The sequence below is a fragment of the Macrotis lagotis genome, chromosome 4 (assembly GCF_037893015.1).
Source record: "Macrotis lagotis isolate mMagLag1 chromosome 4, bilby.v1.9.chrom.fasta, whole genome shotgun sequence".
Classification (NCBI taxonomy): domain Eukaryota; kingdom Metazoa; phylum Chordata; class Mammalia; order Peramelemorphia; family Peramelidae; genus Macrotis; species Macrotis lagotis.
This window is the reverse complement of record NC_133661.1, coordinates 36,157,409-36,208,510: the sequence shown is the minus strand read 5'-3', so window position 1 is coordinate 36,208,510 and position 51,102 is coordinate 36,157,409. Positions and strand designations below refer to the sequence as shown.

Sequence of the window (51,102 nt, the reverse complement as noted above, 5' to 3'; positions counted from 1 at the left end):
GTGAGAGTGTGGGAAGAACAGCAGAGGAAAAAGAAATTAAAAGGCCAAGTCTATGCTAAGATCCCACAATAAAATTCGTGGAGTCAGATCTCTAAAATCTTGTTCACAAATTAAGTGGACCAAGCATGGGGAATTTTAGATTCTCTTACAAAGAGGGAAATTTGACCTTTTCACTATCACTGAAAAGTTGCAATGAGATCTATGAGTGGAATAAGCATTTGCAAAGTTTATGAAATTTAAGAGGGCAGGGGAAGGAGACCACTAGCATGTGAAGAAAGTCCAGTAATGGCAGAAGCAAAGTGGAACCTACTGTAGTGATGACCACCAGAGGGGAAAATGGAAACCTCATTGTCTTTGGAGTTACCTTAGATAGAAAAGTGAACAAAACCAAGGAATTTGGGAATTAGAGATAGGAGATAATAGTGATTAGAAACTTCATAATCTAGACATAAGCTGGAATGTCCTTTTTTCTCTTGCACTCCTTTTGTCTTTTCTCTCTATCTCTCTCTGTCTTTCACCCTCTTTCGATGTCTCTCTTTCTGTTTTCCTCTTTTGAGGCAGCTAGGTGGCACAGTAGATGGACTGCCAGGCTGGAACTAAGAAAGTCAGTTCTGATATTTGCTAACTAGCTTGCTAACACTTGTGACCCTGATCCTGAGCAATTTACTTAATTGTTGACTAGATCACATCTCTAGTCTGTAAAATGGTGTTGTTTCTGTGAGATAATGTCCAAAGGAGAAAAAGCAGTTTTCAGATGAAGAAATTAAAGCTATGTATAGTCATTTGAAAAAAGGCTCTAAATCATTATTGGTTAGAGAAATGTAAATTGAAAGAAGCTTTGCGGTACCACCTCACCTAATAGATTGGCTAAAATGGGAAAAAGGGAAAATGATCAACCTTGGAGAGGACATGGGAAAACTGGCAGACTAATACACTGTTGGTGAACTTTTGAACTCATGAAACCATACTACAGAATAATTTGCAACTATACTCAAAGGCCTTAAAACCATGCATATCCTTTGTTCTAGCAATACCACTATTAGTACTGTATCCCACACAATCATAAAAAGGGTAAAGACCCACAAGTACAAAAATATTTACAGTAGCTCTTTTTTATAGTGGTTAAGAATTAAATATTGAGTGGATGTTCATCCACTGGGAAATGGCTGAATACATCATAATATGTGAATGTGATGAAATACTGTTGTTCTGTAAGAAGTCAGGAGCAGTTAGAATTCAGAAAAGCCTAGAAAGTTTTGAATGGATTGATCCTGAGTAAAATGAAAAGCCCCAGAATCCCACACTTTATGTACTTATTTATTTAGTTAGTTAGTCTTTTGCCAGGCGAATGGGGTTAAGTGGCTTGCCCAAGGCCACACAGCTAGGCAATTATTGAGTGTCTGAGGCCAGATTTCAACTCAGATGCTCCTGACTTCAGGGACGGTGCTTTATCCGTACCCCAAAATCACACACATTGAGAGCAACATTTTGTCATCATCAACTATGAAGAACTCAGTTTCTCTCAGCAGTTCAGTGATCAAGGATAATCCTAAAAGACTTGAGATAGAAAATGCTGTCCATGTGCAGAGCAAAAGCTATGAGGTCTGAGTGCAGAGTCAAGCATACTCTGCTCACTTTTAAAAACTTTTCTTTCTTTCTTTCCCATGTGTTTGTCCCTTAATTCTAAGATGTCATTCACAACATGACTAATATAGAAATATGTTAAACATGATAGTAAATGTATAATTCCTATCAGGTTGCTTGATCCCATGGGCACTCATGAAGCAAGGAAGGTGATATAAAGTGGTGTAAAAAATGTGAAACTCAAAAGCTTACAAAAACATGAAGGTTGAAAACTATCTCTTTATGTCATTGGAAAAAACACTATTAAATTAGCATAAAAAGAATAATAGGGAAGTTACGAAGAAAAAAGTTTAGAAGATAATGATCTTTGTTTTGGACATGTTAAATTTCAAATGTATGGGAACATCAAACTGGATATATGTTTGAAGTTAGGAATGAGGGACTGGAATTTCAGAAAGAGTGGGCTATATACATATGTATATGTCTATATATATGTATATGTATATGTATATATATGTAGATGTAAATGATGTCTCTCTCTATATAGATCTGTATAGATAATTAGGAACCAACTTTGAAAGATGATAATGCAACTGAGAGGAGCCAATGATATCTTCTAGTGACAATGCAGAAAAATATTAATATCAAACCTTTGTAACCTTTTGTGAGTCTTTTTGATAGTGTGGTGGAGCCTATAAAGATTTTTAAAACCTAACTACTTAAACCAAAAACATAAAAAAATTAAGAACAGAAATCAATTATATTGAATTACAATTATGAAAAACCCCCATCCCAGATACTCTGAAATCCAACCTTATGGTGATCAATGGACCAAAGTTTAAAAATTCCCTTTGAAGCAGGATAATATAAGAGGACCTAGGACTGTATGGTGGGAGTCACTTATGATTGCAAGTCATGATTCAATAAAAGAAATTAAGGAAAAGCCAAACAGGTAAGAGATATTCCACAAGATGCAATACAGCATAGAAGAGTTAGGAAAGACTTGAATTAAAGCCTTCCTTCCAATGCATATTTTCCATGTGACCATGGACAAATCATTTAAGTTTTTGTGACCAAGTTCAGATCATAAGCTTTTTATTGCCAGGTTATACTAAAATTGAAGAAAGAAGGGCAAACCATGAGTATGTATAATTATAACCTAAATAACATCCCATATGAGTAAGAAGTGAAGTGACAGATTTAATGGATTAGTACTTGTAGCTAGAGTGCTTAAAGTATTCTAGACAAAGTTTCATAATATTGCACAAAAGGCAGAAAGAAAAGAAAATCCATGGAAATAAAAGATCAAGAAAGCACAATAGTTTTCTGGTGAAGCAATAGAAATTTCCCAGGAACAAAGTAACATGTGAGGTAGACAAAAGAAAAGCTATACCATTGAGTTGAGATCCCAAAAAATAACAAAGACAAATGATGATTTTCTTTTTTTAAATAATGTTTTTCTTACGTGAACAATGTAAAGAAATAAAAGAAAAAATAAAATGGCAGGGACAAGAGATATCTTCAAGCAAGTTAGAGAGTTCAAGGAAATGTTTCATGCAAAAATAGGAACGAGAAAAGACAAAAATCATAGGGAAGGAGAAGAGATTACTAAGTGTTGGTGGTGACAGTATACAGAAGAACTCTATTTTCATTTCATCAGTGCTCTTTCTGGAGATGGAAAGCATTCTTTTCATCAAGAATCCTTTGAAATTGCCTCAGAACAATGTATTGATCAAAGTAGTAAAGTGACAGTTGAGCACCATTACAACATTGCTCTCACTGTGCACAATGATCTCTTGGTTCTTTTTTTTTTCACTTTGCATCAGTTCATAATTTATGGTCAAGATTTTTCTGAAACTATTCCCCCAAACATTTCTTATAACTCAAGAGTATTCCATCACAACCATATGCCACAGTTTTATCATCCATTCTTCAAATAATGAGAATCCCTTACATTTGCATTTCTTTGTCAGAACAAAAGGACCTGCTATATATATTTTTTATATCTAGGTCTTTTTTTCCCCTTTGATGCCTTTAATATATGGACTTAATAGTGGTATTGTTGCGATAAAGGGTATGAACAGTTTTATATCCTTTTGGATGCAGTTCCAAATTGTTCCAGTTTGGTTTGGTAGTTCATTATTCCATTATTAGTACCCTTTCCAGAGTTGTGAAAATCAAATGAAATAAAATTTGCAAAAAGTGCTTAGCACAGTGTCTGGTGCATAATAAGTGCCCTAGAAATACTTCCCCTTTCCTTATGCTTCAAATTTTCAAGAATGTATTTCATCTGCGTGTTGTTTCTAGAATTCATAGAGAATAATTCATTACTCTCAATTTGATTATTGCTTAAAGGAGACAATTATGCATCTTTTGGAAAAGTCCAAACTATCAGTAGTAAAAGGAAAAATGTTTAAGTTAAAACAACCCTGTCTCAAGTGACAGGTATGATCATTCCATTTAGTGTTATATACTAACTTTTACCCCCTTTCCACTGAACTTTTATCCATCTCTGGAGTCTTGTATTTGAAGATAAAATTTTCTATTCAGATGTCTTCTTTTTATCAGGTAAATTGAAAGTCCTTCCATTGAAATTTCATCCTTTTCTCTAAAAGATTATCCTGAATTTTTCATTGTAGTTGCCTCTAGGTAATAGTCTAAGATCTTTTGCCATCCAAAATATCATATTCTATTTTCGCTCATCCTCTAATGTTGAAACTGATAAATCCTGCATAATCCTGACTGTGAGTCCTGGTTTTGACTGCTTTCAGGATTTTATCCTTTAGCAGTAACTTGGATACACTGTTCTTAAGAGTTTCTATTTTGGGATCGCTTTCTGGTTATATTAGTTTCTTTTAGGGATAATTTTGTCTTCTTGTTCTAGGATATTAGAGCAGTTTTCTATGACAATTTTTTGCATGTTATTTTCCAGGTTCTTTTTTCTGATCAAGGCTTTCAGGTAGACCAGTAAATCATAGATTATCTCTTCTGGATCTCTTTACCAAGCTGATCAATTTTCCTAATAAGTTCTGCACTTTCTCTTTTATTTTGTTCCACCCCTTTGATTTCATTTGATTGAATCTTAGAGTCTGATAGTGTAATTAGTTTCCAATTGTCCTATTTTAATTTTTTATGATTTTCTCATTTTATTTTTATTTTTCCTCTTCCAATTGCTTAATTTTTCTTTCAGAGGAGTTGATTTCTTTTTCTCCCTGGCAAGTTTTACTGCTACAGTTCTTGTTTATCTCAGCCAATTATTTTCATCATTCTCCTGCATGACTTTTGTTTCTTTTCTCTATTTTTTGTCTTCCTCTCTTCTTTGGTTTTTAAAATCTCTGAGCTCTTCTAAGAGATCTTTTTGGATTCAAGACTAATTCAAATTTTGTAGCTTCAAATATAAACATTTTGTCACCGAATTCCTCTTCTGAGATGTTTGTTTTTATTATCCCTTTCAGAGTAGTAGTTTTTTAAGGGAAGTGATTTTTTGTTTGGGGGGGTTCTCATTTTGAAACTTGAGTTCTGCCCTGGGGCAAAGGTGGTCCATTCACATTCTTTTGGTCCTAGGACTAGGTGTCTGGACCCTGCCTTACTGCCTATGCCATTTCAGGTGCTAGCAGTTCATTCCTGGAATTAGGCAAACCCAATCCAGTTCCACCTGTTGACTAGTTTTCCTAGGCTTGAACTTTGTTTTCCAAGTGGGGTTTGGGACCCTCACTGCTGGCCTGCTGTAACACTGACTTTTTGAGCCCAGACCTGAGCTGGACTACAGCTAAGACCCTACTTCTGGCTTTCTAACTTTCCTGTCTCTGCTTACTTTGCTCACCTTTTACCCATACAAGATAGACCTTTACTGAAGTTCCCCCATGATATTTTGTTTCACTGTTTTTTTAATTGGTTCTGTCAATTTAGGATCATTTTCAGTTGTTTTGGGAAAAGTTCCATTACCATCCTAGTTTCATCCCCAGAAGTCTGCAAAAAAGAATCATCCAAACATTTTTTGTTGATCTATTCTCAGTATTTTCCAGGAATTAATGTAATACATATAGGTCTTGATATTCTGCTTTCTCTTCTTTTTTGAACTTTTACTTATAATTCATATTTCCCCCTTCTTTTAGGACCATTAATGCAATTCATTTGGGTAAAGTGACTTGAATTTAACTTAAAGTTAAAAGTCAAAAATAAGCTAGAAAAAAATAAGCCAGTAAAAGCAAAAACTTTCTGGCCACAGAAAGTTACTATGGTGACAATGAAGATGAAAACTCAAACTAAAAAGGGAATAACAATGTCAAAAGTTAGGGGGTGGATCCAAGATGGCAGCAGGATAAGACCCTCTCTTAGCTGCTTTCTTCAAAATATTTCACAAACCTTAAAATTTTGATTCTAACTAAATTTTTCAGAGACAGAACCCACAGAAAGATCCAGTGAAGCTATTCTCGAGCCCAAGGTAACCTGGAAAATAGTGGGAACCTGTATTCCACGGGATTGGAGAAGCAGGACCACACTGGAGGTAAGGAGCTTCAGCCTCCCTGAAACAACTTCAGGGAGCTTGGGAGAGTGGGCACTTGGACTTGGCGGCAGAAGCATTTTCCTGACCTGTACCCCAGGGAGCACCAAGCACAACTTGAAAGATCAGCAGGGAGACTTCTGCCACAATGAGGGTGAAACCGAGGCCCTCATTGCTGCTGCACCATTCTGTGTAGCCTAAGCCCACACTCAGTGCTGCCCAATTCCCAGGAAACAGAAACAGGCCCATGGAGCAGTCCAGCAGGAGCCTCCAGGCAACTGTGTCCTGAGTGCTCAGCCCAGGGAAGGTAGGGGAGTGAAGGGAAACTGCTGAGAACTGCTATCTGTCCCTGGAACAGGACTGGGGCTGTGACCACATTCAGATCCTGGTGGCAGTCTAGGCCTCCCATAGAGCAGGGACCCCCTCCCTCACAGTCTCCAGGGAAGAGGGGTGACTTTAAGATCATTCACAGGCCAAGAGATCAGTCAGAGTTTCACACACTGAGATCCTTGTTAGGGTAGTCCCAATAAAACTCAAATTCTCAGGAAGCACCCCCAAACCAGGTACAGGCTGGGTGAAGTGAGTAAACAGAAAAAAAAGAAACTGAACCTATACAATTACTTTGGTGCCATGGAGGATCTACATACTCAATCTGAAGATGAGAAAGTCCAAGCTTTTGTCTCTCAAGAACACAAGAAATATAGAAGATGGGCTCAGGCTATAACAGAACTCAAATTTTTTTTTGAAAAATCAAGTAAGGGAGGTAGAAGAAAAATTGGGAAAAGAAATGAACGAGATGAGGGAAAAATGTGAAAATGAAGTCAGCAGCTTTGCCAAGGATTTCCAAAAAAAAATACTGAAGAAAAAAACATGTTAAAAACCAGCAAAAGGGCGGTTAGGTGGTGTGGTGGGTAAAGCACTGGCCCTGGAGTCAGGAGTACCTGGGTTCAAATCCGGTCTCAGACACTTAAAAATTACCTAGCTGTGTGGCCTTGGGCAAGCCACTTAAACCCATTTGCCTTGCAAAAAAAAAAAAAACACCAGCAAAGGTAAAAGGGATAAAAAAAGTTCACAAAGATATTGAGGAGAAGAATGCTTTAAAAAGCAGAATTATATAGATAGAAAAGGAGATAAGAAAGCTCTCTGAGGAAAACAAATCCTTCATATGTAGAATGGTGCTGAGTTTGATGACAATATAAAGGAATGTTGTAGATTTCTCTGGGTTTATTTCCTATCCTGAAATTTTGCTAAAGTTTTTAACTGTATCAAGTAGTTTTTAAATTGAATTTCTAAAATTTTCTAAGTATATGATCATATCATCTGCAAAGAGTGAGTTTTGTTTCCTCTTATTTTAATTCCTTCAATTTCTTTTTCTTTTATTTCTTGTTAACATCTCTATAACAATATTGAATAAGAGTGATGATAAAATGCATCCTTGTTTCACTCCTGATTTTATTGAGAATCATTTAGCTTCCTATTACATATATTGTTTGTTGATGAATTTAGATACTTGTTTCTTATTATTTTAATTTTTAATTTTTTTAGGGATTTTTTGCAAGGCAATGGGGGTTAAGTGGCTTGCCCAAGGCCGCACAGCTAGAATTATTAAGTGACTGAGTCCAGATTTGAACTCATGTACTTCTGATTCCAGGGCCAGTGCTTTATCCACTCTGTCACCTAGCTGCCCTTCTAATTATTATTTTAAGGAAAACTCCATGTATTCCTATGCTTTATAGGGTTTTTAATAGGAATGAATGCTGTACACTAATTTTCTTTTAACCAGGTCTGGTGATATTTTCTTCTTTCCCTACTGCTTTCTATACTGATGACTATGCTCTCTTTTAGTATATTTTCTCCTCTCTAGGTGATGTAACCCTCTCGTAGTTCTTTACCTATCAGACTGATCCTTTGTCTCCCGTATAGTTTTCCAAGGCTCTCTCCACTTCTCCCATGACATTATCTCTGCCTTGGCAACTTCATCAGTTCTCAGGGGTTAAACATCACCTCTATGCAGATGACATACACATATAGATGATAAAATGTGCATATATGTATTTGTGCATGGGTTTCTTTCAAGTCCTGGTCTCTACCTTGAACATCAGTCTTAAAACACTAATTAACCATTATATATTGCAAACTCAATAACAACATGGCCAAATGTGAACTCAGTATCTTTACTCCCAGATCTTTCCCTTTTTCAAATTTCCTTATTTCTATGACTATGCTCCTTATCATTTGGAAGGAAACTCCCCTTCAGTAGGTTGCATTGAAAGGATTCTTACCTCAGAGAAACATCTAATCTCCAAGTTTCCCAAATATCCCTCTCTAAACCACCCAGTCAGTCATTAGACATGCTGTTAATTGCATAATACAAGTCTTTAGTCCATCAGTCAAACTTTTTTTTAAGGTTTTTTTTTTTTTTTTTTTTTTTTTGCAAAGCAAGTGGGATTAAGTGGCTTTCCCAAGGCCTCACAGCTAGGTACATATCAAGTGTTTGAGGTTAGATTTGAACTCAGGTCCTCCTGACTCCAGGGCTGGTGTTCTATCCACTGCGCCACCTAGCCTCCCCAGTCAATAAACTTTAATAAAGCATTTAATACACACAAGACATTGACAGGAGATTTGTTGCTAGTTTGACTTTTGTTTGACTCCAAGGCAAATTGTATAATGCTACAGTGACACAAGTCTATGTTCCAAGTAAAAACAGACAAAAATGAATAATGCATGGACTTGAACAGCTTTGGAGGAAGCATGTCAATTATTAGCTGGTCAGCCATATTGGAAAGTAACTTGCAACTCTGCACCCAACGTTAGGAAATGATTCATATCTTGGGCTCACCAATAATTTTAATTGAACTATACTCGGGGTGATCAAAGAAAGCTCTAGAAGAAATATATGCAAAAATATTTAGAGCACTTCTTTTTATGTGGCAGGAGCTGGCAGGTAAAGGAGTGCTCACTCACTGGAGAATGATGGCACATTACAGCACAGTCGGTTCTAACACAAGACATGTTCGAAAAACTAGAATTTGTTGCAACATTATTGATCCCTTAAGAAGCGTGGTGAGCATAACTTGATTTGAGAATGCGTCTATTTGATCTCTTCCCTGCAAAGTAGCCAGAATACCCAAAATGATACCATTTCCCAATGATTTACAAGCTGCAAGACTTTCCATGTCCGTTTTTGTCCTCTGACAAGAGTTGTGACAAGTTGTCACATGAATTGTACATTAGGAGCAAGGACCAGAAAAAGCCTGGTCCTTGCTCCCTGAGGCATAGAGGTTTGGTCTGTTCTGTAGCCTGGGCCCCAGAATGTGTAGCAGACCAGCTCTGTAGACTCAGTCTCCATTTATTGGCCATTTATGTACTTCCTAACAATTTGCCATATTTAAAATTGCACTTCATTTAGATTTATCAAATTATTCTTTTTCTAAAGGCTACTGACAAAATTATTGAATGTCCTAATCTAATTTGTTCCATAAAATTGATAGGTTTTAAAGCATGAGTGGGTAATTTGGGGGAAAATCATATCTCATGTTATAAGTGAGGAGAGAGAGAGCATGCCTCACAGAAACAAAGGAAGTTCAGAACTAGTCTAAATGCCAGTGAAAAAAAAAACAAGAAAAATTTATGGAATAAAAACAACAAACTTTGAAAAACAAGAATTTTTATCAACTTAGTGACAAACCACAATTTCAGGTGCAATCCTCCTCCGGATAAAGAGCTGATAGACCCAGAGACACAATTTTGTGGAAATAGTCAATGTGGGAATTTCATTTGCTTTAATGCATATTGGTAGCAAGGTTGTTTTCTGTAGAAGCTGGAGATTTGAGGTGGAAGGGAACAAGAAAGATTTTTTTTTTCCATTAAAACTAAATTGTATTAAGATTATCAAGGAAAATCAGATTTCTTTTTACCCATTCCTTACTCAACTTGAGCATCACCTCTCAGTCATTATGTGCATGTCAGTTTAGGGCATGGGTCATTCTCTTTGTCAGAGAAAACCATAGGCAATTAAGAAAGGACCAGCTCAACCTTCTCTCTATTGTTACTCTTATTGTTCCATGAACATTAAGCATGTAAGCTATTCCTAGGTTGTTCTATTTTTCTCCCAAATGCAACTTTCAAGTACTAAACTCTTTGTTGTTCTCATTTTCTCTGTTTTAGATGATTCTAAGCTTCAGCACTCATGAAGATACTTTTACAAAACTGTCCCTTGTTTTTAGACCCATTCTTTGCTACTTGACTTTACTACTTCCTACTTCCACTTTTGGTATATTTCTTTTTAAAATCATAACAAAAGCCCAAGTCTTCTGCTATTCTACCACCTTCCACATTTTTGTCGAAGAAGGGCAAGTGGGTAGCCTAGCATGATCTGTTTTAGATAAAGATATTGTGGCTATTTGTGATTATTACACCCCTTGATGCTTACCCAATAACTTTTTTATTGATTCATTCTCAATATTTCCCAAGAATTGAATGAAGCTCAATAGTCTTCATTTTGTCCATTCCATTTATTTTCTTCTGTGAAATTTTACTGCCAAGTTTTCAGAACCCATAGTGTAGTTCATCTGCGTAAAGTGACTTAAATTCAGAGATAGTGTAATTAGGGTTGATTTTAACCATTACCAGCAGGATAAATGGTCAAAGAATATGAATGGACAGTTTTCTCTGTATTACTTTTCAAAGCCAGTTTGCTTGATGTGTCCCCAGTGCATCAGCATTGGTCTCTTCAGATAAGTTCCAATTTTCCTTCTCATTGGAATAGTTGTCTTTTGCTTCTTTACTGTTTTATTAATTGCACATCTCCATTCCTCATGTGCTGATAGCCTCTATAGAATATTGGTTTTGGAATCCATCCTTTCTTGTTTGTTTGTTTGTTTGTTTGTTTTTGTTTGTTTTTCAAGGCAATGGGGTTAAGTGACTTGCCTAAGATCACACAGCTGGTAAATATCAAGTGTCAGAGGCCAAATTTGAACTAAGGACCGCCTGGCTCCAGGGTGAGTGCTCTATAATTTATGCCACCTAACTGCTCGCAAGAATCAATCCTTTCTTCACTCTGAATCATCTGAGATCTGTTTTTCTCAAATGGATCTAGGACCTGGTTTCATGTCAGACAATCTCCTTTTCTTTCCCTGTCTGAAAGAGAAGCTGTCACTTCCCCTCAGACTTCTCATCAATTTTATCCCAGCTAACCCCTTCTCTTTATTAAGAAGAAGACTATGAATGATTATTTTTTATGTTGGTTCCTTTACCTCTGGAAAGATGAAATTAACAGTAGTTTGAGTCAACCTGTTTTTTTGCTTTAGGAAGAAAGTTCTTCAGCAGATGTCCGGGAAATGGAAGCTCCCTTGTATTATCTTATGTCTTTGGACCAGTCTTGTGAACTATTTCCAGGGCAGGAATAAGACCAAGATAAGGCACAAGTGTAGGAATCACCAGGAACAAAAGAGATTCCAGGGGATATCTGAATCATCACAGAGTATCAACATAAGCCATTACTATCATCTTGTATCTGGTTCCACGTCAAAGATCCTGGGTGGAGGGCGTGGTCATGAACATAGAGCTTATCTGTGTATTGAGCAAGAAAAAAGTTCTGGAGGCATAGCTATATGACTCTGATCCCAGGAGCAGAGCAGGGATTCTGTTCTAATCTTTAGCTCAATTTGAAACCTGAAGTGGAATAACCAGAGGAGGTATCCTATCCTTTGGGGTACCAGTAGTTCATTTACTTTAAACCTAAATAACTGACCATTGGACTAACAATAATTAAGTCCAGTATCAATCTACTAAAACTTCCAACCACACAGAAAGCAATTTACCAGTCCTGGGACAAGAGTATGATTTTGTGACATTCCATCTTCCCTGCCCTCTCCTAGTACAGAGATTCGGAGCACAGCGATTGGTTTGCACGAGGTCATACACTTAATAAGTAGCAGGTAAAAATAGTTCCTACCTGAACTCTGGATCCACCAAAGTTGAGATGAACTTTTTTCTTTGTATTACAGGGGCCAAGGACCTTGGTGGTCACTCATGTACTCTTTTGAACTTGGCATGAACTTTGGAGCAGATTTAAATTTCTTTGTAACTTATCTATTCCAGCACTGTGATTACTTAATTCCTGTTAATTGGTTCCAAACAGATGAATGATGCAAGAACAAGAAATAATAACCTGCATTTTGGATGAAGCTCACTTTTTAAAAATACTATTTTATTTTCCTCAATTACATTATAAAAAAATCTTGCATTTTTTCTCAACCACATGTCAAGACAATTTTTAGCATTCATTTTTTTTTAGATTTTTCAAGGCAATGGGGTTCAGTGGCTTGCCCAAGACCACACGGCTAGGTAATTATTAAGTGTCTGAGGCCGGATCTGAACCCAGGTACTCCTGACTCCAAGGCCGATGCTCTATCCACTGCGCCACCTAGCCACCCCTTAGCATTCATTTTTATAAGATTTTTAATTCCAGATTTTTCTTTCACCTTCCCATCATCTGAAAATTATGGACAATTTGATATAAGAAAAACATATGCTACCAAGTAAAATATATTTCTATATTAGTTACAGTTGTGAAAGAAGAAACAGATCAAAAAAGAGTAACCCCAAGAAAAATAATAAAATAAATGAAAAATATGCTTCTGGGGTGGCTAGGTAGCATAGTGGATAGAGTACCGGCCTTAGAGTCAGGAGTACCTGGGTTCAGATCCGGCCTCAGACATTTAATAATTACCTAGCCGTGGGGCCTTGGGCAAGCCACTTAACCACATTTGCCTTGCAAAAAAAAAAAACTGGATAAATATGCTTCAATTTAAGTTCAGAGTCTATCAATTCTTTATCTGACTATGGACAGCATTTTTCTTTGTGAGTCCTTTGCACTCTGCAAGGTTTGGGGATTTGATGACCCCATTGCCATTTTTTCTTCCAATATGAGCATGTAAAGGACTTCAACACCTAAATGGAATCCTTTTTGCTCCACACCATGATGGTACTAAAAGCTGTTCATCAGGCATGCATCTCCCTATATGGCATTTTCCATAATAATAAATATCAGAAAGTCAATTCAGTAATGCAATTCTATTTTACAGGAAGAAATGATGATCTGGCAACCTTCAGGAAAAAGGCAGAAAGACTTGTACAAAGTGATGCAAAATCAAATGAAGGGGACCAGTAAAGTAATGTACAAAGTATCTACAACATTGTCTGTTGATGAACTATGAATAGTTTACCTCTAGCTGAACTGTTCATATCAATATTGAGAGATACAGTGGCACTGGGGTCAATCAAACCACCAAACCTTGAAGAGCGTTCTAATCAAGATGGAATTCTTCTTGAATCCAACTTGTTCTAATCTGAAGTTTAATTTGGTGCTAATAATGAAAAGAGGTTCATCATTATCAGAATTTAATATAGATTTAAAATTCATACACAAGTTTAATTTTAGTACTTTATGGTGTATTTGTGTAGACCAACTCTTTTGAACATTACAAGTATTCTTTGAGGTCAACAGTGCACAAAAGGAGGTGACAGCATTCTGATTAGTGACCTAGACTTGGAGTTAGTAGACTGGTCTCTAATTCATTCTCTACTGGGGATGATTCCCTATGTGACCTTGGTCAAGTCATTTGTCCTAAATTAGGACTTCAGTTTCTCATATGTCAAATTAAGCCAATTTACTCAATGACTTCCAAATTCTTGTCCAATTCTAACTAGGATTCTATCACACCTTTTATTTTCTTTCTTTCTTGCTTGCTAGGCAGTGGGATAAAAGTGCTTGCCCAAGGTCATACAGCTAGGTTATTATTAAGCATCTGAGATTAAATTTGAACTCAGGTCCTCTTGACTCCAGGGCCAGTGCTATTTCCACTGTGCCACTTTTGCTAGCACTTTGTGGTTTTCTAAGCTGTTTATAGGCATTATTTCCTTCAGTTCTCACAACAATTCTGAAGTAAGTAGTGCAAGGACTACTGAGCCATTTAAGCAGCAACTTTTCCAACAATACACAGGAAAGAAGCTGCACAGCAGAATTTGATAATCCACATCTCCCTGATCCACAAAAAGTTTCTTTATTGAAAGATTTTCTATATTAATTTAGATTATTACATTCTCTATAGCTGTTGCCCTAGATTTTCTGAGAGCACTCAGAGGATAATTGACTTTTAAAAGGTCACACAATAAATATGTGAACTCAATCCTTCTGGACTCCAGTTTAACCATTTTGTCCCACAAGATTAAAATTAGGGATTGGAAACATAAAAAGAGAAGAAAAAGCTAGTAGCTTGGAACCTGGCAGTAAGCCTATGAATTACAGAGAATCTGACAGTTCTTTGCCACTGCACATCCTATGGTGCTTCTAGGACACCAGTAATGAGATATAACTTTTATTCACATGGAGAGTAAAACAACTGATCAACTTCAGGTTTGACATTCATTGCTTGCGAAAAGTCCTAGCCTGGACCAAGATAGCTCCCCTGGTTTCTAGAATTTTACTAGACTGAATGCAAAGACCTCAGCTGGAGCAAGCATTAGTGCTAGGAAAGCCAAGACCTATTTGAATTAAAGCTCTGTTCATTCTAAATTTAAGCATTAAGAAGAGTATGGCCACCCTCACTGGAGAACACAAAGGAGGATGCTCAGTGGAACTATCCACATAGAGCTTATCTGTGTATTGAGCAAGAAAAAAACTTCTGGAGACATAGCTATGTGACTCTGATCCCAGGAGCAGAGCAGGGATTCCGTTCTAATCTGGATGTTCTGTGGAACTATCCATTGTTGTTTTGTACCAAACAGTTAAGATATGTTTATGATAAATTCTGTTTCTTTCAAAACTTTTCTATTTCTTGTCTATGATTTCTTCTTAATTTTCTTCTATCCTCTTTCATTCACTTCATTTTTAAATTTAATATTTTATTTTCCCAATGGTGTACAAAAACAATTTATTATTCATTGAAACATTTTTTTGTATTCCAAAATTTGAGTTCCTCTTCCCCCAACCTGCATTGGGAAAGTAAGCAATGTGACATAGGTAATGGATATGTTGTCACACAGTACACATTTCTATATTTGTTATGTCATGGAAAAAATGCAAAACTCAACATAAAAGAAGAAAAATTAACTTTTTTAAAAAAGTGGGCTTCATCTGCATTCAGATTACATTAGTTCTTTTTAAGGAGATAGAAAACTATTTCTTCTTTGAGCCAATTCCAGTGAGAGGAAGATCCAAGCACTTCCCCTTATTCCCCCCCATCTTTTTCTCCACTAAAAACTCTTTTGTATCTCTTTTATGTGAAATTTTATCCAGATCTAACTTTCCCTTCCTCTTTCTCCCAGTGTGTTTTTCATTCTGACTAATTTTATTTTTTTATGTCATTTCATCACATTAAACTCATACCCATGCCCTCTGCCTATGTATATTCCTTACAATTGCCATAATAATGAAAAGTTCTTAGGAGTTAGAAATATGGAATCCATGATGGAATGGAAAATGTATAACTTTATTGAATCCCTAATGATTTTTCTTTCCTTTTTAAATGCCTCTCTTGAGTCTTGTATTTTATAGTCAAAATTTCTACTAACTCTTGACTTTTCATCAGGAATGATTCAAAGTCCTCTATTTCCTTACAAATCCATTTCTCTCCTGAAGAATTAATTTTTCTTTTGTTGTGCAGGTCAATCTTACTTGTAATCCTAGCTCTTTTGCCATAAGGGATTTCATACTTCAAGCCCTTTGGTGCTTTGATTTAGAAGCTGCTCAATCTTATATTATTCTGACTATGGTATCATGATATTAGAATTGTTTTTGTAACTGATGGCAATATTTTCTCCTTCACCTGGAAACAGTGGAATTTTGCTAAAATATTCCCAAGAATTTTCATTTTGGAATCTCTTTCAGGATGTGATCAGTGAGTTCTCTCCATTTCTATTTTTCTCTTTTTGCATAATTATAAATACCTTACTTAAGCATTAAAAAAACCTATTAAAAAACTTAAATGCAAAGGACTATGAATGAAAAATAATCTACCTGTATCCAGAGAAGAACAGATAAATATAAAGAGGTATGGAATTATTTTACATATATATATTTACATATATATGTACTTATATCTATATCTACATATAATATGTATGTATGAAATGTGGAGGGAAAGAAAATAAATTTACATGAAAATTGTTATATATTTAAAAGAAATAAGCTGTAAATAATAGATTGTCGGTTTCATTTTCATTCATTTAAAAAATTATACAATGCTATAGAAATGCTTGTACATTCCATTAAATAAAACTAAAATTTAAAATGTGTAAAGATAAAAAAGGCGATGCATTATCTGCAAAAGACAATAGAAGACAAATCAATATCAGTATTAAGAATAGTTTTAAAAAATAGATAATTAATAACTGAAAATTCAGCATTTATTTTAAAACATATTTTAAAAATACCTAATTAGGGGTGGCTTGGTGGTGGAAATGATAGAGCACTGGCTCTGGAGTCAGGAAGACCTGGGTTCAAATATGGTCTCAGGCACTTAATAATTATCTATCTTTGTGGCCTTGGGCAAGCCACTTAACCCCATTTGCCTTTTAAAAAAACCTAAAAAATACCTAATTAATACACAAAAAAATTAACTGAATTAAAGAAGATATGTACTTCCTTGGAAATTTGACCTCATAGTTATGGACTTTCGATTTAGATTTATTCAATTCATTTCGATTCAGTCCAATGCTAGAACCTGATAACTATGGAAATACCAATGCCTCAGAAGGGTTTTTTGGTAGAAAAAAAACTTATATGGAGTTAAAAAGACTCGAACAGAAATCATGCCCCACCATTGCCTGATTGTACATATCTGTACAAGTAATTGAACCACTCAGGATCTGAGGATTTTACATTTGAAAAATGAAGTAATACTTGCCTTACTCACCTCATAGAATTCTTATGAGAATGAAAGAAAGCAATGCCCACAAAAATCTTGGCAAACTGTATAGTTCTAAAAGGAGTTATAGAATCACTGGACCAGTGCTTGATGGGAACTTGGAAGTCAATGAGTACAACAAGTTTCTTTGACATGTACAGAATAGAAACCCTGGATAAGAAAAGGGACTTGACCAAGGTCACAAAGGGAGTCATCAGCGCAAGATGGATTAGAAATTAGTTCTTTTGATTCGAAGTCCAAGCCCCTTCCCAGGAAACCATAGGATACTTCTGATGGTCAAAGTAGATGGCACATCCAAATGACATATAACTCTATAGAAGCTCTGATTATGGCTGTGCTTGCATTGAAAAGCTATATAAAGTTCTGATAATGATTCAACTCCTTTTACAATTACTTTCGAACTTGACATCAGCATAGAACAAATTGGAATAAAGCAGAGTTTTATCTTGCCCAGTCATTTTATCACAAAATGGGAGCACCTGGGAGAGCTCTGATCTAAATGGAATTTCACTGACTCCTCATCATGCCTGCACATGAGCGTATATCTCTCTGATAATAATGATCAGGTTGATTCAAAATGAGCTCCCTCCAGAATCCATGACACAATTTCTTGTCCTTGCATTACTTATCATACTTCTGTGTGAAACTAATTAGCAGGAATTAAACGGTAGCAGTCCTGGATGAGGGACACAGATAAATCTTTTTTAAAAAATAAACCTGCTCAGAACTTCCTGTCAGGTTCAAAAGAGTTCATGGTAGTCGCCAAAGTCCATGTCTTCTATAAACAAAAAAGGCAATTCTCTGTTTAGATGAGTCCATAGTTCAGGCAGGATCTGAGCTCTGCCTGCCACTTATTGGGTTCATGACCTTGTGTAATCCTTTAGGTTTTCTGAACTCAGTTTCCTAATCTTTAAACTGGATGAGGAGAATTTATTAAGAAGTGGGGTTATCACAAGTTCCCTAAAGTTCACTCTTTGAGAACTAAGTCTTCTAGTCCAACACTGTAAGAAAGTGAGGGCTAGGGACCAAGGTCAAATGTTATTTTTGCTTTTATTCTCAGGTCACTTAACAACCATTTGGCTCAGTTTCTTCACCTGTAAAATGGGGATATTAATAGCACTTTGTTCCTTGGGTAGTTGAGGATTAAATGATACAATAATTAATATCCAACTCTCCAGAAAAAATGTACACTCATTCCATTTTTCCATTTAATCTGCACTAGTAACATTTTCTCCAGCATTTCCTTAAATCTTGAAATAAGACAATCAATCAAACCTTGATATATGGTATTTCTTAGATGACCAAAGTCTAAATGCTCATACTAAGAATTTAGCAACAAACTCCCTTGAGATGGATAGAGTTGGCTTTAGAACATCCTTGGGCAGGAATCTTGGAATCTTATTTTTTTGTATTTTTCTTTTCTTTCTCAAACTCTCAACGTCCCTTTTATTTCAACCGACCAAGAGACTTTAGTCAAATTTTGCAGATGATGGAATTTATGGGAAAGGCAGAGAGGAGAATAAATTACCCTAGCAAGATATGGCCTGTTTTTTTTTGAAGCGTTCTCTGTGGGCTGCTCATTAATGGCACACTATGTTACTTTTGGAACTTTAAAGACCTACGGGCAAGTCAAACATGGGTCAAAGAATCCATTTTGATGTGATACCCATCATTGTATACCTGATATGAAAGCCAAAGTCAATATGTAATGTGTTCCATATCAATCCAAGGTGGAAGACTAAAAGGAGTAAAAGGAACTATGGCTACAGTGTCAATCTGAAATATGTGGTTTTTCTCCAAGATAGAATGGCGCAGGAAATTTAGGAAGGTTTGCTTGAGGTGTCATTAGTAGATGAGGACAGACACCAAGGAAGGTTGGAGGGTTAGCATCATCAGAAATCATGCCACCCCGAAGGATCAGACTCATCAAGATGAAAGCTTAGAAGACATTCAAGGATGTAAAAATTTTGGAGTCAACAAAGATCCAGGAAAGAAGAGAAAAAAGAAAATGGGTTAGATAGATGGAAGGATCCCAGGGTAAATAAGTAACTAATTAAAGAGGACAGAAAGAAGGCAGGACAAGTTAATGTCTATTGGTTAAAGGAATTCAACTAACCAATGAAGGTTAAGAAGTATGAAATTAGCACCTGATTTCTTTAATTTGAAGTCCAGATTGGCAGGATCTCGCAATCTGGACTCCATGCCCAGTTTCTCTCAGACTGAATTTGGATATTGATTATCATCTTAGTTCAACACTTCCATAAAACAATAGAAAATGGGATGTTGCTAACCTATTACCCCCAACATGATGACTGGACCAAATCCTTCCCATATTTAACTCTCCTTATGTAATTTAATGCCAGGATAGGGTCAGGGACAGATTCTAAAACAACTTATCTGTAGACATTTCCTTAATAACCTCTTGATTGCTAAACTAATCAAAGTTAATGGAAAACAAATCATGTTTTTTCTACAAGGACTAATCCTTTATTGGCTGGACAATCCCACCCCTTCTTTCTACCATTGAGTATAAAAGGCTGGCATCTGAAATAGTTCTTCTGAGAGCTGTAGGACGATCCAACAGGACAATGGATCCTCTGGGACTCACCACTCCTGTCCTCCTGGCTTGTGTCTTTTTCCTGATTTTCTTGTCCCTATGGAACTATGGATTCAAAAGGGGGAAACTCCCACCAGGTCCCACTCCTCTTCCCTTTGTTGGCAACATCCTGCAATTGGATCTCAAGAACATGACTGCATCTTTTTCACGGGTAAAAAGGCTGAATTTGGGGTTTGAATATCTAGCTGCTTGGGTTGTAGTGGGGAGACACAAAGGTTTCACATGAATAATTACATCAAGGATCATGGTGATTTAAAGTCCTAAATCAGGGATGATGTGAGTTGAGGACTCTATAGGTGCTGTCTCCAATATGAATGATTTCAGACATGCATTGATTATTTTGTCAAAACTTTGGTAGCAGCATCAGAAGAAGAAATTCAATAATAGGATCAACATTTTTGTAATGCATTTTACTAGGCTCTGGGGATAAAAAGACAAAAAGGTTAAAAAATAAAAAATAAAAATTCAACTAATGAGCACTTCTTTAGTACCTTCTATGTGTCAGACACAGGAGATAAATAAATGGTGAATGTAATAACCTTTTCTTGTAAGGAAATAGTTCCTGTCCTTCAGGAGATTACCTTCTGCTAGAGAGAAAGAACAAATTCATAGATAAGTAAGTTGAAGGTAATTAGAGGACAGAGAAAATACTAATAATAGGAAGACCAGAAAAAAACTCAAGTTGCGGAAGTAGTAGATTCTGATTGGAAGAATTACGATGGGAATGACATCAAAGGAGATGTCTGGAGACAGTCTGGACAAAAGTAAGGAGTTGGGAGATAACATAGTTATTAGGGGGGTTGGTAAGTATGTAAACTTTAGGAAGAAGCTAATATAAAAGAAATATTGACATTAGGTTGGAGCCAACTGTGGAGGCATTTAAGAACCACATTTGGGAATGAATAGGGAGCTCCTGAAGGCTTTTGAGTAGAGGAGTGACATGGTATGAATTGTGTGACAGGAATATTAACTTGCTACTTTTCTGGATTATTCATTGCAGTGCTAAAAGCACAGGATTGAACTTGGAGGTCATTGAGAGAATGGATAAAAATTTCATTTCTTAAATACCTACTATGTGTGAGGATCTAATAGAGTAAAAGATTTCACTTGCCTGTAAGTTGGAATAGCCTTGTGCTTATTAGGATAAAAGAACAAAACGGGCTGTAATGCAGCACTTTCAATATCATTTTCACTGATAAAAATAATAGCTTTTCTGATAATGAACCATTGCATAATGACCAGGTCTTTGATGGCCAGATATTTCTTTTCTAGTCTTCAGTAGCTATGGTTTCAATACCGACAGAAGTTCCCAGGAGCTTCCTTCTAGGGCTGATGATGGGGAAGAATGGAATGGAAAAAGGAACAGTTGTCTGCAGGGTTGGGCTGTCACTCCTAGGAATGTTGGGCTTAGCTGTTTCTCAGGTAATTGGTGGTGGTGAGGGAGAGGAATGTGAGTCTCTTCTCTACAATGATTGTTCTTCATTTAAAGGATGACTTTTGACATGAACTAAAAGCAAATCCAATAATATTGGAACAGGATCATTGACATGAACGGGTTAACCATAAAGGCTCTTGAATACAGTCCTGGGCTATCTCCATCAGGTTCTGAGGAAATTTAGTGATGGTTTGAGATTTCTAGCACATTCCATCTTTCCCTCAGGGTAATGTGCTGAGTTAACCAGTTTGGGTGCCTATATCACAAGCCTTTTAAGGGATTTTAAGGAAGGGTTCAGAGTGAGGATCATAATTGGATCATTAAACATGTGAAGAAGCAAGATGAATAAATGGTGGAGATATGAAGATAGAATCTAGAAGACATGATCATAGCTAAATTGATATAATTAAAAATAGAAAACTAAACATAAATCCATGGCTGTCAATCAGAGTTGATAGAGAAGTCTTCAAGAGAAATGCACCACTGGCTTGTCTTCTAGGGAAATGGGTAACTTTGCAGGAAAGGGTAATTTTCAGGGTAAACAAATGTATTGCATTGTGGACAAATTCTATTCAAAATACCAATGGAATATTCAGGTTGAGAAATTCAGTTCTAAGCACCTGAATATGTGAAGTGTAAAAAATGATAAAATCAGTCAAATGAAGATGAGTCTTCTGCTTAGAAATTTTCATTGATATTATAGGTGCTGAGATCACTTAGAGAGTGCAATGTCACTTTGTGAAATTTCCAAGGAAGTAGAGAAAGACCAAAAAAAGTCTTAATTTTATTTCTTTAAGGCAATGGGGTTAAGTGATTTGCCCAAGGTCACACAGCTAGGCAATTGTCATGTGTCTCAGGCCAGATTTAAACTCAGTTCCTCCTGACTCTAGGGCCAGTGTTCTATCCACTGTACCACCTAGCTGCCTGAGACCAGGACAGAGTCTTATTGATGATCCAGCAATGCTAATTGAGAATAAGCAGCCAGTTATGTAGAGGGCAGAACCAGAAGAGACCAGAGTCAGACTAACCAAGAAGAGAATGGGCTCCAGAGATTTCATGATGACTCAAGTTCCTGGGTACTTTTCTCTCCATTTTGGGTGGGAGAGGGGGAATTTTTACTTTGTTTAATTGTATATTGACATCTAATGGAGCCATTAGACTCAAGGCATTCCAAAGTCAAATTTCAAAAAAAGAAAAAAAATGGTTTGCAAAATAAAGGCCAATGAGTTTTATGTCCCTTCTCAGCAAATTTTGAGACTAGATCAACAAAAAAATATTTGAGGACAGCTAGGTGGTACAGTGGATGGAGCACCAGCCTGGAGTCAGGTGGACCTGAATTCAAATCTGGACTCAGACTTTCACTAGCTGTGTGACCTTGTGTAAATCACTTAACCCCAATTTCCACAAAAAATAGAGAATGAAAAGAAACAGCATTTGGAGATACCATGAAAGTGACACAGTGATTACCAAGAGACACCAGATTATTTTCATGACCTTCTTTGACAGAGATATGAAAATGCTAGAAGATCAAAAGGATTCAATTTAATCTTATTTTAAAAGAAATTGACGGATCTTGGAAAGAGAATGGACCTAAAAGCATAGCACAATCTACACAAACTAATGTCATGAGTGCTAGGAAAAGGAGGACACAAACAGGATATTTTAAAAAGAAACTTATTTTGCATAAAAGTAGGATTGAATAAGGGAAAGGAAGCCTGTTTGGTGTACATGAACCAATAATGACAACAACAGAGATGGGGCAAAACTGATCATTTCTTATTTGACACCAGTTTTCTCTGCAAAGGAGAATGACTCATGTTTTGTAAATCATGGGGAAAAGTTACTAATTGAGAAGTGATGCTCAAAAGAAGTAATGAAATAGTAAAAGAGCAGTCGATTTTACTCAATTACTTACAATTTTCTTTTAGTGAAAAGAGATCTTTTTGCCTAATGCCCCAGGCTCCCACTTCCCATAGAAAATCAAATCCCTGTAGCAAATATTCAGCCACAGGAAACAAATACCCGCTTAATCTTTGTCTATAAAAATTTTTCTCTCTGAACCTTCAGGCTGTTTTGTTTCTCTCCTGATGTGGGTAGAATATTTCGTCATAAATCCCCTGGAAAGTTAAATGCTTAGTATGTGGATCCTAGTTCTCAAGTTTTGCAAAGTTATTTGTTTTTACAAAATTTTTATTACTTAAGTTGTTCTTCACTTGCTCACTTGATTCTATATCAGTTGTCATAAGTTTTCTCATGTTTCTCTGAGCCCATTCCTTATCTTCATTTATTAATCCATTTGCAGTTTTTCTTCATTAATCTGGCATATGCTTTTGCCAAAATAACCCCACTATTCAAAATTGTGTAATAAAACCCATAAAGTTGATGGAGAAAAAGGAGATAAATAGCTTTGTCAGTGACTCAAATGGCAGAAAAGTTTTCAAAATGGTACATCATTAAGAAATTTATAGATACTCTATTGATCTTGCCTCAACTTGTCTTCCTTAAAGAGATAGCCTGTAATGAAGAATTGATTGTCACTGAGATATTTTCTCTAGGCAAAATATGTCAAAACTTTATCTAAAAAGTTTAAAATGTCATCATTGAACACATACCATGGCCCAGGACCTTCAGTATGTCCTAAGAATACAAAGGCAAAAAGCAAAATGATTCCTGCCCTCAAGGATTTCATATTTGAAAGACATACAGAAGGAACACACATGTGCATGCATACATACAAACACATACATACTCATTAAAGTCACCATGACATAAAATAACTTTTTCAAATACAGTGATTATTTGGAAAAGGTGGTATAATGCAAGGTATAATTGAAAACATGTATATGCTATAAAATTGTAAAAAAAAAAAAACCCAAGAAATACATGAATACTACAATAAATAGTTAGGTCAAAATCCCTGGGCTGCTACTCATTCTGACTTCCAGGCTGCAGGACAGGCCAGACCTCTTTCCATGGGGTTAGAGATCCTAGGGCAGGATTTAGGGGGTGGGATGGGAGAAGCCTTTCTCTGTTCCTAATTCCTCATTGTACTATATAATATATAAGACATGCATCATTTTACCTTATCAGAGACCTTAGGTTTACTTGTGGAAGTGGGCATGGAAAGGATTGTAGCTTATAAGTTATTATGAAGTGCTGCCTTTTTCTGCATTCTTGCTGCTTCTCGGAGAACTAAATTGAAAATTCAGGTTATGCTCAACATGTTCTCGAATGTATTAATCATAGTAGAACAAATCCTAAATATCAAAAGACAGATTACAGCAAAACTGGTGATACTGCAATTCATTAGTCATTCCCTAATTCATGGGTCTATTTTTAATTTCTAATTCTTCACCACCATAAAAAGAACTACTAGCAAGATGAGGGTGATTATAAGCCTTGATGGAATTGCTCATTCCATCAATGAAACAATCAGCTACAATTTGTAGCTATCTGAAATGGAGAATAGCATCCGTATCCAGAGAAAGAGCCGTGGAGTTTGAACAAAGTTCAAGGACTATTCCCTTTAATTTAGAAAAAAAACAGATATCTTATTTTCTGATCTTGTTATCTCTTATACTTTATGTTTCTTCCTTAAGGATATGATTTCTCTCTTATCACATTCAGTTTGGATCAATGTACAACATGGAAACAAAATAAAAACTGACAGATTGCTTTCCATGCGGGCAGTGGGGCAGTGGGGGAAGGAAAGTCAGATTGGGGGAAAAATTGTAAAACTCAAATAAAATCTCTAAAAAGGAAAAAACAACTACTATAAAGATTTATTTAACATGCACAAATTGATCATACTTATCTATGTGTGTATATATAAAAATATATAAACCCATGTACATATGTATGTATGTGTGTGTATACACATACACAAACAGGCACAATTCATATATATCCACACATACATAAATTTTTGTGTATATTTAAGCACAAATCTTTAAAGATATCTACTTTTTCTCTTTCCTTGATTTCTTGGAATATAGGTCAAATAGTGCTTTTTTTTGAGCAAATAGTATTTAGTTTTGGGGGAATTTCTTTGCAGAACTGATGGACCAGTTTACAGCTCCACTGATAATACATAAATGTACCATTCCCCCTCCAAAGCTCCTTCCATATATGCATTCTTCTTCTGTGTCAACTTTGTGAACTAGAATTGTTTTAACTTGAATTTCTCCTATTTTTAGTTATTTGGAATATTTTTATATGATTATTGTCATACTGAACTGTTCCTCTCAAAATTACTTTGTTTCTAATATGTCTTTACTCTCCAGTCACTCTTGCAAAGGTAAAGCCTGATTCACCAAGGGGATCATTATATGGAACATATATTATGGCCCTGCTTACTCCACCACAATTCATGTTCCAATATTTCTGAATCAGTTCTCATGCATTTTATAATTTGTAAAATAATATAAAATACATAAAAATTCTCTCCTCCCACTCCCTCTTCCCCCTCTTATCAATGAGCCAAACTACACCCACAGTTTCATTGATGTATCTTGAAATTTTACACTTTCAGGGTTTTGGACAAAGATTTCCATCTATTTCATATGCTTTTCTTACCCAAAAATCTTCCTTTAGGAATCCTCCTTCACAGTTTTTGTTATTTTGATGACTAAATAATTGAATTTTTCTTGTAGTCAATCAGAAAGCATTAATTACATACCTTCTATTGATCAGGCACTATCCAAGGTGCTGATAACGCAAACATACCAGTGAAATACTATCCATCCTCAAGGAGCTTTCAATCAATATGGGCACATACACGTAAAAAGATATACCCTTTGGTTAACACTAAGCTAAGAGGCTACAATGACAGCACAATCACCTAAGGCAAGTTTATTTCATTTGATTCTTTGTTTCTTGGTATCTCCTTTGTATCAAAAGAAGAACTTTTAAGTGAATACCTGGGAATTTTAAGTGAATACCTGGGAAATTCCAGTTAATACCAGGGAAAACCTGACACCAAGAACTGTTTCTATAATGGTACCTTAGGCAGAAGTAAGAAAAATTATAAGAGGCTTTACTTTTAAAGGTAGGGTAGTGAATTCTATCTTATACTTATTCAGTGTGGGATGCCTGTGGATACTCAAGAGAGACAGATGAGCAAAATGTAGAGCTCTAGGAGTTATCTTAATTGTGTCCATGAAGTTACTAAGTGAGAGTACAGAAAGAGAAGATGAATCTTGTCAGAATAATGGGAAAATCCACAATCCAATATGTAGTACGCTTGAGCAACAGAGACCAATGAGGAACATTAAGACCAGTAAGAGGAATAAAGAGACAGAGAGAAAGAGGCAGACAGAATTAGAGAGACAGAGACAATGAGAGAGAGAAAGAGAGAGAGAGAGAGAGAGAGAGAGAGAGAGAGAGAGAGAGAGAGAGAGAGAGAGACACTTAAAGAAAAGCAGAAGAGAGTTTAAAACAGAAGAGGGTAATCAACAGTGTCAAATACTGTAAGGAGGTCTGGTACAAAATGGATTGAAATAAATCATCGGTTTGACTCTTCGGTGACCATCAGTAACTTTGGAGAGATCACTTGTAATTGAGAGTCGATGACAGAAGAATTACAAATGTTTTCTGACATGAGAGAAAAAAGATTGCTTTATTGAGGAGATGGAAATCCCATTTTCATCCTATGCGATGTTGTTGTCCATGCCCGGCTATAAATCTTCCATGATTCATCGACCCAGCATGTACAATCTCTTCACACTAGAAAAGTACCAAGTACCAAGAAAAATACTGGGCTATATAACAATTCAAAGGATTAAACTAAAAGGAATGAGAATTGTATGTTATTATTCCACAATTTATGGCTTTGTATACACAGAATTCACTAACAACATTGGTCTTATTCATACACAGGTACAAATTTGTGCATATGCCTATGTCATCTTATGAAGTAGCTGTGGGTTGAATTCTTTCTCAAATTTTACAGTAACCCTCTACCTATTTCTTGTCATTCTTTTCACAGCTGGCTGAAAAATATGGCCCCATTTATACTCTTTATATTGGAACCAAGCGTATTGTGGTTCTACATGGATATGACATTATGAAAGAAGCTCTAATTGATCAAGGAGAAACTTTTATGGAGAGAGGAGTTATGCCAATATTCGAAGATGTTGCCAGAGGACAAGGTAAAATTAGTGTACTAAAAATGAATTCCAGATAAACGAAATGTATGGCAGAGTATGTGGAGCATAATGTAACCTCTGGAGCATAGTTACTGGTTTCTTTTTTCCTTTATTCTAGTCCCAATATCTAACACAAGACCTTCATGTAGTAGGTACCACTGTGAGCAGAAGGTGTTGCTAGACAGTTGGGTAACATTGCTCCTCCCTCCTTTCCTCCAATCTCTCTGTCTGTCTGTCCATCTCTTCTGCCTCTCAGTCTTTCTCTCTCTCTGTCTCTCTGTCTGTCTCTTCTGCCTCTCTCTCTCTCTCTCTCTCTCTCTCTCTCTCTCTCTCTCTCTCTCTCTCTCTCTCTCTCTCTCTCTCTCTCCCTTCTCCACATAGAGTTTCACACACAACTGTGAGAGCTTAGCTCAAAGAAAAGGAAATTTTAATGACTGAAACCTCCAAGATATCATGGTTCATTAAGGACCAAGGTTTGAACTCTTCCTCTCATTGATTGTTTAGCAATAAATCCAAAGACAATCCTTACTTGACAATTGTTTGGACCCTGATTAACTCACAGTAAATGTAAATAACAATTATTTCAGTGGCAGCAAGGTTGCACAGTAGATAGAATACCAAGCCTGAAGTCAGGAGGCCTGAGTTCAAATCCGAACTTTGATACTAATGAAATATCTAGCTTTGTGGCCTTGGGCAAATCACTTAACCACATTGCCTTAGTAAAAAATAAAATTTAAAAAATTGCAATTATTTGTTCTGACCAGAAATCCTGAGGGTCTTCCCCTACCAATTGGTGTTTTTTTTTGTCAAGATGAAAGTTGCCTCATCTCTTTCTTACCTATCCTTAATCATAGAAGGGGCATTGCTTCAGCCAAATTGAGACCTCTTAAACACCTTAACTTAAAAAGGCCAAGGTCTCATAGTGCATTCAGTGTCTTGATCCATATCCTGACCCATATCTATATTCACTGGAACCAGATGACTCTCAGGGAGAAAGTGAAGCCGGTGACTTTGCCCAACCCTCCCTCCCTTAAATCCAATTCACTTACATGTCATGGCATCAACTCCCAGACAATTTATTCCTCTTGAGAACAAAGGGGAAAAAAATATCCTGATATCAACCATGCTGTGATCCCACTTTGGGCTGAAATGAATGAAATTAAAATTGATCAATGAACTAAGCCAGAAACTCCATACCATCATACACACTGTGTCCTTTCCCTACTTCCAATGTCAGAATAACTGGTGTCATCTTCTTCTCCATTGTCAGGAGTCATTTTAAGTCATGGAGAGAGGTGGAAACAAATCCGAAGATTTTCCCTCATGACCCTGAGGAACTTTGGGATGGGGAAGAGAAGCATTGAAGAGAGAGTTCAAGAAGAAGCCCAATGCCTGATGGAGGAACTCCGGAAAACAAAGGGTTGGCTTTCGATTCTTTCCCAATCCTAACTACTTGCTTTGGAAGTCATTCTAAAAGTCTGTCTTGATTCACTGATCAGTAATTACTCTGCTGGAACAGCAAATTCCCTCCTTTTTTCTTGTACTCAGGTATTATAAGCTTATTTAGCCTCCCTATAAATAGAACTACACACCACATCCAGTTATAAGCAGAAGAGAATCCTGGACCCACCAGATTGGAATTTTTGTAATTAAAAATACTTTTTAAGTACTAAGGTAACTCTTCTCCACATTAGGTCAGCCCACTGATCCCACCTTCATCCTTGGTTGTGCCCCATGCAATGTGATCTGCTCTGTCCTCTTCCGTGATCGATTCAAGTACAATGATGAGAAATTTCTCTATCTGATGAGCTTGTTAAATGAAAACTTTCATCTGTTTAACAAACCATGGACACAGGTAAGACCATAGCTATGTCCTTAATCTGTGGCTACATGCAGAGGTTCAGCAACAGATTCTGTATCTCATAGGCTCTCATCTCTTAGTAAGGTTCCCATCAGACAAGCACACACACACACACACACACACACACACACACACACACACACACAAACACACACATGCACACAAACACACACAGACACACACACACTCTCTCTCTATGTCTCTCTCACACACATACACACAGACAAAACAAAAGCATCTGCAAAATTTTTAGTTTTTCAGATAAGATTTTAGGTAGATATTCTTTTCTTTGGAAGCATCTGAAGTAAGTCAAAAAAATTTAAGTTGGAGGGAAAAATGTCTGATTTTGGCCTGGGATCCCCAAGTAGGCTGGTGTTCATAGATGTAGCCAATTAAAGCAATTATCCCTAAAAAGCCTCAGGAGATTCTGTGGAGAATTGGGAGGACAGTTAGCGAAAGCTAAGCAGGCCAGCCATTGAGGGCAATAACTTCTTCTGATTCTGGAGATACTCTGGCCCAGCCTCCACAATGGATGAACAGGATAAAAGCCTTCATTCATTGAAACCAGAATTAAAGAGCCTGATTCAACCAAAAAACCAGCTTTCTACTGGCCCTGGAGTCAGGGGTACCTGCGTTCAAATCCAGCCTCAGACTCTTAATAATTTCCTTTCTGTGTGACCTTGAGCAAGTCACTTAATTCTATTGCCTTAAATAAAGGAAAACCCAACTTTCATTGCCTTTGCCCATGTTCTGCTTCATTACAATCTGGAACACTCTAGCTGTACCCTTCTCTGGCGGAATGTAAGCTTTTTGAGGATAAGGGTTACTTCCTTGCTATCTATGACTCTATAGCCTAGCACAGGACTTGTTTCATAATGAGCATGGAACGAATACTTGATAAATTTTATTAACGTAATGTGAATTGAATTGAATTGATTGTATTCCTTGCTATCCCTTTGTCATCATTTTTATGTTGCCTCTTCCTGTTAGATTTCCTGTTAACTCAAATATTTGCTTCTTTTGAACAAAGACATAACGTTCTGCCTTCTAGACCCCTCAGTGGGTCACACAGAACTGGAAAAATTAGTTTTGAGACATTGGCCAATTTGGGGTAGATTGAGAAGGTTCATGGGATTTATTTAGAGCAGCTCACCAAATGGCCAGGCAGGCTATTCCTTTGATTTCTCCTTGAAATAAAGAATAACAAGATCATAGGATTTCGAGGTAGACGTAATTTGGTGAATAGAGGACTAAAACTGGAGTCAGGGGAATGACTTTGAGGTCAACTTCAGACATTTATCAACTGTATGACCTCTGACAAATCACTACACCTTTTTCAGTTTCCTTACCTGCCAAATGGGAATAATAAAAGCACCAGCTAACAACGATAATGTGACAGTCAAATAAATTAGTAAGAAAAAATATTAATAACAATTATTAATAAAGTGCTTTGGGCCCTTATACAGTGCTATGTAAATTTAGATATTGTTGCTATTTTGTTACTGTTATTACTGCAGGGAAGAGGAAACTGAAGTTCAGAGAAGTGGCATGCATGATAGTAAACTGACATGTTTTTGTTTGGGTTTGGGGGGTTAGTTCTACAACTTTTTACCACCATTTAGAATATACCTCCCTGGAAAACATAGAAGGATTTTCAAAATTTTTGAGGAACTGAAAGGATTCGTTTGGGAAAGAGTGCAGGAGCATCAAAAGATGCTGGACCACAACAACCCTCAAGACTACATCGACTGCTTCCTCTCCAAAATGCAGCAGGTAGGATATGTGGGGGAAGCATCTTGCTCATTGAACAAGGCTGATGTTCCAAGGATTCTTATAGACCACTCATTTAAAAAACATGAAAGGATATTAGAGAAAGCCTCATAGTATTTGTATCCCTTAGGATACCATTGATTTAGCCTTTTTGTTTTGAATTTTTTGGTCTGAACTTCTCCCTTATTTGTCCTCTATAAGGGAAATGAGATTGAAAGAATTTTGCTTTGCTGGGTGATGAAATATAGATCTGGTCTTTTCTATTTGGATAAGGATGGTATATTTGAGAATGATAACAGAAACTAATTAAAGAATATTTACCAGGTTCCTACTATGTGTCAGACACTTTGCTAAGTCCCAAAGGCAAAAAAGAGGCAAAAGACAACTCAGCTTCAAGGAGTTTACATTATAATGGGGGAAATAATCTGTAAACAAATATATACAATGTAAATTCTCCACAGGATAAATGTTGAAATCAGGAAGACAAGTTCAAAGTCAGCTTCAGATGCTTCCTAGCTATGTAACCCTAGACAAGTTATATCACCATTGCCTTCCTTAATGTCCCCATTTGTCAAATTTGGATATTAGCATTATCTCCCAGGGAGGTATGAAGATAAAATAAAATGTTTGTAATGTAAGTTGCTAACCTTCAGACATTATATAAATAATTGTTAATACTATAAATGCTAGCTATAATTAGCAGTCTAAAGACACTTAAAATTATTTAATTTCAAGAAAAGGGCAACCTTAATTTTACCCCACAGGAAAGTGAAATAAAGATAGAAAAATCTCCTAGGAAACTGAAAACCATTCCAGCAAATAAAACATTTACAAAATACTATACTCTTTAAATTAATCAATTAAATTAATTAATACTTAAGTATTCTTCAAATCTGCAGAGTTCTGTTCAGACTACTGCTAGAGGAAACTAGATGGTGATATGTATAGTGTACTAAGTCTAAAGTAAAAAAGATTTGTGTTCATCTGTGGATTCAGATACTTTATTTTGTTCAAATTCTTTTGAAGAACTAAATACTTTTTCATAATATATGCAAGCTAATATATGCCAGCTCCCCCACCCTAATCCTCCTAAAGATAGCATGGGTGAGGGATATGACTTGGTACATCATAATATTCATCAATATGATTCATCTCATTGGGTACCTAGGTGGCGCAGTGAATAGTGGATACTCCTGGAGTCAGGAGTACCTGGGTTCAAATCTGGCCTCAGACACTTAATAACTACCTAGCTGTGTGGCCTTGGGCAAGCCACTTAACCCCATTTGCCTTGCAAAAACCTAAAAAAATAAATAAAAATATGATTCATGTATTTAAGAGATCTGTCTCAATCTTTCTGCTAAGGAGGCAAACTCTGAATCCTATATACTTCTTTACTCTTCATATGAAAGGGAACATATTGCTAACTGGTATTCCATATCAACAAAGTTAAATTGTTGTCTCTTTTTTATTTTTTTTTGAGTCAGATACTTTATGGCAGTAAAAGTCTAAAGAAATCCCTTAATCTGTTTACCTACATTTCTTCAACTGTAAAATGTAAAAATCCAATGACATATTTGTAAAATGCTTACCACATTGTAGATGCTTAAGAAATAATTATTTTCTTCCTTTCCAATGAATTAAACATTCCCTATGAGGAAAAATCATTTGGGGAGTGCCAAATAGGACTGAACAAGATCTGAATTGTCTAAATACCTCAGGATAATGTAGGGGTGGGAGTGGGGAAGTGAGAGTAAATGTGTTCTATTTTCTTAACTCCTTTCATGCTAGTATCTTTAATTCTTTCTTCTCTGTAGCAACACCACAACCCCTTAGGATCAGGTCACAATCATCTCTCCAGACAATGAAAATTCTTTTTAATAGCGACCAAGCATCATGACCCTCAATTCATTCTTCAAAAATTAACAAAGTAGGGGTGGCTAGGTGGCACAGTTGATAGAGCACCGGCCCTGGAGTCAGGAGTACCTGAGTTCAAATTCGGCCTCAGACACTTAATAATTACCTAGCTGTGTGGCCTTGGGCAAGCCACTTAAACCCATTTGCCTTGAAAAAAACCTAGAAAAAACATTAACAAAGTTCACATGAATAATGTGCAAGACTCACTGGGTCACTCCAATGATTAGGAAGCTTCAGGACTCCTATGACAAAACAGAAATTCATCTGATTTGAAGGGCTTTTAATGCGCTTCAAAATCTGCCTCCAGCCTCCCTTTGTAAGGTGGTTAAGCATTTTCCCCCTCACGCCCTTTATACTCCAAACAAACTGACCTCCTTGCTATTCTCCGAAAATAATTTCCTATCTTTCACCTCTTTGATTTTATGGTCTGGCCCCTTGACTGGAATGCTTTCATTCTCTCTCCTCAACTCTCAGCAGCTCTAATATACTTCCATGGTTAGCTGTTCCTTCATTCAAATAGTCCTCTTTTCTTCCTCCTGTTGTGAGTGTTTCACCCCAAAATTTCTGCGTATATTTCTTTTAGGTTTTTAGGTTTTTGCAAGGAAAGGGGTTAAGTGGCTTACCCAAGGCCACACAGCTAAGTAATTATTAAGTGTCTGAGACCGGATTTGAACCCAGGTACTCCTGACTCCAGGGCCGGTGCTTTATCCACTGTGCCACCTAGCCGCCGCTCACTGCGCCACCTAGCTACCCCTGTGTATTTCTTTTGTATCACTAACATATATACTTATATTGATGTATGATATATTCCTTCAGTAGACTGTCAAATCCTAGTGGGTGAAGACTGCCTTATTTTTATCCTTTCCTTTATATTGCTACTCCCTAGCAGTCTGCCTGGCACATAATGAATATTTCCTCCATATTTGTTGATGAAGTATTTTAATATACTGAGAAAAGTTTTAAATACTATAGAACCCAAGCAAAGATTACTGAAATGTTCTTCCAGGTTGAAGTCAAACTATCCTTAAAGTCTCGCTACACTGCCACTTCCTTGTACACTGCCACGTTCTTGCTTTTGCCTCTATCATTTTTACCTTTGCTTTTTCCCTGATTCTGAGTCAATGGAAGATTTTTTTTTAAATAATGTTAAACTGATATAAGAACAGAAGAATACTGAATCCATTGCTTTATCTATTCTCATTATTTTTATTTATTTATGTTTATCTGTTTGAAGTATTCCAACTTGATTCACTTTGAGTTTCTTTTTAGGACTATACTCCAATCACTTTGATTTTGATATTCTTTTAAAGTCTCTTCTTTGACTTTTAAGAGAGAAGGAGTAGTTCTGTTCTGTTCAAATTTATTTTTCTTGATAGGTGAAGGGCTTTATTTTCGTTGCTCAAAATACTACTTTAGTGTTAAAGATCTAAAGTCTAATCACTGCAGCTCTGGATGGATAGCCTCTGAATTCTAGCAATATGTATTTTGTCCCAAATTTTTAACAACTCTAATATCTTTTTCTTGTTGAAGTATTATGTGCAAGATTTAAAATTAATTCTACATTCTTAAATGTATAAGCTCCTTAATTTATTTCTTTATGTTCTACCTTCCAAATCAGTTTGGTTTGCAGAGGCAACGAGTTCCTCCAAAACTGCTCTTTCTGTTCTTTCTGTCAAAATTTCTCTATTGTCTAGAACATTCATTATATATTATAAATTGTCTATGTGGTGTTTCTGAGACCTGTTTTTCAGCCTACTCTTCACCATTATTTCTTCTTTTAATTCTTTTTTCTTTTTGTGAAACATTTAAAAAATAATACCTACGGAATTTTTATCATGCTGCAAAAATTTCAATGAAATTCACAAATATTGTCTCACTTGTGTCTTGCAACAACATCAGGAGTTTGGTGTTATCATTATCCCCATTTTACAAAGTAGCAAATGGAGGGAGATAGAGGCATAGTGACTTGCTGAGGGTCACAAAGCTAGAAATTTTAAATTGCTTAAATTGGATTTGAACACAAGTCTTCCAAACTCCAAGTCTAGCACTCTGTCCTTTATGCCACCTTGCTGCCTCTCGGGTTTTGTTGAGGGCCCTATCATATTTGCTGCATTCTTTTCTCACTTATCAGATGTATTGGAATAGTTATTCTTAATTATATAGTCTGTATTCATTTTATAGATGATTTGCTCATTTCCCCTCTGTTAATTTCACTGTCAGTTTATTTGAACAGAAAATCAACTCAAACATCCTCTTAGCCTTTTTTCCTTCATTCCTTTCTTCCTTATTCTCTTCTTCTTTTCTTTTTGCCTTTTTTTAAACTATAGATTTCTTCACCTTTGTTGCAGATAAGATGATATTCATTTTTCTCCCATTTAGGCCAATCTAGCATGTATTTCTTTTCATTTTCTCCTGTGTGGGACTGAGAAAGATTACTTCACTTCTCTGGGCCTCAATTTCCTTTTCTGTAAAATGAATGTGTTGCACAAAGTGATTTCCAATATTTTCTCTAGCACTAAATTTTAAGAGTTTACATATTTCTGATAATTTCACAGAATTTTTAAGTTGAAATGAAGCTTAGTAACTACTTAACTTTAACGAGTGGCACAAAAAAAGAGAGAAGATATAACATAAAACAGTGATTTGAAATTACAGACACATTTCATTTCTAAATGAGGGGAACAATATTCATGATTGGAGTGAAAGTCATCATTAAGTACTAAACTCCTTGTTTGTGGAAATATTTAACTTAGTCTGGATGATGACTCCAGGAAAATTTTGAAAAGAAAATTTCTGATCAGTCACAAGTTGACTAGATGAATTTCATTTTCCCTACAGGATGTGAACTTCGATATTCTCCAGTTCCAGAACTTTTATTTCCTTCTAAAAGTCTGAAATTTCTTGTTCTTTTTTAACCAAAGATGCTCTTCTGCTTTGAGTTGAAATTACAGCATGGGGATCACTTACCAGGCTATTAAGATTTTATATAAATTACTTTAACAGGTCTTCACCATCTAATATGTACTATGGATATTAAGTAGACAGTTGAAAGGGATCCAGTTCTTTCCTGTTACATTTGAGGAAACTGAGGCAGAGAGAAATTAAGTGACTTTTTCATGGACCTCTTAATTGTGGCTAAAGATTAATCTAGGTCTTTCTGATTCAAAATCTAGTGTTTTGTTCAGCTTGCTGTATTGTTTGAGGGGAAATCGACTGCCTGGGAAAGGCAAGTCGATGGTTCAGCAATGAAAACTTAGAGCAAGGGAAAGGGTCTTGTCTCTTAAGGTAGGGAAATGAAGGTGAGAAGGGTTCCTAGGATAAACTTTATGTCCTTCATATGGTTTTTAATGACATTCCTTTCTGTCTCTCTCTCTTTACTTAATCTATTTTGTACCTCTCCTTAGGAAAAAGAGAATCCCCAGTCTGAATTTGACTTTGAGAATCTAAAAATGACTGCAGTAGACTTATTTAGTGCAGGAACAGAGACAACTAGCAGCACTCTAAGATACGGCCTGCTGCTCCTTCTGAAACACCCTGAGGTCCAAGGTAAAGTATAGAAGAATTGTGATACTGGCAGATCAGGCTTACTTTCTCAGCCCTGCATCATGCACAGGAGCCTCACATTTTCCACTTTTCGATTTACATGACTCCCACACAGACCAACAGCAATTCAGAAGGTAGAGTAAGAAAATATGACACTTGGGCAAGACCTAATAGTTATTTACATGTTTGTAGGTTGTCATGGGGAATTCAATTCATTTTAATAGACATGTATGAAGCTCCTACTGTGCACACTCATCTCTATGCTTTGGCTAGAAAGACCCAAATGAAATATCACCTTTCCTCAATTGGATTACTTTGTATTAGCGCTGGTTCTGCAGGATCCAAGGAGGCTGAACTAGAAGCCATGGATAAAAGTTACAAATGGACACACTGAGGCTTCATGTAACGCAAGGCTTGTCAACTATCACAATTCATCCAAAGCCCATTCAGCTGCCAGGGGGATACCTGAGTTCTTCCTTCCAGAGGTTCTCAAGCCAAGATTGGGTGATCCTTTGTACATTCCATTATAAACGGAATTTCTTTTCAAGTTTGGGTGTACCTAGACAGCATGTCCTTTCCAAGACAGAAATTCTATACCTCAGTAACTTAGGATATTAAAGGAGCTCAGATGCATAACCTAGCGAATAGCTCAAGTTAGAATGATATTGTTATCAAATTCAAATGAAGACACCTACTTTCTTAGACAATAATAGCGATCATCAATACTGAGGATGTAAAATCTGCAAATCATTTCACAGATGTCATTTTACTCAGTGATCTCTAAGGGCAGTACAGTTATCACCTCTATCAAATGTGGGAATAATAGATTTAGAGATTCAGGGAATGTAAGGAGAAACATAATTCATGATCCTTCTTTTTCAGATGAGGAAAATGGGACTCAGATAAGTTTAATGACTTGCCTAAATTTATATATATGATGCCTCAAAAAAAGAATTTAAACATTTTTTCCTGTGTCCTATGCTAAATCATGGAAAGTCATGCTATTGCTACTGCAAAAGCCTTTGGTCAACAGTTAAGAGGCACGGTGGAGAGAGCATTGTCATTGAAGTCAGGAGGAGCTGAGTTCAAATCTGGCCTCAGATATTAAATTATTACCTATGTAATCTTGGGCAAGTTACTTAATTCCATTGCCTTGCCACCCAAAAAAACTTTTGTACTTTTGACCCAGTAGAAGGAGGACACTGATCTCATTTGAGAATCACCTTAGGTTATATCATTAGTCAGATCCTCCACACATACTCTGTTGAGCATTCCTAGGAGACCAGGACATTCAGTCATTATTCCTGCTTTTTGTCCCTGCAGCAAAAATTCATGAGGAAATTGATCGTGTGATTGGACATAATCGAGCTCCTGCTATAAAAGACAGACAAGATATGCCCTATACGGATGCAGTGGTGCATGAAGTGCAAAGATTCATTGACCTCGTACCTCTCAACGTACCCCGTGCAGTGATCCGGGATACTCAATTCCGACAATATTTTATTCCCAAGGTCAGTAGGCATAGGATGACCGTGACCTCCTTTGAAATGTGAGAAAATCTTAAGTCCCATTGGCATGATCACATTAATATTCTCTTTAAGGCTATCTTTTGCTACATACAGCTATGTTGGACCACAAACTGAATTAAGAATGAAAGAATAGTATGGCTTTGCATTGGTTCTCCCTGATTCCATTTTACCATGGCAATATTTTGGAAAGATAAAGTTTGGGAAAAGTAATAGAGATTTCTTTTTTATTTTTGCAAGGCAGATGGTGTCAAGTGTCTTGCCCAAGGCCATAGAGCTAGGTATTAAGTGTCTGAGGTTGGATTTGAACTCAGGGACTCCTGACTCCAGGGCTGGTGCTCTTTCCACTGTGCCACCTAGATGACCCTAGTGATTTCTTAAACAAAACTATTGCTTATGTTATTTCCTCTTTCTAGAAAATAAAGTGGATAGAGTAAGCATTATTTTATGTTGGTTAGATGGAGACCCTAAGTCTCCGTTTAACTGACTTGCTTAAGATCATTTAAAAGTGTTGGAATTGATAGTAGAGTTTTGAGTTTTAGACTTTTAAATATTACTTTACAGGTTACCAAATAAACATTGATTGTGTTGCTCGTGGATTAGTGTCACCAACTGAAGACTGAGAGTTTTGAATGGTAAAACAAATTCACAAATACCCCTGGGACTTAAAATTACCCAGGATTGATATACAATCCTACAAAGTATACAGATTAAAATCTTTTCTTCTCCTAGAGAGGCAGCAAGTACTTTGAGGATATGCTAGAAAAAGAGAAGGAGAGAAAGAGAAAGCAAGAGAGAGAGAGTGAGAGAGAGAGAGAGAGAGAGAGAGAGAGAGAGAGAGAGAGAAAGAGAGAGAGAGATTGAGAGAAAGGATAGATAGCCATAAGGGCTGACTTAATCTGGCCACATAGTATAGAGACCTGTGATTCTCCAGGGGACCTAGGCTGAAAGCATGTGCCCTAAGAAAGAAAGAGAGAGATAGCTATCCTTGAAAGGTGAAGCTAGGGTTAGGAATAGAGAAAAGGGATGGTGCTTTTCTTCCTGATGACTTGAATGCACTTCTGCAGTGAGTTGGACAAGGGTGGCATTTGGGGAGTGGTCTAGCATCTGGTTCCAAGTATTCTCCAATGGGCAAGCTTCATACTGGTCTTTCCTGTCTCAAGATAAGTGATCTCTAAATCCAATATATCATTTATGTTCATGCCAGAGCAAGTTTGACCCATCAATGGCCAAAGTCAGGTAGACTGAAAAACCAGAAGTGGAGGAATGGGAATGAGCTAAGGTCATCTTGATGAATCCACAGTTTACCAATGGAGTCAGTTTGAACAACAGAGTTCCCCGGATAGTCACAGACAACATTTTTCCTTCCACAAAATTTGTTTCTAATCCCAAAATCTCCTATATCCATAATTCCCTGGATCAATTGATTTAAATTGAAATGGATTGAAGTTTCCTAGGAAAGACCCAGTAGAATTATTCTCCTCAAAAAAAGAACACCCCCCCACCTAATTTCACATTTAATATACCCCATTGAGTGCATTGTTCAGTATGAATTATAAGACTTCACTTATAACCTAAAACATGTGAATTGCTAGGCTGAGTACTGTTTTTGTTTTCCTTTTAACATTTGTTCCTGACATCTGTGAGGTAATATCATGACATGCAAGTGAGTTAGATTTGGTAGTGTATCAGTACAAAGTCAAGAACCTTTCTCCTCTTCCACCATCTGGATCCAGTGTCCATATGTGGATCAGGATGACTGGAGATAGCCCTAAAGGCAGTGAGACACCTCAACTTTTAAAAAAATAGACCTTTAGGGAGCGGCTAGGTGGTACAGTGGATAGAGCACTGGCCTTGGAGTCAGGAGTACCAGAATTCAAATCAGGCCTCAGACACTTAATAATTACTAGCTGTGTGGTGTTGGGCAAGCCCCTTAGCCTCATTGTCTTGCAAAATCTTTCAAAAAAAAAAAACCCAACAAAACTAGATCTTTCTCAGGTCATATTTTGATTAAGGTAATCCCCATTCAGTGATTAAGAGTTGAGACAAAGAGACCAAGAATGGCCATTTCCAAAAAGGAAGAACAAAAATATTGATGGGAGGGTAAGATTCTCAAGTGGACTTTGACTTAAACCCATTGTTGGTCATTGAAGGAAAGGCAGAGTGCTCTTGGGCCAAGTGCTGCCGATATAAGCCAAGATTAGGTCTGCTTCACCAGTGAGGACCGTGATTTCTCTCAGAGGGAGCACAATTTGGAACCAGAAAAGTCCACCCAAAGTATAATTGTTTTCCTTCAGACCTAAGCTGTAATTTGATTTGCAGAGGGGTCTCCTATCCAGAGAAATGCAGGCAACAGGTGTGAAGGAACTTAGGGGAGAGAGAGCACATCAAGTTCAGGGCCTTAGCCAAGGCTTCCTGTAGGAGGTGATACCTAAACCAATCCTTAAAGAAAAGGAGGGATTCTAAAAGGCTGAAACAAGGAAGGAGTGCCTTTCAGAAATGAGATATAAGCATTTCAAAGGCATGAAATCATGGTGGGAAGTTTCTGGATGGGTAACAGTAGTGGATCAGTTTAATGTGAACCCAAAGGAGTGCATGATGGTGACAACAATGCCAACATCAATTTGGAGCCCAATTTGGAGCCTTCACAGTCTGCATTCTCAATGCCTTGACATTCCAGTCTATACTATATACGAAGAAGTGTACATGGTGTTTTAGAGACAGGCAGGGAGTCACTGAATACTCTTGGAACCGGCATATCATGGTGATAACTGATTCTCCTCTGGAATTTCTTCCTTCTAGGGCACAACCATCTTCCCACTCCTCTCTCCAGTCCTATATGACAAGAAAGAATTCCCCAACCCTGACCAGTTTGATCCCCAGCATTTCCTGGATAAGAGTGGGAAGTTCAAGAAGAGTGACTACTTCATGCCTTTTTCCAGTGGTAAGAAGAAACTCTTCCCCTGTGTACTTCTCACTGTAATAGAAAAATTCTGCTCCTCCCCACTCTTTTTCTGCTGGCTGAGTCTCCTCATGGTAATTCTCATGAGGTTACACTGCCCTACTGTGGAATGTGTCAAAGTATCATTTCTAGTATTCTCATGATCTTCTTCTCAGGCCCCTTGATAAATGGCTCACTTGCCCCATTCTTTTTGGGGAACTCCACTGCAAGATCCCCTGCACAAGGGTAGACCATGGAAAGAATGGTGTGAAGAGGGATTTCTTTCCTTTCCCTAGGGACCATTAATGACTGGAATATCATTCACAATAAAAGTTCTCACTGTTTCTGCCCATCTACATCCTTCCCTTTTATTCCTTTCCCTACCATTGTTCTGATCTAATGAGTCTGTTTCACCCCATGATATTTGGTGAAGTTTACCAAAAATGTGTTTCCTTTTAGGAAAACGGTCTTGTCTTGGAGAGGGCCTGGCCAGGATGGAGTTATTTCTGTTCTTTACCACCATACTACAGAATTTTACCCTTAAACCAGTTGGAGATCCAAAGGAACTAAGCATCAAGAACACTCATGTTGGTTTTACCAATGTTCCACCACCTTACAAGTTATGCTTTGTTCCTCACTAAAAAAGACAGTGTTGATTTGGTACATTAAGAAGTTGGTTGCATTTTCTAAACTCAACAATGTTATATGAATTCACTTAAGGGAAAGAAGAATTTCCATGTATTGATTAAAATGAGTTAATTTCCAAAATGCAGACCATCTCACGGGCATCTTTCATGTCATTGTAAGAGGGGATGCATTATGGGCATTCCTGTGCAGTCTTCTCACCATTATCTCCAGTCACATCCTCAGTGTTAGGATTTGCTTGAAGATCTATAAAATATTTTCTCCAAACCCATATTAGTTTGTATTCTTCAAATATCCTCAATGATGATCTGATTTTGTCCTGTATAATGCTCATTTTGGATTTCAGGATACAATAAATATGGTTGTGTTGCTAATAACTGTCCATGTTCAATGTGTGCTTGTACTTCCATTCACAAAAGATTAATGACTTCAAAGGCCCATGGTGACATGGAACAGTTTTCAGTCTTGAGGCAGACAATCTGATCAGTCTTATAATGTTAACAAGTTGTGTCATCTTGGGAAAGTCAGTTCACCACTTGTTCCCACATTATATTTTTTATCTCTCAAAGGCAATGACTGCATTACATTGATCACACTTCCCCAATTAATGTGAATCTATGATATTTTGATCAGTGGGGATAGTGCAGCCCTCCATGCTTTAGGTTCTCACTGCATCCCTCACCTCACATTCCTCCTTTCAGCAGGTTGATGCAATAGTTCCATCTAAAATTGATTTCTACTTTCAAATCCCATGTCCTTTTGTGCTATGGGCACATACATTTCCGTATTGAATTCTAACTAGGAATTATTCTTACCATTTTCCTTCTCTGTTCCTATAACCTTGCTCCTGAACACAGATCTCTTGCCCTACTGCTCACCCCTGATGCATTGAATTATGAGAGAATTGTGCATACAACAAATTTCTGTAATCTTAAATGCTGTTAAATCTTGTTAAATGGGTGGAGGTTCCTACCTCTTGAGAAGTAAAGTGACTCCCATTGTTTCTTTGGTTAATGTAAAGTTTGAATCTTGATCTCCTTAGATGGTGCAAAATAAAGGAACAAAGCAGTAACTCATGAATTCAACTTTCTTTTCCCTTACAAACCCCAAATCTTTAACCCTTTACTTGAATCTAATCACCTAAGGGCATTGCCCCCTTTTGCCCTTAGTGCCCAGAGAAGGGGAAAGGCTATAAAACTTGAGTTGGAACTCCACTTGGGGCCACTGAAGTTCCTTATCTCTGTCTCTCTTTACCTATCTCCCTCTCTCTGCCTTACTCTCTGCCTACTAGGCCTTTATTATTCATTCTGTCCTAAGTGTTTTCTGACACTTTAGGAGGAAAAGTTTTTTAATCTGTTTATTTTGTTATTAAAATACTAAAATTTTGCAGCCTTAACATCTTGGAGAGAGTGTGCAAATTCTTTTGCTTTTCAGTGCCCCCCAAATTGCTATGCTTATCTGGTTACCCTAGATCCCACTGATAATAACCCTTCCCTTCAGTATTTCTTCTAAGATTTCTTTACATATGGCTCTCCCATTTCTTCACTTCTGACCATCAAGTCATCATTGAAAAATTTTGAGAATTTATATCCAAATTTATTCTTTTTTACAATTATTTTTTTCTAAATCACCTCTTTATTATAATTCACATTTCCTGTCTTTTTGTTTCCATATGGCAGAGGGGATGGAGGTAAAAAAAAGAGCATTTGCCTTAGCAACCACAAACCCTTCTTCATAAACTCTTGATCTTGTTTCCCTCTCTCTTTTGAGAAGCTGCATTATTTAACCTTCGCTATCTTTCCCTCATTTTCACCTGAAAATATTTTTTCCTACTGATTGCAAGAAAATGCTCTTCTCCCTCATTCTTACAACAAAACAAATTTAATTCCCAGACAAATTTCCTGGCTTACTGTCACTCTCTAAATTTTGCTTAGCACTCTTGTAACTTCCAAAGGACAAAGTATTCATTTTTGAATATCTGTTAAGATAGCAACAATTTTTTTGTATTTATAGATATTATTTATTTTAAGCACTACAATCTTCCCCTAATCTTCCTACCCTCCCCAACCCCCCCACAGAAGGCAATTTGCCAGTCTTTACATTGTTTCCATGGTATACATTAACCCAAATTGAATGTGATGAGAGAGAAATCATATCCTTAAGGAAGAAACATAAAGTATAAGAGATAGCAAGATCAGACAAAAAGATATCAATTTTTTTTCCTAAATTAAAGGTAATAGTCCTTGGTCTTTATTCAAACACCATGGCTCTTTCTCTGGATACAGATGGTATTCTCCATTGCAGACAGCCCAGAATTGTCCCTGGTTGTTGCACAGATGGAATGAGCAAGTCCATCAATGCTGATCATCACCCCTATGTTGCTGCTAGGGTACACAGTGTTTTTCTGGTTCTGCTCATCTCACTCAGGATCATTCCATGCAAATCCCTCCAGGCTTCCCTGAATTCCCAGTCCTCCTGGTTTCTAATAGAACAATAGCATTCCAAGACATACATATACCACAGTTTGCTAAGCCATTTTCCAAATGAAGGACATTCACTTGATTTCCAATTCTTTTGCCACCACAAACAGGGCTGTTATGAATATTTTTTGTACAAGTGATGTTTTTACCCCTTCTCATCATCTCTTCAGGGTATAGAACAGTAGTGGTATTGCTGGATCGATATTGCTGGATCAAAGGGTATGCACATTTTTGTTGCCGTTTGGGCGTAATTTCAAATTGCTCTTCAGAAAGGTTGGATGAGTTCACAGCTCCACCAACAATGTAATAATGTCCCAGATTTCCCACAACTCTTCCAACAATGAACATTATCCTTTCTGGTCATATTGGTCAGTCTGAGAGGTGTGAAGTAGAACCTCATAGAAGCTTTAATTGCCATTTCTCTAATAAGTAATGATTTAGAGCAATTTTTCATATAACTATGGATTGCTTTGGTCTCCTCATCTGTAAATTGCCTTTGCATATCCTTTGACCATTTGTCAATTGGGTAATGGCTTTTTAAAAAAAATTGACTCACTTCTCTATTTTAGAAATGAGACCTTTGTCAGAAACATTATTTGTAAACATTGTTTCCCAGCTTACTACATTTCTTTTGATCTTGGTTACAGTGGTTTTGTCTGTGCAAAAGGTTTTTAATTTAATGTAATTGAAATCATCTAGTTTATTTTTAATGAATTTCTCCATCTCTTCCTTAATCATAAACTGCTCCCCTTTCCATAGATCTGACTGGTAAGCTAGTCCTTGATCTTCTAGTTTGCTTATAATATTGTTTTTTATGTCTAAATCCTGTATCCACAGTTAGCAACAAGTCTTTCAGCTCAGTGGAGAGTTTCCATCAACTTTTGGAGGGTACAGAACATCTGAGTCTTATATGACTAGCTATGTGCTGAACCACTAATGGTCAGCAGGAAAGTCACCTGGGAATCCCTTCACATGTTGTGTTCAACCTCAATTATATTCCCCCCCTTCTCTCTTTCTCTTTTCAAGATCAACCTTCTAGAAAAACTAGCCATTGATCAAACTCTTCCTCACTTCTTTGTGATTTCATTTGGACTTTTCTTGGAAACATACAGGTGTGATCTTCCACTTCTCTCTCTAACTCATTTAACAGAATAGAGACTGAGGCAAACAGTGTTAAGCAGCTTGCTCAGGGTGATATAGGTAGGAAGTATCTGAGGCCTGATTTGAACTCAGAAAAATGTATACTCCTGATTCCAAGTCCAGTGATCTATCCACTGCATCTGCTAGATGCAAAGACAAACAACAATGAGTTATCAGAAGAGACCACAAAAGGATCCACCTTGTATCTCTCACCTGTAGCTCTAAGAATTTGTAGCACCTACAGTGGTCACAACCTGGTAAAACCAAGCTGGATGGCCAAGTGGAGAGGAACTGTCAAACCTGAAACCCTTTGGTGCCTTAGGTGGAGAGCAATCCAATGTATGCAAAGACTTCTTCCAGTGGAATGAATGGGTAAGAGTAGTTTGTTCTAATGACCCAAAAGGTGACTGGATCTTTGTCACCCATCAAAGATACCAGGGTCATTCAGTGCACTCTGAGCCATCACCAGTCTTCCTGACCTTTGTCTTGAAACTGACCTTTAATGATTCTGGAAGAGAAAATTAAGTGGCTGACTTTATTTAAATCCAAGCCAAGACAACATCCTTGGTAATACTGATCCTTTTCACACCAAGATGCCCTCTTTTAAAAGGAAGAATGAACAATAAATATACAAGTTAAAGGGAAAGATGTTCCAAGTCTCTGCTCAAACTCCTAATGTCCTGAGGGGTCATAGCACCTCTTAAATAAATAAAGGACTTGAAAATGTTTTTGTTATAAATTGAAATACCCTGGGAGATTAAGTGGGAGACTCATTGGGGAGACTGATTTCTCGTACAACTGAAGTGGACAAATAGAAGGTTTTATACAAATGAAAAGAGTTTGGATTTCTGAATTAATGAATTAAAATTGAAGAATAATAACCTCACAAGGACTGGAGAGCATATACATGTATATATCTATATCTATATATATCTATATCCATATCTATATCTATATATATATATCTATATATCTATATATATATATATATATATATACATAAAACTGGAGTCTTTGAAATATCTTTTAAAGGCCTTAAATTGAAGAGGAGGAGGGAGGAAAGAAAATCACCTATGTAGTTTTTGTGTTTATCTTTTATACAGTGTAGTGAGAATGTGGGAAGAACAGTATCATCTGTATAGATGATTAGGAACAAACTACAAAAAGATGACGATGCAACTCAGAGGAGCCAATGATATCTTCTAGTGACAATGTAGAATAATATTAATATCAAACCTTGGTAACTTTTTTATGAATCTTTTTGATAGTCTGGTGGAGCTTATAAAGATTTTTAAAACCTAAATATTAAAAGCATAAAAAATAAAAAACTAACAAAACAAATCAATTATATTGAAATACAGTTATGAAAATCCCCCATCCCAGATAGCCTAAAATCTGACCCTATGGCATTCTATGGACCAAAGTTTAAGAACCCCTTTTTAAGAGCAATAATATAAGAGGACCTAGGACTGTATGTTGGGAGTCACTCATGATTGCAAGTCAAGATTCAATAAAAGAAATTAAGGAAAAGCCAAACAGGTAAGAGAAGTTCCACAAGATGCAATACAGTATAGAAGATTTAGGAAAGACTTAAGTTAAAGCCTTCCTTCTGATGCATATTTCCCATGTGACCATGGACAATTCACTTAAGTTTTTGTGACCAAGTTCAGATCATAAGACTTTTTATTGCCAAGTTATACTAAAATTGATTAAAGAATGGCAAACCATGAGTATGTACAATTATAATCTAAATAACATCCCATATGAGTAAGAAATGAAGGTGACAGTTTTAATGGATTAGTGCTTATAGCTAGAGTGCTTAAAGTATTCCGGACAAAGTTTCATAATATTTTACAAGAAGCAAAAACAAAAAAAAAATCCATGGAAATAAAAGAGCAAGAAAGCAAAATAGTTTTCTTGTGAAACATTACAAATTTCCAAGGAACAAAGTAACATGTGAGGCAGAGAAAAGAAAAGCTATACCACTGAGTGGAGATCCCAGAAAATAACAAAGACAAATGATTTTCTTTTTTTAATGATGTTTTTCTTATGTGAACAATGCAAAGAAATAAAAGAAAAAGTAGAATGGCAGGGACAAGAGATATCTTCAAGAAAGTCAGAGAGTTCAAGGAAATGTTTCATGCAAAAATAGGAACAATAAAAAAAATCATAGGGAAGCAGAAGAGATTACTAAGTGTTAGTGGTGAGAGTACACAGAAGAACACTATTTTCATTTCATCAATGCTCTTTCTGGAGATGGATAGTGTTCTTTTTGTCAAGAATCCTTTGAAATTGCCTCAGAACAATGTATTGATCAAAGTAGTAAAGTCACAGTAGAACACCATTACAACGTTGCTCTCACTGTGCACAATGACATCACTTGGTTCTTTTCATTTCACTTTGCATCAGTTCATAAGTTTTGGTCATGATTTTTCTGAAACTATTCCCCCAAACATTTCTTATAACTCAAGAATATTCCATCACAACCATATGCCACAACTTTATCATCCATTCCTCAACTGATGATAATCCCTTACATTTCCATTTCTTTGTCAGCATAAAAGGACCTGCTGTAAATATTTTTTACATCTAGGTCCTTTTCTTTTTCCTTTGATGCCTTTAATATATAGACTTAGCAGTGGTGGTGTTGCAATAAAGGGTATGAACAGTTTTATATCCTTTTGGATGCAGTTCCAAAGTGTTCTCCAGATTGGTTTGATAGTTCACTATTCCATCATTAGTTTCCTTTACAGAGTTGTGAAAATCAAATGAAATAAAATTTGCAAAAAGTGCTTAGCACAGTGTCTGGTGCATAATAACTGATATAAAAATGCCTTCCCCCCCCCCATCCCTTCCCCTTTCTTTATGCTTCCAAGTTTCAAGAATGTAGTTTATCTCTGTATGGTTTCCAAAATTAATAGAGAACAATTCATTAAGTGACTCGCCCATGGTCACACAGGTAATTATTAAGTGTCTGAATCTGGATTTGAACTCCTGACTCCAGGACCGGTGCTCTATCCACTGTACCACCTAGCCTCCCCTCATTACTGTAGTATTGATAGCACTGTTCAGCTATTCCAGAAAACAACTTGGAACCATAGGATGCCCAAACAAGAAAATTATTCATTCCTTTTGCCCAATCAATAACAAAACTTGGTCTATTCCCTAAAGAGATCAAATAAAGAAATCAAGGACACATATACAAAAACATTTACAGAATACAAAAGCTCTTTATAGTGTTATGAATTGGAAACTAAGGGAGTACTATTCATCAGAGAATGACTGCACAAGTTCCATCATCATCACTTCTGGAAAAATGTTTTCTTTGAATGTTGAACATAACTTGAAATTTCAATATATAATAGATTCACAGTTTTGTTTGCATTCATTTAAAAATTATACTATGCTATATAAATGCTTGTTTTATTCCATAAATTATAAATTAAAATTAAAAAGTGTAAATAAAGATAAATAATGAAATATAGTATCTACAAGGGAACATAGGAGACAATTCAATATCAATATACAACATATATTTTGCAAATACAATACCATCTAAATTAACGTAAGAAAATTAACTGAAAATTAAAAAGAAGATATATACCTTTGTGGGTACTGGCCCTCAGTTAGGGACTTTTGATTGCAATGTATTTAATTAATTTCTATGCAATCCAACTTTAGTACCTGACCACTGCTGAAATTCCAAATTCGCATATAATCTGTGAATTGTGGGATGCAATATATATAGACATCCTGAAACTAATCAGTTCAATTCTATTCCAGATAAATACTAGCAATATCCCATTATTTGTTGCCAGAGAACTGCCACAGATGACTCAGTGGCAAGGAGTCTTGTCCGTGATCAATAACGTATGCAGCAGGCTAAACAAAGCTGATCACTCTTTTCTTCTCCTTTTATACTTCCAATCCCACACTTTTCTTACATGGCAGAGTAGATAAATTGTTGATCCTGGAATCAGGAAGACTTGGTTCTCCATACAGGCTGGGTAGCCTTGGACAAGTCCCTTACCATCTTAGCATCTCCAAAATACTCTTTAGTTGACTGTTTCAGAGAAAGTGCCAACCAACATTAGTAGAAGAAATAAATCGGCCTAATTAAATCACAGATCAAATTTTAAAGATTATATATGGGGGCAGCTAGGTGGTACAATTAATAGAATACTGGCTCTGGAGTTAGGAGGGTCTGAGTTCAAATTCAGATTCAGATACTTAATAAATACCTAGATGTGTGACCTTGGGCAAGTCACTTAACCCCATTGTGTTGCATAAATACAAAAATTTATGCAACATAAATGGCATGCTCATAGGATGGTTTTTTGAGAGAAGGAACTTATATGGAGTTAAAGGACATGGGTTGAAATCCTGCTCCACCAATCCCTGATTAAACATATTTGTGCAAATAATTGGACCTGGGTTTTTTTTGTATTTGGAAAATATAGTGAATAATGCTTGCCCTACAATGAACAATTGTCCTGACAATGAACAAAAATAATGCCTGTAAAAACATTTGCAAATCATATCGTGTTGAAGGGAGTCATAGGATCACTGAACTGGAATTGGATAGGAACTTGGAAGTCCATGAGACTAGCAAGTTAATATGACATATAGAGAGCTGAAGTCATAGTTAAGACAAGCAACTTGACCAAATTCACATAGGGAGTCACAGCTTGGATCCTTCTGACTTCAAGTCCAGGTCCCTTCCCAGGATGTCAAGCCACCTTCCTTTTTGCACTATGGACCTCACAGGATACTTATGATGGTCAAAGTAGTTGGTACATTCAAATGGCATTATACCCTATAAACACTCTAATTACAGCTGCGTATGAGTTTAAAAGCGAAAGTTCTGATAATGATACAACTCTTTTCACTATTACCTTCTAACTGAACCTCATCTTAGACCAAATTGAAATGAAGTAGAATTCCATTTTGCCCAGAATGTCCTGTATAGTTTTGTTCACCCAGAGTCATTTTATCACCAAATGGGAGCAGCTGGAAGACCTCAGACTTAGGGGATTTCCTCTGATTCCTTACCAGGACTGTTCATAAACAAATGTCTCCCTGATAATAATAATCAGGTTGATTCAAAATATGCTCTCTCTGGAATCCATGTGATACTTTCTTGTCCTTTCATTATATATCTTCCTTCTGTATGAAACCAATTAGTAGAAATTAAACACTAGCAGTCCTGGATTAGGTACACAGATAAGTCTTTAAAAATTTAAACCTGCTCAGAAGTTCATGCCAAATTCAAAAGAGTTCATGTTTTCTATAAACATGAAGTCCATGTTTTCTATAAACAAAAATGGAGTTCTCTGGTTGAGTCCATAGTTCACACAAGATCTTAGCTGTGCCTCTCTCACTGAGGGACTCAAATTTCCTAATTTTTAAATTTGAAGAGATGAATGTATTGGGGGGGGGGGGAGTGAGGGGATCATAAGATCACTAAGGTCATTGTTTGAGAATTGTCTTCTGAAAGGCAAACACTGTGAGTAACCAGGGAAGGAAACTAAGGTCTAGGGACCAAGGTCAGTATGTTGATAGCCAGAAGCTATTTCTGCTATTATTCTCAAGTCCATTAACAACCATTTAGCTCAGTATCCCATCTGTAAAATGGGGTTAGTAATAGCACCTCCTTTCTCAAGTGGTTGTGAGAATTAAATGATATAATAATTAACATCCCACTCTCTAGAAAAAAATGTACATTTGCCATATTAACATTTTCTCAATCCAGCCTTTATTTGTAGTATTTCTTAGGTAACCAAGTATAAATGCCCACACTTGGCATTTAACCACCAATTTTCTTGAGATGGACTGAAGTGGCTCTAGCAAACCCTTGGGCAGGAACCTCACTTCTTTATATTTTTATTTTCTTTTTTGAAATCCTCACCATCCCCTTTGTTCCAATGTACCAAGAAGCTTTAGCCTAATTTTGCAGGTGATAGAATTTGTGGGAATGGCAGAAGAAATGATAAATCACCCTACTATGCACAGTTCTTTTTTGAAGTGTACTCTGGTTGCTGCTCACTAATGACACATTATATTAC

At 36.6% G+C, this 51,102-nt stretch overlaps 1 protein-coding gene across 2 annotated transcripts; it reads left to right on the top strand.

Annotated features, from left to right (window-relative positions):
• Positions 1 to 19,568: 19,568 nt before the first annotated feature.
• Positions 19,569 to 42,489, top strand: LOC141520746 (cytochrome P450 2C23-like). Of its 2 annotated transcripts, XM_074232536.1 has the most exons (10): positions 19,727 to 19,787; positions 25,764 to 25,916; positions 27,058 to 27,220; positions 28,488 to 28,637; positions 28,912 to 29,072; positions 30,675 to 30,851; positions 36,167 to 36,308; positions 37,629 to 37,816; positions 40,634 to 40,775; positions 41,232 to 42,489. In XM_074232536.1, the coding sequence occupies exons 2-10, from the start codon at positions 25,896 to 25,898 to the stop codon at positions 41,411 to 41,413; spliced, it is 1,326 nt and encodes a 441-aa protein (XP_074088637.1). In that variant the 5' UTR covers positions 19,727 to 19,787; positions 25,764 to 25,895; the 3' UTR covers positions 41,414 to 42,489. The 2 variants fall into 2 exon arrangements, with proteins under 2 accessions (XP_074088636.1, XP_074088637.1); XM_074232535.1 differs by lacking the exon at positions 25,764 to 25,916 and having other exon boundaries at positions 19,569 to 19,787.
• The last annotated feature ends 8,613 nt before the right edge of the window (positions 42,490 to 51,102 follow it).

Coding starts and splice junctions, on each gene's coding strand:
- LOC141520746 (XM_074232535.1), top strand. CDS start 19,608: ATGGATCCTCTGGGACTCACCACTCCTGTCCTCCTGGCTTGTGTCTTT. Junction 29,073..30,674: donor TTAACAAACCATGGACACAG/GTAAGACCATAG, acceptor TTGGGGGGTTAG/TTCTACAACTTTTTACCACC. Junction 36,309..37,628: donor GAAACACCCTGAGGTCCAAG/GTAAAGTATAGA, acceptor TTGTCCCTGCAG/CAAAAATTCATGAGGAAATT.